At 40.1% G+C, this 72089-nt stretch overlaps 3 protein-coding genes across 3 annotated transcripts; 1 reads left to right on the forward strand and 2 right to left on the reverse strand.

The window, feature by feature from the left end:
- Positions 1-342: 342 nt before the first annotated feature.
- tmigd1 (transmembrane and immunoglobulin domain containing 1) lies at positions 343-10878 on the reverse strand. Its single transcript, XM_073478867.1, has 6 exons — positions 10741-10878; positions 5638-5722; positions 4785-5075; positions 2534-2821; positions 2274-2377; positions 343-2194 (listed from the first exon to the last, which is right to left on the reverse strand). The coding sequence occupies exons 2-6, from the start codon at positions 5699-5701 to the stop codon at positions 2171-2173; spliced, it is 771 nt and encodes a 256-aa protein (XP_073334968.1). The 5' UTR covers positions 5702-5722; positions 10741-10878; the 3' UTR covers positions 343-2170.
- Positions 10879-11904: 1026 nt separating this feature from the next.
- On the forward strand, positions 11905-25160 carry slc47a1 (solute carrier family 47 member 1). Its single transcript, XM_073480078.1, has 17 exons — positions 11905-12147; positions 12488-12589; positions 14739-14807; positions 14897-15045; positions 16014-16056; positions 16328-16372; positions 17778-17875; positions 18476-18573; positions 18676-18789; positions 19192-19259; positions 19799-19907; positions 20067-20142; positions 20226-20295; positions 20597-20729; positions 23141-23235; positions 23627-23731; positions 23869-25160. The coding sequence occupies exons 1-17, from the start codon at positions 11935-11937 to the stop codon at positions 24241-24243; spliced, it is 1962 nt and encodes a 653-aa protein (XP_073336179.1). The 5' UTR covers positions 11905-11934; the 3' UTR covers positions 24244-25160.
- Positions 25161-28129: 2969 nt separating this feature from the next.
- Positions 28130-35184, reverse strand: LOC141007295 (multidrug and toxin extrusion protein 1-like). The gene is made up of 17 exons (XM_073479641.1): positions 35138-35184; positions 34799-34985; positions 33224-33325; positions 33039-33107; positions 32762-32910; positions 32576-32618; positions 32401-32445; positions 32124-32221; positions 31874-31971; positions 31054-31235; positions 30813-30921; positions 30522-30597; positions 29996-30065; positions 29768-29900; positions 29580-29674; positions 29316-29379; positions 28130-28359 (listed from the first exon to the last, which is right to left on the reverse strand). The coding sequence occupies exons 1-17, from the start codon at positions 35182-35184 to the stop codon at positions 28130-28132; spliced, it is 1797 nt and encodes a 598-aa protein (XP_073335742.1).
- Positions 35185-72089: the final 36905 nt, after the last annotated feature.

Here is a 72089-nt window from a genome sequence, read left to right on the forward strand (position 1 = left end):
ATAGGGGGGGATCAAATCTGCCATTTGTCTTCTATTGTCTGAATGTAGACTAGGACAACATTTTTGCATATAATGTGCTCAGTTGAAATCCTAACTTAGATGCAAACCAGAGCTTTTGTGCAACGTTCACATTCTCAGTTTTGCTTGTAAGTTGCACACATTATACTTTGAAGTTGAGAGAAGTTCTATGGCTTTTCAGCACGCTTACTCTTGATACTGACCTCTGAAAATTTCCAAAAAGAGAGCAATCAGACCTTACATTAATATATTTACTGACCTAAAGGCCCAAATGTCACAGAAAGGGACCAAAAAAGTACATTCTCCACAAAAGCCTTCACTGAATAAGCTTAGCTTCATACTGTTTATTTGACACCAGCTCAGCAATGATCTCACATTCTTGTCAAACGTGCTGCCATCCTCATTTGGTATTGCACTGTTTTATGTGATCCTGTTAAGTGCTTTTTATTGGCAAGAACATAGAGATTTAAACCATGAACCTCAGGACATTGTGGCCCTTTTGTCTCATTAAGGGTAAATGTATAACATGATTTTAACAAGCCTTGATTGCATTGTTGAGTCAGGAGTTAAAGTTCAGGGCCAGTGTGGAAAATAGAGAACAGAACAAGGTGGTCAGGAAACAAAGGCACGTTTATGCAAAGATATTCACAAAAGGGAGTGGAGTGTTACACTGAGGTGCGTCACAGTGTGAAACAGTAACAAGTTTTAGGATGATTTCAAGGTCATATTTCGAAATTCACAGAACCTCGTGCCATATTCTACAGCAGTGGGATCAATGCTACATTTGCTTAGATTTTAAAGGACATTCTGGGAAATGTGACAATTCTTTCCTTATTGCCAAGAGTCAGCTGAGAAGACTCTCACGTCTGTACAGTAAATATGAAGGGAACAGCTAGCCTGGCTCTGCCACAAGATAACAAATCTACTACCTAGCCAGCCCCTTTAAAGCTCACTAACTGACATGCTATCTTGTTAATTAAATCTGTACAAAACCAACACTCTGTAGTTTTAAGGGTAAGCTAGCTGTTTTGCTTTAATTCCAGTCTTTGTGCTAAGCTAAGCTCACCACATGCAGTTTGTGAAATAGTGACGAAATGTAATCTATAGCAGTGTTTCTCAAACTTTTTACATCCTGTACCACCTCAATATATATAAGGCTATCCAAGTACCACCATTATGACCAACCTTAAAATACAAGAGCGTAAGCCTAGACTTCTCTATTCAGCTTACTATCTTGGTTGTTGTTAGCTGCTAATGTTAGCAGGTGCTGTGGATGCTTCGATGACGCTGCTTACATAGCCACCAGCACTTGTGCTCGGTTCTCTATCGTCAATTTCGGTTTCAACAGGTCCGCTTGAAATATTTTCCTTCTGCCTCCTCCCATTTGGAGTTTTGGAACCTTTCATTTTACCTCCACTGACTATCTTTCCATCACAGTTTGAATATGTGATGTGACTGAACGTGACACCATAGCAGGCTGAATCAAAAAATTTTACAGGAAAGACTAAACTTACTGTAAATCAGAGTAGTATTTTAATTCAAACTTCTGCAATATTTTGATGTTTTTAATCAAACTTCTTTGATTTGCGGGATTCTTCTGTGCTCACGTACCACCAGTGGTACACATACCACAGTTTGAGAATATTGGATCTGTAGGATTAGTGTTCATGGGCGCGATTTGTCCTTTGTCCTATTACAGCAGAGTTTTAAAATGGAAAATTCATGTCCATGTTCACAAATCCTTAAGATTTTGTTTTATCAGTATTTCAGGACTACATTTTTAGGAACACATAACCGAAATGACGATCTTTCCCTAACCTTAAACAAAGTACTTTTGTTGCTTAAACATAACCACAGACTGGATGTAAACCCTGAATTCTGGTGTCCTGGACATTGTACACCACCATCCACCCTGACCACCTCCCTGAGACTCCAGCGTGGTTCATAAATATGTTTCATTTTGTCAAAGGAACGTAGCACAGACCTGAGAGATAGTCCTATATTTTGTGACAACTTAAAACTCTTGTTTCCCAAAATGTCAAACCATTAAAAAATGATGTCAAATATGATAAAATTAAAAACTAGACTATGTTAATGGGTAATGGCAGTCTTCTGCACATACAACACAGTGGTGATGTCTTCGTGGCTTCTCTCATTTGGTTATTTTTTTGCAGCACTGTAAAAAGAGGAAAAAGGCATTAGAAGGTTTGGATTGTAGTGTGTCAGGGTCAGTCTTGTGTTGTTTTGTGTGTTACCTTTGCAATCATCTTCCAACGTGAAGCAAAGGCAAGAATGATAGTAAGGCACACCACCACCAGCCCTGCTATCATGGGCATCAGTGGGAACTTCATGGTCTTTTCTACAGACGTGGAGAAAGAAGATGATCAAACCTCTTTTTCTTCCTTCAAATCACTGATTGATTCATCATGTATGGATTAAGCAATAGCATTAAAATGTCAAATAAGAAGATTCAACACACTGATGTGGCTTCAGAAGACTGATTGTGTGAACTGACCTGTTAGTGTGACAGAGAAGGTCTTGGTGTGTTGTCCGTATTTGTTAGAGTAGGCTGAACACTCATATGTGCCTTCATGCAGGCTTTTCTCCACCTTGTTGGCCATTATCTGGATTTTAAAGCCATCATTGGTCACCGTAAAGCCTCCTGCTGCTAGGTCTATTTCATCCCCATTTAATGTCCAAGACGTGTTTGTGACTGGTGGATTGGCCTCGACATCACACTGCAGGAGCAGGTCTGACTCTTCTTCTACTGTAACCTCCTCGGACCCACTGATCTGTGGGGGGTCTGAAGGGGAACATCACAGAGGACATATTAAAGCTTGGGTTGGTATTATATGTTACTCTGCCCAGATAGCACACATACGTCTGGCAGATGTTGGCCCAATGAATAGAAGTTGCGTTGGCAAGTTTGCAGTTTGCTGATTGGGAAGACATTGGCAAGATGTCTACATTTGGTGGACGTCTTACCAATTAGGAAACGCTCCACATACTTCATCTTGCCAATGTAATGTAAATGTCTACAAGATGTATGTGTGCTAATGGGGTAGAAGCAATCAGAAAATCAAAAGCTCCGACAAATAAAAGAAGAAAATCTAGTAACTGTTGCTGTTTCTTGCAAAGATATTAACAAAAGGGAGGGGAGTGTTGCGTTGAGGTCCATCACTTTCAGTATTTATATATATTTATGTATATATTAGTCTTAAAAGCTAAGAGAGTGTGTTCAACGTAGGGAACTAGCTGCTAATACATCTTCCTGCTAGCCAGCGTGAGCTACAGAGGGAACACGGCAGACATTTCTCTGTGTAGCACTATGCTATACTTGTGATCACTTGGTTTGGTTTTGTGCCCCAGTTTAAAACACACAGTAATGATGTTGATTAAGCTTCTCAGTCATCCAGTCATCCAACCATCATGCTATATCGTAGGCAACTTTCAGTTTCTTGAAGACGTGTCACCTCTCATCCAAGAGGCTTCTTCAGTTCTAACTAACTGGAGGGGAGTTGCAGGCATTTAAACTCTGTGTGGGAGTGTCCTTACAGAAACTCACGAGGATCTTCAATAAACCTTTTCACCGGTTCACTTCAAACCTACCAACACGCTGAGGCAGAAACTTGTCCATCCTAAGGTTAAAACACCCAGGCATAAGCAGAGTAATGTAATTTATGCTGTTCAATTCAGCCAGGACTGCACAGGTTTGTTGTCAAACTGGAACAATCGTCTTTGAGCAGAGGAGGTGGCCTATGACATTACTTATCACCCACCTACAATGCTGTACTGAGTTCCCTCCCCAGACAGCTTAACAAGCATTCACACCTGGGCTCACCTAGCCTTAACAACCCACATGAAGGCCGGTTGGGTCAACGACCCACAAGTGGCTCTAAAGACTCTGAAACTCAGAGCTCACACGTGTCCTTAACGACTCTGTAAGGTCACATCACCACAGAGTTTAAAAGCCTGCAACTCCCCTCCAGTTAGTTAGAACGGAAGAAGCCTCTTGGATGAGAGGTGAAACGTCTTCAAGACACTGAAACATGTCCAGTCGCCTATGATACAGCACTTAGAACACAGTAATGATCTACCTCACATCCTGGTTGTTTACTGTTATTTTTAATCCATCGACAAGGATAAACGATCACTAGTAAGACCAGAATGCCTGTAGCATAACACATAGCAGCTTCTCCTTTTGGCAAACTGATGGGAGGTTGGTAAAAGTTCACAACAAATATTATACCCATTATACACCAGCATGTTGTTACCGTTACGTTAGCATTTGGCTCAAAGAACTGCCGCAGAGAAACATAGCCTCAGAATGCTGCTAGAGTAGCTTTAGACTCTTCTTGTCCTTTTTTCTTTTTCAACGGCAGCTGTTAATTAGACATACTACAAGGGATTTTTAATTGGCTGTGAAACAGTCTTAATTAAATAGACCTACTGATCCCTCTGGTTCTGACTTTTCCCCAGGTTGTGTAAATCATAAAATGAAAACTATTTTTTATGGCAGAGGGCTGAGGTTTAATTGAGGAGTCTCACAGTCTGAAGAGAGAAGCTGCCCTCTAGTCTGGTGGTATGGTATGTCACTAAAACAAAGTTTACCGTGTTTCACCATTGTCATCCCACAGGGGCCACCAGAATTAACAAAAAAATGGAAGTTGCGGCTGTGCTAACATCAACATGCTAACATGCTAATTGAAATCTTGACCTCACGGTGGCACTAGAATTATTCTGATATTTGTTTTGAAGGGACTCACATGTGACATTCAGGATGATTGAGGCACTAACTGTGGCGTTTTTGCTCAGGTGGCAGGTGAAATTGGCACCATTGTCGGCATAGAGGACGGGCGTAACACACACGCTGCTGCGACCCTCTTTATTTCCTTCCTTCAGACCGACAAGAGCACCATTCCTCAGCCAGACCAGCTCTTCATCGGTCTGAGGCTCACGGCTGCTGTCAGGCTGACAAACCAGAGACACAACCTTCTCCAGCTCTGTCTGTATAACACCATCGCTGTTGAATCCTGGAGTAGAGTGGATCTGAACACCTAAGAAAAGAAAAGGGGAAAGAAGTTGAAACTTTAAGGGATGCCTGCAACTGCGGTGGTGAGAAAAATTAAAAAAGAAGTAAGCCAGTTAAAGAGGTCATATTATGCTACATTTCAGGTTCATACTTTTATTTGGGGTCCTAGTAGAATAGATTTACATACTTTAATTTTCAAAAAACACATTATTGTTCTCATATGGTGCATTGTTGCAGCATCCCTTTAACACTGTGTCTTGAATGCTCCGTTTTAGCTACAGCTACAGCTGGTAACCATGGCTGCAGTAAAGCTGTATATATTTTATAATATATATATAAATATAAATATTTATATAATGCCTGTTACACAGTGATGCACATAAGTTATGGAAGTAAAGGCTCGACTCCAAACCAGGCTTTTAAGGCAGTGCAGGAGCAGTGTTTTCTGTGGGAGAGAGTAGCTCCCTTTGGCATGGACTTTGGGCTTTTTCACTTTGCAGACTTTTTACATGCACAAAAATGCTTCATAACACAATAAAGGAAAGGCAATAATGTGACCTCTCTAAATTCTTGGTGGGTGTGCTTACCTAATGCCTGGGTTGCACAGAACAGGAGCAAATAGAGGAGGGGAAGTCCGAACATCAACTTCATTTTACTCTTCCTTGGATAAACCTGAAGGTAGGGAAAGATCATTGGAAAGAGCGTTCGTACAAAGTTTGAAATCTAAATTAATCAAAACTTCAGCACTTTTCAACAGAGAGCAAAAGATGAAATAAGCATAATTATACATGTACTGAAATATAATGTAATTATTACAACACATTTCAATATATGGAAGAAGTCAACATATATTTGACAATACATTGGCATTTAGCTTGAAGAGTATATTATATATAATAGAATGAACATACATTTTTATAATACATTGGTAATATATACTGGTACTGTATGTTTAGAAGTCTATTTTTTTAAATCTATTTTTGCATAGGTAGATTACCAGACAATATATATTTTATTCAATATATGAAAAATGACAATAATTGGTATATTGTTCTATAAATAGTGAATATTCTAAACGATATGCTCAGTAATTGCAAGTACTTCCTTAAATATAGATTTAAATACATATGAAGATGACACTAATCTCAAACATAAGCCTGTGTCAACGCTTCATATCAGTGTAAAATGTAATTACATGGTGATAATATTGACATAACGCTAATTGACACAAATAATGAAACAAAACTTGAATCTACATTTGGAGAAAACACTGGCCTGTTATTTCCGTTGCATAAGGGTGAAGCTGTACTAGCAGAGGTGTTGCAGTGACAGTGACAGATAATTGTTTGCATGATCTAAATCCCATTTATATGCATTTTCTCTATGGCCCTCTGTTTCCTTTCTTGATGCTGTTTATGTATTATGTAAAGCTTTTTGAATTGCCTCGTTGTTGAAAAGGTGCAATACAAATAAACTGGCCTTATCTAATACTCTCAGTTGTTTTCCTCAATCGTGAGAAGCTACCAATCATCTCTGACGCAAACACATTAATCATTTTTTGTTTTTACCCTTTGTATAAACTTGCAACTTCCTTATACTCTTTCAGTTGATTGACATTTCTTTGTGAGCCAAACCTTTCTCCTTCAGGCCTTAAACAATTAAATTGTTCAACAGGTTTAGAGGTCAAAGACACAAACTATAACAGGCTGCCTTTCCTCTGCTGTATGAAGAATAACCACAAGTCAAATCACAATACATGAGGTAACAAAATGATTGCATCATCTCAAATTTTGTGCACGACTGATCAAGATGATAATCGATTGTTTTTAAGCATCGGTTTCGGATGAAAATGCTGTGTGCATGATTTTTATAATCATATGTCAGTTGCCATTTAAGAATATCTGGAATATTATAATAGAAGAAAATGTCAGTGTTTGCATAAGTTTCCTCTTTGTATTCTGCCGTTAAGGCACAAGGTGTTTTGGACCTTTACAAAAATCTGGTCTCTAACCTCAATATTGTGTCCAAGAAAGAAATGTGGGGACAGTCTGTACTTTCTGGCACTTATTACTTGAAGTTAATCTTACACTGCAGTACCATTGTTACCAACCAATATCCACTGAAAAAACGATACCTATGAAATACACTAAAATGTATTTTATCAAATATATTATAGCTCATACAGCTGTGTACTCCTGAGATGACTAAGAGGTACTTACCTGACAATGATAATTTCTTTGTATTCCTTCTTTATGAGATGTTCCCAGTGTGAAAATGAGAGCGTGGACTGTTCAGACCTGAACAGCACACTTTTATAATCCCCTCACAGTTTCTAAATCAGTTTCTCATCATTGCCTGTTCCTGTCAACACCCTTTCAGTCATGCCACCTGTTTTTTTTCTCTCCTTTTTATTGGTGCGTACTTGAAATGTGCAATCACAAGGAAACTTTTTATTGGCTGTAGTCATCACAATGGTACTAAAACGTGTTGGGCGTGGATGCAGGGATTAAAATACACATTTTATAGGTTTCCTTTTAATGTTTAAAGGTTTTTGAAGCCCGATGACGATGCAATTTGCTATATTTTTGACAATAAAGGCCTATATATATGTTGATGAAGCAAGCAGTTAATCTTAAAACTGACAAAATGTAAATGTAAATTTTTGTAAAAACCTTAATTTAATCTATTTTTTTGATAAGATTAAACTGGACAATTCACATGATCTATATTTCATGATGTCCTGCTGTGAGAAGAGAACGTGTTCAAACTATTTTGATGTTCCTGAATAAAAAGACAGGAATGTGGGGAAATAGTTTCTGGGATTGTTTCCTTGTGCACTCTCTCACCCTTTCTTCCTGTTAATGTCAGATGATTGACAGTAAGCAGAGACCAATGTAATGTGTGTATTCATATAAAAACAAGTAATAAACCGCATCTTTATCAATACTGATAACAAAGCTGCCAAATACACAGTGTTGTCACATACGAGTGAGCCCTCTGACATGTCCATGTGTCCTTGAGGTTCTCCTCAAAATGCTTCTATATCATGCTTTTTTACACTTCTACTATTTATCTATAGTTCCGTAGCATATAAGGTTGTTACAGAAAGATTAGTTTACAAGGTATAATAGATTATAAGAGATTGAACTACCCGACAACACATAAAGTTGTTGAAAATAGCTTATAGAAGATTATGACGCTGTTCTGCCCAACAAAGCCAACTTTGTATACACAAAAAATTGAGTTCTGACAAAAATCTGACTTTTTAATCCGTTTTACCAAAAATATCAAATCATCATGCCACTGAAATGCTCAACTGTTTTGAAAAAGATCACAAAATGAAATATAACCCAACTACACTCTTTTGGCCACTGGGGAGCAGCAGAAACAAGTTGGCGATCATCACCTCTCAAGTTGATGTTACTGAACTGAACAAACAGGTGCTTATTTACAAATCCTGCAGTAGCGGTGCAACATTATCATTCATTCCCTCATCTGGTGAATGTAATCACAATATTCTCTCTGTTTTATTGTTTTTCAGTCTCCCCTCAGTCCTAATGGAAATATCAGCAGATCAAGAAATGGCTGATATTTTGACTCTCTTGATGTAGTGGCATGTGTTGATTCTCAGTGGTATGTCACTGGTGGTTTTGACATATGACTGACAGATATCACCTCTCACCAGCATATACAGGTTTGTTTTAACAAATGCCACTGTTTATCATAATATGCTGATGCTGTGTGTGATGCTGTGCCCTTTTATAAAACAGAGGGCAGTACCTAAATGTCTTTTATTTCAAGTTTGTGACAGTTCAATTAAGGTTTTACAACTGATCTGCTGTGTGGTTTAGCGAACAGCCTTCAAACTTTAAAGTGAAAAATCATTTCCCAGTTGTTGGCGCCACTGTTGCAAAGACATTGTTCGCAACATGGCAACCACTAGCAGCCAGGCTACTGTCCAAAGGGAAAAAACAACTTAATTATCCCAAAGTGACCAAGAAACCCTGACGATCTTTGTGGCAGACGAGCTTCATTTGTGCTGTAATTCGTCCTACCGTCCTTCATTTTTGCATGAAAAATCGAGGTAGCTTAATCATGTTGATGGTACAGAGTCTTGTAATAGGGTGAATGGTGTCTCTGTCTCAGCCACTCTGCCCCCTCTCACTTGTTTCTGCACCATGTAACTTCAGTGAGAGGGTAGGATCATGGCACAAAATGCCAATTTCTAGATAATGTTGTTTTAAATAAAGGTTTTGGTGTGGTGTGGGTGATCATCCAGTCAGATGATGATACTGTTATAGCAGCAGGAGATGTGTAATGCAGTTTTAAAAAAACCAAAGGTGGTTTAAAAAGTAAGCTGGCAGAGTGAAGTAGATAGATGTAGAGGGGGGGCACATGCTCTTCAGGAAGTGGACACATATGTGTGTGTGTGTGTGTGTGTGTGTGTGTGTGTGTGTGTGTGTGTGTGTGTGTGTGTGTGTCACCCACTAGAGAGAGGCATTGACCAACTGAAAGAGGTTTCTTCATGCTGCAAGTAGTTAATGAGGCTGAAACATTATGACAGTAAACCGTATTACAATGACGATTAGAGTTATTTGTTATCTGCTGTGTGTTGTTTGTGCACTTTTAACAGTTTCATCTCATTTTCATTTCTTAAGTTTTACGTTATTCCAAAAATGTTGCTGGCAAAAAACCAACTGGGCTTTGTTCACAACACGTGAACATGTTGTGCTAAAACACTGATAACAAGTGCACTCGCAAACTGCCACCTAAATGTATGAACATTACAATAAAGATAAGATTGATCACTTTATCATTATTGCTCTCACTACTTTTATATTATTGATTCCCCTCTGCTCTCTCTCAGCTGAGTGCACATTTTGAACTTCTGTATCTGCTGTAGAAAGTGCCAGTTGTATTCGACATGCCTCCCTCAAACTTCCAACTTCTTTATATATTTGCAGTTGATAAAGTGAATTTAAATGCATCAGAAGTTTTGGACTTTTTTTACAATCAGTACATAAAATCCTGTCTATGGCAGTGTCTTATACCTGCTCTTTAAAAAACATCCTTACGTGTGCGGTCAGACCAAAGATCGAAGGTTAGCAGCAATTGCAACATGAGCAGCTGTGGGAAAATTGGCTCTTCGTGTGATGTTGCACAATTGACTAACAAGTAACCTACTATAGACTCCTGAAACACTGACTTAAAGTAAATCAATCACATGCAAATTTCCTTCTAACTCTAATTAAGTTCAATTCAAAACTAAAAATATAATGAAAGTTTTTCTATCATCTTGAGTCAATGTGTATAAATTCAATAACTAGATGTGTGATTTATTACAGGAGTCAGAATAACCAGTATGAAATGTATTACTTTGATGTATAACGTTTGAATAATAAACGCTTGAAAAACACATTGTTTAATGTAGAATTTCCCCTTAATATGATATGTAATAACTGAACAATCACACAGAAGTTTATTAAGATCTGCATTAATTTAATTCAGACTAATCCAATTTATTTACTAACACTGACTCAGCATGATAGAAAAACTTTGCATCAAATGTGACCCTTTACATTAAACTTATGTAATAGAATTAGATGGAAAATGTACTTCATTAAAATACTTAAATGAACATTTCACCCAAATTGATTTGAAAAGCTATTTATACCCTTGGCAATCCTTACCTCATCTTGGGATCTCGGGGCTTCCAGAGATGTGGATTACACTTGTACGTTCCTTTTTTTCTTTTTTCCCCCCAGTTATCTTTTACATTTAAAAACAAGTCCCCATCTATGTCAGGTGTTTAGGAGGGTGCTGCAATGCTGTTTTGCTGTGAAGCTCCAGAAATGTTTGTATGTATGAAACTTCACCTGACTTATCATCGACATGAGGGCGAGTAGATAATGATTGAATTTTCATTTTTGGCTTAACTGTCCCTTTAACACCTGTGCTCGTGACCTCTTTTTTTGGTAAAATTTAAGATCTGTTTACAGACTTTGCCACAGAAGTTCCCTGATAGTAAATTCGGCCATACTGTTAATACAAATTATATTAACTGTATGTGCAGATCCTGCAACTCTTTTCTGAGAAGTTAAAGATAAATATCATTGATTTAATCAATAGAGTGGCTCAGTCACAGTTATTCATTAACATTTAAGCTGAAGATACCTGTAGTTGCTGGTGAATAAATGTTTAAGTTGCAAAACTCCTTCGGGGAAAACTTGATGAGTGTGCTCGTGTGACTATGTTTGTTTATGTGACAAGTACATGAGGAGGGGGAGACACGGGGGGATAAAGTCAGTGGTCGAAGTGCACTCAGAGGCAGATAAGATCAGTGTAACACATACAAACACAAACAGCATGGCTGCCCTGTAAGTAATTAATCAAAGCCTGCAGAGTTTATGCCATCAGAGCTCTTTGTTTGCACCGTGCAAACAGGCATTCCTCATCAGATTACTACTGAGCCCCGTAAGACCACTCATACACACTCACACACCAAAATATGTTAATGAAACATGTCCACAAAGCACTCACTCACTGTATACAGCGCAAATACTCAGACTCACTATATTTCCTCCTTTATCAGCCCTGCTTTGACAGTGTATCCATGAATAAACTCTTTTTTTTCCATTTCCACCCCCTCTGTTTTTTCTTCCTCTCTCCTTTACTCACTCCCTCACCTCCTGCCTCCTCTGGACCATATTATTTAATCAATAACTTTGAAGAAGTGCATGTGCTGTATTCCTGAACTCAGACTGCCCCTCTTACCCTTGCTCTCTCTTCCCCTCCCTCCCTCCCTCCCTCCCTCCCTCCCTCCCCCCTTGTCCCTTGGCTTTTCTCCCCTCTCTTGCCCCTCTGTCTTCTTGTTCTGTGTTTGAATGGAGAAGCTGGGTTCCCCGGAACCTGCACACCCTTCACCGGGTGCAGGGCCCGTTGCTGAGGAGTCTGTTGCCAAGACAGCAGGGGTTGAGGGAGACGAGGCAGTGACGGCTGTCAGCTCCAAACTGTTTCGGTGTGCGTGCGTTAGACGTTGGATACCACTGGTCTACAGAGAGGAACTCTACCAAGTCTTACGGCTCTCGGGCCCATTGGTGAGTAGGGGAAAGTTGAAGTGTTGGTGGGAGGGTGTTGGTATGTGCCACATTCATTTGATTAGTGTATTCCTTTAATCTAGAATGTGCACTGTAATAGAGTAAAATCCGTTACCAGTTCTGAATAACATACAGCACGCAAAAGGTGAAATAAAGCAGTGATAATAGTGTAAGTGCAAACCTGTCTGTGCTTGGTGATTTCATGACACCGCTTTTAAACTTGAAACTACTTTGCCGACCACAGATAAGCTGCTGAACACATGTTTGGAGCAATATGCATCAGTTTGACCTGATCAATGATGAGCTGAAATGAGTCAAATCTTTCTGTGTGTCTCTGCAGCTGCTGTCTCGGATTCTGAACTTTCTCCTGCCTTTTGTAATCACCATATTCTGTGGTCACATTGGAAATGCAGAGCTGGCTGGATACGCTCTCGCCTCAGCGGTACTATATCTATTTCTTTGGTGACTGACTTGATTTTACCTGCTGCCACGAAAGGAAAACTGCAACCATAACTCTTTCTACTTACTCAGCTACTTCTGCTGCAGCTGCTCAGTGTTTGTTCGTGTGTGTGTTTTTTGTTACGATGGTGGTTCACTTAACGCATTAGTATCTGTATCATACAGTGCAGGTCTTCAGAGTTTGGTAAGTGATTTGGTCCTGATGCTCATTTTGTGCACCTTTAAAAAGACACTTAGCAATACTCTGATTTTATATGTCAGAAGGGTGAAAGAAAAGGAAAGACATGCACCTCAGCACCTGCCATGTCACATGGGGTACAGACATGGAAAACAGCGAAAATGGTACAGCTATTGTGCAACTGCACAAACAGAAGGAATGTAGACAGAAGTCTGAACAGACTCAGGAACACCAAAGAGAGGTGAAGCAATGTGAAATGATTCTTCCTCAGAGGCAATCTAAGATTAACACTCATAGCTGAATGAATGAAACATGTCATAGAATTTAAATATTTTTTACAAACCCAGAATGACCAAGCAAACAGAGACATATGTCAGTTTAAAGGGTAGGGGTTTGATACTGAAGCTGTGTCATTGTTGAGCCCATGGAGGTTGCTTTTTCAAACTTTTCCTCCCAGTATCAAACCTCGACAACAGCTGGTTTACTTGGTCAGCCAGCAGTCGTGAGGAGGTGGTATCACATCACATCAAAGCATGCCCCATACCAAATCCTCAGCTAACTTGTTAGCAAATAGTTGCTGACTTACACATCCTGTAAGATGAGTGATTACATTTGCAAGACTGTAGACCAGCAACAGAAACATGTAGAGCAAAAAGACAAAAAAATAAAAAAGTAACTAAATTGTAGTTACGTATGATTGATGCACACAGACAGCATCAGCCCAAGTTTGGTCGGCCAACTTGGACACAAATATATGTCCCTCTTTGGTTTGCTAAATGTTGGAAGCCTTTTCACACTAATTTACATTGGCTGTTTGCCATTTGGGGCTGGACAAATAGCATAAAGTTGACTCGTTAGAGAATAGTGTGTTGGGAGTGGCTCCCCACAGTTCACATGGGGGAATCATCAGAAAGCTTGGCACTGAACCATACAGACCTAGAAACCAAAGCAATGAACACTGACCCATCAAGTGACCTGAAATTGGCTGAAATTTGCAATGAGCTGCAGACTGCAGTGTTGATTCTCAGTGTGATCGGGTGTATTGACCCTTTCAAATCACAGGGAAACATTTCTTTCATTGTTAATATCAAGAACTTAGCAGAGCTTTACTGTAAGCTTCTGGCGACATGGGTCTGGAGACATCCAGCAAATTAAACCTGATTAAAAGACAGAGCAGCAAACAAAGTACGAGGTCAGGGTGTGTTTGTGTCGTACATTCTCTACTGAAACAGTTGTCTTTAAAAGGAAAGACACTACAGGTCAATATGGCAGGAAAATGACTACATCTAGACAATTAGATTTTGTATTGCAAGTTTGTTTGAGATGTCATGTTTAAACATGCAAATGAGACAAATTAAATACACAATAATTTCCATTCATTTCCATAACAGAAACCTGAAATAAGCGTCCAAATTTGTCTGAAAGAAGACATGTTCTGGAAGCAAAATAGTCCAAAATCTCAAAATTAATTACAGATTGTAATTTGTGTCAATTGCACAAGTTAGGTCAGATTTTTCTGACTTCCTCCCACCAGAGTACTGAGCAGTAATTCTTCCAATAACCTACTTTGCTTGACACACAGCAGGAGTCCCTCTGCTCCATAAGGACTACCTATTGCTCAGACATGAGCTTTTTCACCCCGTGCTGCACCTGGCCTCCAGTGTTGATACATGTGACCACACAGTGTCTGCTGCACTGCTTTTCTTGGAATCAGTTTCGTCCTTATATACCGAACAGTTTCCATGAACTATAGAACCACATACACATTCGTTGCTGAAACATCTGAGGTGTAGGAGCGACATGTTCTTGGGTTGGTCTCTGTGAGGACAGCTGGGTGTCAATGGATCACATACATGTACTCAGAGTTATGGACAATAAAGTAGAAGACATCTGAACAGTAAAATTTCATAATGAAAGTCTAACTTCAAGGGTTTTTTGTGTGTTTGATTCTCAGACCATTAACGTGAGCACAACTGCAACAGGCTATGGCCTTACCATGGCTTGTGACACACTCATTTCTCAGGTGAGTCAACCACATTATCTGTGCCTTTTAATTACTGGGTGTTATACTGGAAGTAGTAACCAGATTCAGTCCTCATTTTTATTTTGCAGACATATGGCAGTAAGAACATGAAACGAGTGGGAGTAATTCTCCAGAGGGGCTCATTGATCCTGCTGCTGTTTTGTCTGCCCTGTTGGGCTCTCCTCATCAACTCTTACAACTTACTTCTCCTCCTGCAACAAGAGCATGAGGTGGCGAGGTAAATTGACTGATGACTACCTTACATACTGTGTACAGTCAGTGTGTGTGTGCTCTGTTGTAGGCAAACTGTTATCAGGTTGTTTAACCTACCTACATTTTTATCTTTAATGTCATGGTCCTTATCAGCAGTATTACTGACATCTATATTATCCATGTGTGGTATCATTCTAGGTCAGTGTCTGTATCATTTAAGGCACACAAGTCATTGTGCTTACATTCATCTTTTCTATGTGCATTTATGTATGTTTCTGTATGAACCTAAAAAATATGCAGTTTCCTGACACCTATACATACAGTATGTTATGTAAAGATTATGTATGCAACTTTAACTTTGACAAGTCAATGGCTAGAATTTAGATTTAAAACATTTGAAAAATTAACTAACATTATCAACAGAGTGTGAAGTAACAACAGTGTTGACATTGTGTCAAAGATGTCTGTGTACTGTGTTGCAGAGATGTCTACTGAAGTTAGCATGCTAACCAGCTAGCCCTGTCCGCTCCTGTCTTGAAATATCACTTTGTACTAGCAGGAGGTGATAGTCCGATAGCTGCCGTAGTTTCAGTTGGCAGATACATTCCAGTTTTTAATGTAATAAATGAACAAAATAAACTCACAAAATGTTAAGAAATGAAGTACCCTGCCCTTTACGCCATGGTGACTACCCCTGTGATCCGAGGTTTGGGTCAAGACAAACTCTAGGGCTCCACGGCTCACTGAACCATGAGCTAATCCGCTAACGGTAGCCGGTTCCTCTAGTGATATGCTGCCCTCCATGTTTTTGGATAATTTTTTAATGTTTTTTAAAGTTTTTTTTAATATTCAACAAATTATACCTTTTAATATGAACAGGCACAGTTTCGATATTGCACACTTGAAGAAAGAGGGGCCTATCTGAGGTGAAAGTGAATTATTGTCTGTGTTTGCCCTACTAAATTGATATCACTCTGTTTGCCTCCCCTTCAGAATTGCCCACCTCTACATGATGGTGTTTCTACCTGCTGTTCCTGTAAGTGCACTGAACCGAAACACTCCCCAGAGTCAGAAAAGATATGGTGTGGTCTCCCAAGGGACAAAATGTTTACTGCTTAATTCCATGCATGTTGAATTATGCAATATTCTGCACATAGTCGAGTTACAGAATCAGCACATTAGGACATACTGTAGGTTCTGTATTAAAGATTAAGGAATGCAAAACAAGTTTAGGTGCCTCAGAAAGCAAAGCAACAAGATTTTGAGTTTTGGAATTGAAAAATCCACTTTTCTTCTCCTTGCTACAGGCCATGTTCCTGCACCAGCTGCAAGTTGCCTACCTCCAAAACCAAGTGAGTCTATAACAGGGGAACAGGTGCACTGCACTGAACCCCTGCCACAATAAATGGACTGCAATTTTCCCAAAGCAAATTCAGGAAATGGTGACACTCCAGTGGTTAACCCCCCCCAGAAAGAATGACTTCACATCTTGATCATATTCATGAATTGAATTTGCATCAGAGATGGTGTCACACTAAACCGTGAGAGCAGTTCTGTCCAACATGAATCTGGAAAAACGCCCCTGTAAACTGTTTGTATAAGGGCAGGAACTATAAAAAAAATGCATAAAGTATCTGTCCTTCACCATCTATCACAGACTAACTTCAACCAATCAGATCAACAGTAGGAGAGTGCATCCATCAGTGGAGCCTGATGTTATATCAAACTCTTACCAAAACCAATCAAGACAAGAGCAAAAACATGTTTTCCAACAAGAAAAGCTTTCAGGGCTGTTTGCTCTTCTTTAAATTAAATGCAGCACCCGTCCCATGTAGCTATATGGTTAAGTAATTAGTTAGGGGGGTCGTAGTACTATGGGTGGGGCCCTGGGTACTTTTATTTAGGGCTGACCATGCTAACCTGTGTAACAAGAGAGAAACTACTTGCTTTATTTATTAATTTTTAATTAAATGACAGTGCTTCCACTTAGCAGGAAAAAGTATGAATTACTGGTTTTAACTTAATATTCCCTTTTAACCCAAAACACAACTTAGTGCCATGTAAATATCTTAATGAAATGCAAATATGACACAAAGACAGTACTTTAAATTCAAATGTCGAATTAAGTTATATATAAAAAATATTTAAACACAACAAAAAAACTGTCAATTTTCACCAATAGGTACCAGGTACTCAGATTTGAGTTGTGACCTTGTTCTCAAATGATCAAATCTCATGTGCGCATTCACAGTTCTCATCTGATATTAAGCACAAACATGAGTACACATCTGTTGTTTTAAGTGAAATGTCTCCAAAACTATTGGCTGACATGAAATGTAGTTCAAACATTTATTTTCCCCCTCAGGATGTGGTGACCATTTAACTTTTCCTGTGGTAACATTTTAATTTGTCCAAAACTTTGGTTAACATTCCTTTTAGCCTTGGCTGTCCTTTGTGTTTCACCCTAATGCTAGTACACTAAACTAAAATGGTGAAAATGTTAAACATTATAGCTGCTTAACATTCACATGTTACACTTTAGCATGCTGACATTAGCATTTAGCTTAAAGCATTGTTATGCACAAGTACAGCCTCATCAAGCTGCTAGCATGGCTGTAGCCTCTCGGTCTTGATACCACTGGAGTGCTGTCTTTTTCCTAAATTTGGTTTGTCTGTCTAGAACCTGTATGAAAAATATTAATGACGTTTGACCATTAACTTTGCTAATTGTTGATTTCATGTGTTTTTGTCTGTCAGGGGATCATTCTTCCTCAGATGTACACAGCAGCAGCAGCGAACATTTTTAACTTAGCGGCAAACTACATCTTGATCTTCATCCTCGATTTGGGTGTTGTGTAAGTGTGTCATGCTGCTCCTCCTATCATTTCAATCTATGACGGACTAAAATATACTAGTTGACCCAGTATTTAAAGCAAAGAAACTCTCTTATCGCTCTCTTAATTACTTCAATGTTTTTCCACATAGGAGAGGGCTGCGGGTTGATTCATAGCCAGGGGTTTGAAAAGAAAAGGACAGGAGGTCAGAAACTTATTATGCATTTTTAATCCAAGAAGAACAACATGTTTTTTTGTTTGATTAGAGTCTGCAGTACGCTGATATTTATTGTTCTTGTACTTTATTTAGAGATGGAGGCAGTGTAGGGCAGAAAAAGAAGAGAGAGGTCCAGCTGGACAAACATTTGATTCAACAGACAGACGAGTAGACCAGTAAGGTCTCTGCGGTCGGGTCAGGTCTGTCCCTCTCCTCCCATATCAAGCATGGACTCCTGCTTGCTCCTCATTCTTAGACCCTTAGACATCAAGTGTACTCAAACCAATGTCTTGATACTGACCTCCTTTTGACTACAGAGATGAAGGGATAGAGTCCCAGTCAATGTAGACCGCCACTAGGCATCCCTCTAATATAAAAACATGTTCCTTCATGTGTGTTCGCAGTGGTTCAGCAGTCGCTAACAGCCTTTCTCAGATCTCCATCTGCCTGCTGTTGTACGGCTACATCAGATGGAGGAAGCTCCATCAGCGGACATGGGGAGGTGAGTTACATACATAAATAAATTAAATGGACAATTCAGTGTTCATGAAAACTGTCACCCTCTAAAGGCTGTATTGAATATAACCCTAACCTAACTCTGCAGGCTGGTCCATTGAATGTCTGCAGGAGTGGGACTCCTTTATGAAGCTGGCTGTTCCCAGTCTTTTTATGGTCTGCTTTGAGTGGTGGATCTGGGAGTTTGGAGGTTTCCTCGCTGGTGAGTGTTATTTGTCGCACGCTTGGTGTTTAGAGATATATTCAATTGACAATTGACATATAACACATACATATTTAGACACAAAAAGGTGTTTCCTTTTTAACCGAAATGTAAATGACTGCCCACCACCATCCACCTTTATTTAACACAGTTCTGGTCTTGGATATGGACACTAAGTGACAGCAGTATGTGGTTAATTGAAAAATTAAGAGGATAATCTATAAGTACCATGTGTGTGCCAAGTAACAAATCTGGCCTAAATTGGATATTTCTCCTCTCTCACACATTTGACATCTCAGATTAATACAAAGAGCTTGTTGAGAGATTGTTGAAGCTGATGACTCTTTGAGCCATGGTTAAAAAGTCTTTGTACATGTCTGAATCTGACCTTTGTCGTATCAGGTGTACTTGGCGAGGTGGATCTTGCTGCTCAGCATGTGTTGGTGGAAGTAGGAACCATAACATACATGGTACGGATCATCTCGTGTTCACTTGAATATTAATAGAAATATTGTTGTTTAACAATAATTAATCTTATTGGAAATTCACTTATTAACTTGAGATGAGAAGATTGATACCATCCTCTTCTCTGTATGTTGAATACAGACCTAGATCCAGGGGACGATTAGCTTAGCTAGAGAAACTCTGCACTCAAGGAGTGGACGCGGATGGATAAAGGGTTAGGGTTAGGGTTACACCTCCCCCTAAAATCACAAATTGATGCCTCTAGATTTCTCTTTGTGTATAGTGTGTGTAGGTTTAACAAGTTAGATAACTAATTAGTGAACATTAGAGGTGCTGGTGGGTTAACTTTTCAACTTTGTAGAGACCCAGGCTAGCTGTTTCCCCTTGCTTCCATTCTTTAAGCTAAGCTAAGCTAACTGCCTCCTGGCTCCAGGCTGTATTTCACAAAAGCCATGACATTGATCTTATCATCAAACTCTCAGAAAGAAAGCTAAAAGGTATTCCAAATTATTTAAGTCAGCTGTGTAATATGAGGTCCTTGCAGCTCCCTCTAGGTATCCATGCAGCTACCTGTGTGCGTGTTGGGAATGCCCTGGGGGCCGGAAACACAAACAGTGCCAAAGTCACTTGCAAAGTGGCCCTGGTTCTAACAGGTACTGTATGAACACACATACTTGAAAACACAAAAATGCATCATTAATATCATCTGAATCGAAACTGGACACTACTGATGAAGGTCTAATTATTGTATTGATCATGCATTGCAATACAACTTGGCACGTTTTACTCCTTGCGTAATGTCTTTGTTATAGGAGCGCTTGGTGTGGTACAGGCTATTGCCATCGCTGGCTACAAGTCCAACATTGGCTACTTATTTACCTCCGATGAGTGAGTTTCAGACCAGCAAACATTCATTCCTCTACCAGGTATAGGCAGCTCTGTTACTGATGATATGTTTCTCCTGTCTGCAGAAAAATTGTGGAGATTGTCTCAAAGAACCTCACAGTCCACGCGTTTCTACAATTCTTTGACGCAATTGTGGTAGGTTAATACAGAACTTTTGTTTATAGTACACAGAGTTGCTTACTTATATTTTTTTTTTGGCCTTTTATGGCTTTATTGATAGAACAGCTCAAGACAGACAGGAAACAGGATGAGAGAGAGAGGGGGGGTGACATGCAGCAAAGAGCCCCAGGCCGGGACTCGAACCCAGGGCTGCTGCAGCGAGGACAGGGCCTCTGTACATGGGACGCCTGCTCTACCAACTGAGCTAAACAGCGCCCCTGCTTACTTATATTTAATTAATATATTTTTCTTTCTTTCAATCTGTGTGTGTTTTCAGTGTGTCTGCTCAGGGGTACTTATAGGAGCTGGGATGCAGAAAATCGCTGCGGTGTCCAACTTGGTGTCTTACTACGGCATCGCTTTGCCAGTGGGAATAGCTCTGATGTTTTTTGCCAACCTCAGAATACTAGGTAATGCTTTCATGTGTTCTGCAGACAAGCATTAAGGTAGCCTGTTATCCCTGTGATCTCACACCTTCCTTTTTAGGATTGGGATCCCAGTTTTAGGTCTGAAAATGTTCACAACCCCAGCTATCGGAAATAGATAAATTTCTTTTTCTATTTGACACTTGAAAAATGTTTACATCACCAATGTGTGTACAATAGTGCTCACTTGTCTCATCATGCTTTAATAGATTGCTGTGGTGCACATCACGCTACAACCTAAAGTCAAGTGGTGTTGTCAAGATCGTGAATCTCATCAGTGACGTCTATGATTTCATGAAAAACAACAGCACTAGATCCAGCTCAGAGAAGAAATACAGAGTTCACATAAAAACTGAATAGGTCAACCACCCAGTAAAAGTTTATCTAACTTGCTAACCTGCCTAGTGGGATGACAAGGCATTGTTAAGCTACACTTTAACCAGGGTCGCCCTAAGACTAGCTTCTGTATACAGGTTAACACACAGATAAACGGAAAGAAAATACAACTAGAGGACCACTTTATTGTTTTAAAACGAAATGCTAAAATACCAAAGCATGCAATCAGATTTAAAATGGCAATACTGGGATCCTAAAATACCATTTTGGTTTTGAGCTGCAAGAAAGTAAAAAAATGAATCGTACACAACCACTAAAAAAAAGATACGACTGTCAAAGGGCTATAGCCTTCTATCCAATTCTCTTTCACCACTATTTAAACTTAAATTATGCACACAAATGCACACACAGTCACTGCAAACAAACTCTCCTAACTTATCTGCATGCAAGTGTACGGCAAAACAGATGGCCAGCACCCCCAGCAGTACAGCCACTGTATCAACACTAAATGAGAAAGTGCAGAGACAGCATTAAAACAATTTCAAAGGATCTATAGGGGCACAGTAGGTCAGTCTCAATCATAAATATTTCTTGTATGCTCTATTTGCAATGACTAGCACCTCTGAACTGTGCCAGCAGGAGTCAGAAATGAGGTAGTGTGTCTCTATTTAAATCCAGGTTCATTAATTGAACCCACAAACCCACTGCTGCACCAGACAGTCCTTAATTTCCTTCCCTGCAGCCTACCATTTACCCCTTGCCAGAGTGGATCTTTGCTGTCCAGTCCAAGTGTGCATGCTGTGATAAATGCACACACAAACACACACACACATGCACACACACGCGCGCTCGCACACACACACACACATCAAAAATCTGACCTTATGGGGTGCGTATGTTCCTGCTTGTATCTATACTTCCTTCGGTGACCCATGAAGAACTTAAGAAACCTTATTATGCAGCTGTTTGGAAAAAAGTTTAACCTGACTGTTCTTAAACAGTGTACCCGAAAGTCATAAGATATCGTTTTAAAATGTTTCTTTAGTAAAAATGAAAGTCACCCATACAAATAGTACTTGAGTAAAAGTCTTAAATGAATCCGATACTAACTGTACTTAAGTGTAAAAAATACAAGTAAAAGTAAATTAAACATTTATTTAAATGTTTGTTTATAATGAGGACTAGGGGACGACTCATTTTCAGCCTGGCCGATTTTTAGATCCGATATTCAGCATTTTTCTGTTTATTGGCATGTTTATTTTTTTCTTTTTATCTGATTGCTGATTAACTAAAGTAATGTAATTAGAAATGTGCCACCTTGGCTCTGATGCAGCCGGTAATCTGCAAAGTAACTAGTCACTAAAGGTATCAAATAGATGTAGTGGAGTATAAAGTAGCAGAAAATGGAAATACTCAAGTAGTGTACAAGTACCTCAAATTGGTACATTGTACTTGGTTACATTCGAGTACTATTCTTACATGTTCAGTGGGTGGGATTTAGTAGCACCTAGTGGTGAAGTAAAAAAAAAGGGAAATGTTATTATTATTGCATTTCTTCCCCTAATTATCCCTAAATCCTACACACTGGAACTCTGAATTGTATTTCATCAATTCACTTTCGAATCGTTGTTGTTGAATTAAGGATTTCCAAAGTAGCTCAGAGTGTAATAATACAGTAAAATAAGGTTGTGAAATATCTCAACAACTAGGATGGACTGCCTTAAAATATGACAGACATACATTGATATTCCCCTCAGGATGAATTGTAACGTTTCATCTCGCACCATCATCATGGCAAAATTGTCTTTTGGCTAATGACCAAATAACCAGAAAAACTAATGGCATAAATTGATATAGTGACCATGGTGAACACAAGCATGTTATCACTGCCAATGTGAGCACGTTAGCATGCTGACTTTAGCATTTAGCTGTGCATGTAGGTGCAAGCATCACCTTTTTGCCAAACATATTAAGTATATAAAGTTATTAACTTGTATGTATGACGTGAATACACAGTAGATATTTCCTTAATGCGTTTATATTTGTGTCTCTCTTGTTAGGCCTGTGGCTGGGGCTCTCCATTTGTATTGCCATTCAGGCGGGTTTCTTCCTGGTTCTAATCTTCAAACTCAATTGGAAGAAAGTCACACTTAAGGTAGGATGATCTTAATGTACTTTAAACCATTACAAACCAAACCTTTCCAAAAAGCATCGAGGGCAGGAATGTAAAGGGCGGTGAGCAAATGAAACATACTATCAGGAATTTTGTTTTTGTTTGAGTTTCATTAGGGGGCAAACTCATTAAGACATTTTGGCATTCCTGCAGCATTTTCCTCACACAAATTGAATATTGGCAGCATTTAAATTTTGTTTTGCTTCAATTTTTCAGCAAAAGTCATATCAATCAAAAATCTCTTTTTATTTTGTCATGTTTCTGTCATTTTTCTTAAAAAAAAACTAAAAATGCATTATTTTTTAAAGAATAATGGAGGTTGGGGTTATATATTTGTTTTTGGATTGTGAACCTCACTCTAATGCGTTTTTAGGCTCAACTGCGAGCTGGAAAGAAAGTGATGCTGATACCAAAGCGTCCTGCGAGCACAGTACTGACTGAAGCGATGGTGTCTGACTCCTCTGACTGCCCTAATACAGTAAGTGCATATACTATATGTAAACAGTGTGTGGTGTGTAGTAGAGCAGGCTGTCCTCACTTTTTTGATTGTGTTAGTTTTATCTATACCTGGGTTACTCGCATAATGATTAACAGCAGCATCTTTGCACCCTGAAGGCCCAGCTGGACAGTGAAGAAGAATCTAAAGCAGCCGGCTACAGTCCAGTCCACACCCAGGATCAGGAGCTGAAAGCAGCCCACGAGGCTGAGGGCAACGACACAAATGCAGGCGGGACTGAGGGGGATGCTGAAAAGAGCAAAAATACTTCAAACACCAAACCTCAAGCGCCGCTTTCTGTCACTCACCTCATCTTGCGTCGAGGACTCACCTTCGTTGTCACAGTTCTAATTTTGGTTGTAGGTATGGCTCTCCATTTTGCGTTTCCTGTGCCGGCACACACAGCTGAGAGCAGAGCCAACTTCACCCAGAACTGGTCTAATGACTCCACTCTTACACCACTGGTTCCTCTGAACCTGACCACCAACCTCTGAGCTATCGCTGACCTCTAAATGTAGACATCTAGTGGCTGAACACACTTCTCACAAACTGACAATTTAGATCTCCTCTTTAGACAGGAAAGTGTCGCATTACTGTCTTTTAATAGTCCACTCATAGACTTGGGATGTCACTTTGTAAAGCTACAGAGAAAAATACGTCTCAGTGCTGCACTGCTGAGCAAATCCACAGAAAGCTGGGAATGACATCAAACGAGACTGGCAGGATGAACAAAGGTCTTGTTCCAAAGATCGTGTTTTAACCTGCTCAGCCTGAGATGCTCAACTGGGACTGCAAGATGCATCATAAAACCCTCACTATGAGACCACGTGAGCATCAAGGAACAAATGTTTTTCCACAGATAGCTTTTGATTTTTGCACCTATTATTGTCTTGATTTCCATTTTTCCCTGTGACATATATTTTCTTTCTTACTGACTTTAAATGATTTTTTCTCGTGTTTTAACTTTAAGATTGTCTGTAAATATCTGATGTAAAATTTACAAGCATGCATGTAAATATGTAATACACAGTATAGCTGTATGAGAAGGCTATTACTGCATCGTCTTCCCGTATCATTGTGACTCTGCTCTGGTTTTCTTCAGGACGGAGGTGATTCATTAATAATAAGCTACTTATTTTCTTACTGCATATTTATGGCCAATATGTTAATGTAGTGCCATATGATAGCACTGTAATCAATAAAAACAACTGTACAAACAGTATAGAAAATGCCACTCTCTAACATGTAGGCTAGACTTATTTAACCAGACTTTCACTTTATCAGACACACGTTGGTAATGAAACTGAATAAACAGAAGAAACACCAAACCCAGATATATATTTCATCATATCTCATCATGACTGTCACCAAGATTTACAGATATCAGTAAATAAAAGCACTATTGTGAGGAGACTGTAGCAACGGCTGTTCTATTAAAAGCTGGAGCCCAAAGATTTGTTACAATGAGTCAGTGGAGGCAAAGGTTGCTCATGATGTTACTGTTGTTGCTTTACTCTTTAAATGAACTCAAAAGACTCGGGTAAGTTGTTATTAAAGGCTATTTGGTGAGTCATGATAAAACAATGGTTTAGCCGCTGCTTTTTAAGGACATAAAAGGCTTCTACCCTTCAGAAAAAAAAAGTCACTGCCAGACCTCAATGAATGATGTCATAACTCTGTACTTAAGTGATTGGTCAAAGACAATCAGTGCTAAGACAGCAATCGACTGACGATTACAGATTTTGTCATCCAGGAAAGGAAGCAATCATAGATTTCTGTCACATAACATACTAAGAGTAGTAATAGGTAGAACTGCACAATTTACACAAAGTCGCCACAATAAGTGGATGATGAATTCAGGTAAATGTCGCACAGGCTTCAATATGCTGATAATTTCTGCACTGATGAGAGCAACCCCATGCCAAAGATCAACACTGTTGCTCAACATTAATACCTTGCAGGCCGCAAAGCCCGTGCATATTAGTTTTGGACCTTTTTTTCACTGAAATAGTATGTGACATCATCTTAATTTCATTGAATTCCAGTTCGTTATTGTACCGCATGGTGACACAGCCAAGAAGTTAATATGAGATTCCTTAAGCTACTGTATCACACAAGTTCTAGTCTAACGATAGTGACAGCAAATCTTTACACAGTCACTTGTTAATGAGGCCACAGCATGTTACTGATTGCAGTCTCTGGAGGTGAGCGGGCCAAGATTACAGTCTCTGTGAGGAGCCTGTGGCAATGTCTCTGTTGATGAGCTGCACTGAAGCTCAGACGACGGTGTCACCAAGTATGAATCAAGCCTGATTTACATGTTGAATAACGATAAATTAATATGCAAGTTTTTTTTACGTGACTGTTGCAAACATCAATCTGTTTTGAGCCAGTGCCGATGTCAGTCTGGAGAGTGCAGTGGCTTGTGGGTGCACTGGCCTGAGTGGAGATTTTAACAGACACCTCTAGGGTGAAAGCTCTTTTCAAGTTACCACATAGTGAAATGAATCTGTTTAGTTTATACCTGACAAGAGAACAATCTCTTCAGGAAAGCCTGACTGTGGCCTGAAAGCAAATGTGACTGAACCGAATAATAATTCTTTCATCTGATGAAGACTTCTGTGGGTAAGAACTGGAAATAATAGAATATGTTAATTTACTGTGAGTGTTTAATGAAACAATTTGTAAGACACAGCCAAATTTTAGTGGAAAACATTCATACAATGAACATTATCAACAGGGTGAAGAAGCAACAGTGTTGATAATATGTCAAAGACGTCTTTTGTGTTGTAAAGTTAGCATGCTAACCAGCTAGCCTCAGGCAGTCCAGTAGCCCCTGTAGTTTCAGCTGGAAGCAGTGAGTTTGCCACAATAAACTAACAAAATTCCAAGAAAGGAAATATTTTTACTCCTATTATCCTTAATAAACAGAGAACACAGCTGTACTGAACTCAACCTTCCATCTTTTACCAAGCTAAGATGAACTTAAACGCCTCATTAACTCATGGTTACTCCATACAAACTCAACATAATCTAAATACAACTCACCAACACAGTCTTGGTCTACCTCTAGACTTTCCAGATGTTATTGGACCGAACGGCTCAAATTACGATGGTGAAATGAGTCATTTCACGGGGGTTGTGACGCTTCTTTCACAATGTAAGCTTATGGGACAAAGTGTTTTTGGGATTACACAGTTTGGCCACTGCATAAATTGGCTTCAAAGCCTGGCGTTCATCCTGAGGGCTTGGCTTCGGGCTGTAGCCATATATTTCCTAGACAAACATAAGTGGTATCAATCTTCTCATCTTACTCTATGGGAAAAAGGGAAAAAGCATCATATCAGCCAAAATGTGTAGCCATTGCCTTAACGGATCAGTAGAGAAACAACACACAAACAAAAGTATTTCAGAGAATCAAACGTGGTTGACTGTTTGCCGTTAACCAGGGCGAGTTCTTTATTTATGAGCAGGCTATAACTGTGAAGCCTGAGCTTGCTAGTTATCTGCTGCTGCACAGTGTGAACAGGTGGCTGATTTGCTCAGTTTGACATGTCTTCATCCAGCCAGCATGTTGCAGCGTGAGCGTACAGACCTTTCATTATCATCAAATTTGGCAACACAGATCAAAGGGCGGAAAAATAAACCACAGAAAAAGAGCATCCTCTCTGTCTTTGATGATGAAAGCACACGTCCACAGATGTGCTGTAGCCTAAATATAGGTTTTAATCACGGTATTTCTAATTGTGGCATCCATTCAGAATACGTTTTGTAATGAGAACATATATTTCATCAGTGTCTTGATTGGAGCTCATCTTACACAGCATGTTTTATATAAAGGAGACACGTCTATACAGTATTTTTTCAGCGATGCTTTTCATTGGCTGCCTCATTTACGTCATATTTCCTCTTAGACTTTCCAAAACGTGACTAAAGTAACAACATCAAAAGTGCCTGTGACAGATGAAAGCAACAAAGAGCTTAAAAAGTGACATGTAATATAAGTTGTATTCAAAACTGCAAAAATTCCACTTAGTATGAAAATGTCCCCTAATTGCATTCACTCATTAATTAACAGTCATTCTCATGCAGATATTTTCCCATCATCAGTGCCTGAAACTGTAAATCTTGGAGTACGGAATAGAATTTACATTACAAATTGCTTCAGATGGGCCACTATTGTAAAATGGAGGCTGCTACTTCTCTGTAATATTAGTGACTCAAACTTGTCACGCCCAAAATTGTGGCAGCAGACAGAACTTTGAGCACATCTTGGGGCTAATAAATGCTTTACTGGTAGACACTTTGATGCATCTGTACCCTCGATCTCACAGAGCTTTGTTTCGTGCTGCACATGTGATCTAATAATGATCACTCGTCTTAATCGAGCAGTCTGGTGAGCAGCTCACTGATGAAGACTCCAGCAGCGAGGATGACGAACATGAGCAGCACAGCGAGGCCTCTTCGAAACACCAGCTGCCTGACTGACAGAGCCATGTCATCTGAGGTCTGTTGACCCGCGCTGAGCTCTTCCAGCTTCCCCTCCACTGGACTCAATGAACTGGAGCGGTTGGTCTGTTTGTGGGCAGGTTTCTCATCCAAGTCAAGGGCTGTGAGTGAGAGTTTTAATCCATGCATAATGTTAGTTGTGTAAAAGCACAGCCTGGTCCCACCAAATAGCATATGAATAACACGAGAAAAAAATGTCAGGTGACATTGAACAGGGATTCCCGAAGTAGGCCGTGGACCGGTAAAGGGTCTTGGGTCATTCAGCACTGGTCTGCGAAAAACCCAATAGGATGTAAGGGGGCTGTAATTGCTATATATGTAGGCTTCTGCATTGTGTTGTTATTTTCTAGGAAACGCCAATGTTTTCTTCCATTTCTTTCCATTTACCATTAAAATGTTCAAGAAACTGAATTTACTTACAGTACGTAAAAGTTTAGATATGACAATAAAAACCCTTGTTGAAACGCCTGTTGAATAAAGGCCCACAGACAGTGAGGATGATGGAGACATTGAGTAGAAAAAAACTAAATTCAACCAAAAATATGACAACAGCTACATTAAATTCGGTCATATGGATGCGATGCTAATGCTCCAAATACCTTGTGTGTGGTGTGCGGGGAAAAGCTAGAAGGAGGACGGAGGGAGGAGGGGAGATGGATCAAACACAAGAGGAGACAGTTGTTTTTATACTGTGTGAAACCAAAAGTCAATGCTGAGCGATCTAAACTTTGCGTTCACAAGTGATCTGTATTTAACTTACGTCAAGTAGTTGTTTTCGACACAAATCATGAACTTCTCATACACCCAATTAGTTTTGGTGTTTAAAGAAAATCAAATTGTGACCTTTTCACGCTTAACCACGTCAAAAAGGTTACCATGCGCTTCTGCACGGTAAAAAGTAAAATGCGGACGGTATTAAATGACACGTGAGGAGCTTAAAATGCAATGTCCTTATAAGTGGTGTGCTATTTATATGTCATCCCATGAGACCTTGTTGAATAGTTCCTAGGAGGAATATATCAGTATATAGCAGGATGTAAAATAATAACCCTTTTACCCTTGTTTTCTATCCCAAAGATCTTGTTCCTCTCCAGGATGTTGACTCCTGCTCTTACCAGCGCCTATTCAGAGATATTTAAGACAGTAACAACATCATGTTTTAGAAACAAAGGCCACAATATTCACATGCTGCCCACATTGTCGAATTTGCACACACGTAAGTTCATTATAGTTTTATCCAAGATAGCAATGGCACTGTAATCATTGAATTAGTTACATTCCTCATGTAACACTCGTGAATGTCTTCAGTAGAGTTACTCACCTCTTCAGTGGCTTTCTTCCAGTTTAGTTTCCACAGGAAAAGTGCAAAGACTATGCACTGTGTCAAAACGGAAATTAAAAGCCCTGTCCACAGCCCTGCAACAGAGATGGAAAAAGGACAGTTTATTCATTTGACTGGAAATATGATTAAATTGTCACTAACCGTAAAAATATTTAATCTGTTCTCACCTACAATGCCCATTTTAACAGGGAACATCAAAGAAACTCCAATTGGCAACCCAATGAAGTAGAAACCCACCAAGTTAACCACAGCACCAACCGCTGGCTTCCCTGCCCCCCTGACAATACCTCCCGTCACACCCTGTGGAGGTAAAACCAAGGGAAATCTAAAATATGCAGCAACGAGTCAGGTTTATTTTGCTAGACACGACTGACTATCACGAAAAAAGTTCTCACCGCGAAGGCATCAGCAATATGGATGAAACCGTACATCTTCATGACAACGGCCACCCTTTGAATAATGTCTCTAAAAGCAAATGCAAAAACAAAGACAGGTGAGCGCAAAACTGATCGGAATATATTTTTGATGTCCGGTCATCCCAAACGATAGAAAGCATATATGGGACGAAAAGAGATCTTTCCTTGAACGTCTTTGTACGTATGCTACGAATGCTACTACTTGTAACTAACTACTACAGATGATCATAACCAAGTAAAGAAACAAGAACTAAATCCTGTGATGGTTCCGGTTGTAGGCCTGGGTGAGAAAGTTAATCTGAAGTCCTGTTTGCTAACATTAAGTAACTAAATTAACCATGTAGTGACAGTGCAAAAATCCAAACTCACATTGCTGTCAAGGATAGGTGTCGATTAACACATGACACATTAGACTTTGTGCAAAGGTCTCTCTGTTAGCTATTATTCATGAGGTGTAAGTCAACACAAACCACTGAATGTTGAGTTAGGTGCCATCTGTACTCACTTCTCTGTGGTGAAAATGTAACCAATGACATCCTTAGAAACACCGAGACAAGCTCCGACGAAACACGAGACAGTAACTGTGCGTAAGAAACACAGAACGTTATTAGATAATAGTGGTAAATATAAGTGCATAATGTGAATTAGCAAGTGGAAGAGACTCGGGAGAACAGATTATTTAAATGGGTAAAACATGGCACTTTGAAAAAGGCTCTCCTCTGTAACACAATTCGACACAGCAGCCGTTGCCTCCACTGTGGTGGACATTTCTCCAGGCCACATATCTTTTTCATACATGCACAGATGAGGGAGACCTTGCTGGACAGCTTGGCTTGATCTGTGTTCCCAGCACCGAGAGCATTTCCAACCCGCACGCTGGCAGCGACAGAGAAACCCATTGGATACTGTAGAACAGGAAGAGGTGAATAATACAAACCATTCAGGTATCCACACAAATATTACACTCACATACATTGTGTTCTGTGACTTCATCAGTCCAACCTAACTACAAGAAAAAAACAATGTGAGGGAGTTACCATGTATGCCATCGCAGCCAGCTGATAAACTACAGATTGAGCCCCCAACTCAACCTCACTGATGACGCCTGCCAGGAACGCTGCGATCTCGTACAGCCACCACTCCAGACAATGCATCAGCATGCTGGGGATGGCCAGTTTGAGGAAAGGACCCCACTCCTGCAGGCAGTCTCTTGACCAACCTGCAGCAGAAGATAAAAGGAGGAACGATGGATTCAGGGTATTTATAGCCTATACCACAACACGCAAACATGTAATGCTGCCATTTCACTGAAGAACTGTGAGACTGTGGTCGTTAGCTTCTGTAAGCGGACTCCATCTCTAGACTAACGTTAGCCACTGTTGCTCTCTGTTCGCGAAAAGAGGTTGTTCTTAGGCTAGGTGCTTTTGAGCTAAATGCTAACAACAGTATGCTAACACACTCACAAATGCAATTTGTGCATGCTAATGTGTAGCAGGTTTATTTAACATGTTTCTTATCTTAGTTTAGCATGTTAGCATGGTAGCATTTGCTAGTTAGCATTAGTACAGCTGATAGCAGTGTCATTAGTTTTCACTAATAGAAAGACACATACTGATATCACGTCATTAGGACAGAAGATGTTTCAACATTTTAACACTTTATTTTACAGGTCTGCAATTCTTAATCAATTGTAAATTTATGTTTAAATGGAGTAATTCCTCTAACTAAGTTCACGAAAATAGCTTTTTCTATTTTCCTGATAATTAGCACCAAATCACAAAGTTTTTCCAGAAACCTTCAAGAATTCATTTGGAAGTAATGGTCAAATTAAACATTATGTTTACCGCGGGAACTTACCGTCCCATGTAGCTTTGTGCAGTCCCCTGGACCAGATGTACATAAACAAGAAAGCGGCCAAGATATACTGTGAGATAGAATTGGCAGCTGCAGATCCACTTTATTAGAAACGTAGAAAAACAAAGCATACACTCATTGCCACTGATACAAATGAGTCGTCAGATAAATACTTCAGTTGACTATTGATACTGTGATTAGTTTAAAGATTATGACTTACAGAGTACACTATTACAGGTATAGTAGTACTCACGCGACCCCCAGATCGAGAACACTGATGAAGATGTAGTTGATAATTACATTTAAGACATTCCCCACGGCTCCTGATATCACCTGAGGCCACATGATGCCCTGTGAGCCAAAGCAAGCTGTTAAAAAAAAAAGACTCGCCATTTCAACGCATCAGTGCTCCTGCTGTTTGTTACTATCTCGCTATATGTGCTTTTTTCCTCATGCACAAAATGATCTCATTACAAATTTAGTCACTATTTTGTGTCACACCAGTGGTCTTGCATGGATTGAAAATGCACCTGATTCTGAAGATACCTCCCCTGCAGCTGGTACATGAAGGCAGCCTGCAGAATCCAACATGAGGTGATGAATGGGGTTAATTAGATCAATAATGCAACACAACAAGCACTCAATACAGATACAAATGGAGATACAAATGACATTTTATAAAATTGTGGAGAAGGCTGAACTCACAGGCAGAGCCGGCATAAAGATCTTCACATACAGCTGGGAGAGTCTTAATGACAGACAGAAAAAAGGGAAAATTGAAAAGTGCAAAAAAAAAAAAAAATCACACTGAATAACTTGATTCATGAGTTATGAGTGGAAATGTAGCATTTGATGTGATACAATGGCATGCCTGAAGCGAATATGACTCACCTGGCGACCTCTGGGCTCTGCCTGACAGCCAGCAGAATGGGCTGAGTGTTAATGAGGACGGCCCAGCAGGGGAAACAGGCTAAGAGCAGAATTAAAACTCCCCTTTGGAGTATCACTCCTACACGCTTTAGGTTACCACCCCCGTAAGTCTGCAAGAAAGGGGTCAGAAAAAGGGGGAAATAACACTGAGACAGGAAATCAAATCTAAAAGAGCATACTGTGAACACGGCAGTAATATAAATATTAATGTATAGTGTAAATAAAATGAATTGAATACCTGAGATATGACTGTATCACATGCTGATGCCAAACCACAGCCAATGGAAATGCCTGTGACATTTATCACCTGTATTGAAATGAAATATTATTAGTCCAGAAAGAACACAAATGTCTCAATGATGTAACGTTATAAAACGTTATCCTTAAGAGTGGAACGTCCATCAAATCAGGAACGAAACTCACCGCTATTGCTAACGCCACCCCCGCCAGCTCTGTCTTCCCCAGGTGACCGCAGAACACCATGCTGACGAAGCCGATTAGGTAGCTCATCAACTGTGAAATAAACTGATAAACAAAGTTTTCTTGACTATAAAAACATAACTTAACTTCTCCAAACATGAATGAAATATTTAACTACACATGCAACACATACAGTAACTGATTGATTCATTATTCCTGCAAAAAAAAAATAAAAAAATCATTGTTTCAAAAAGCTCTGAGGCAAGAAAAAGGTTTTATTTGCTCTGGCAGCTGACATGTGTTATGCTTTGGTTTTGCTGCAGCTCCTTTGTATTTCTAAACGTCTTTACTACCTTTTCTTCTTGAGAAAATAGTTCCCGTGATTGCTCGTGTAGGTTCTTGACAGCCTTTGGCATCAAAAGGTTTGCACAAAAGGAAACTAAATGTCCTCGTCTATCAACTTCTGGGTTTGTGAGCTGAATGGGAGTCAGTGGATACGTGTTGGGTTCTCTGAATTGCTGAATGATTTTTCTCCTCACAAAGTCTTTCTGTTAAGGAGCCACTTGCAACTGTACCTAATTTTTATGGTAAATTGAAAATATTGCTATATGATCTCACTTCTCTTCTTGCACAGTGTAGTATGACATTTCACAAACTGCACTAAACTTACTGTTACCTTCCTGTTAACTCTATTCTGAGGTGACCTTTGCCCCCAACCTTAATGATTACAGTGCTTTTTCATCCTAAAGTTAGTTACTACGCTTTTCACAATCATTAGGATGAAAAAGCACCGTAGGGTGATAACTATAGTTGGAGGAAAAGGAAGCGGTACTGTAGAGTTCCTCCAGTGCTTTGGAGGTCTGGCTTTGTGAGACTACTGTACAGCCAAATCTAAAAAGTAGTAAGTTAAGTTAGTTACTTCACTGCTCACACACTGATTTCAGAGATTAGCTAATGTTTTGGTCCTTTGGCTGTTTTTTTTACTCTCGGTGCCTGGAAGAGCTGACAAAAATTAATTTGACTGACACTGTCTTGTGTCAAACATTAAAGCTTGGCTAGACTAGCAGACTGGCTAACCACGCTAGTGAAGTGATTATCAAAATGATCAAAAATGCTAAAAACACTATATACACAAATGAATGGTAAGTAATGTTAACACTACATACAAAGCTTATGAGTTATAGTTTAGATTCATGTCTATAACTTAGAAGTTATCCCAGAACAACTTCAAGTGTTAGTTGAGTACAACCATAGTTCAATCTGTTTTAGTTTTTAAATTGCTTCTCTAATTTGTTCCAATTGTTTGAAGATATTAACCTGTTATAGCAGGAGGCGAGTTGAAAATAATCACTGGTAAAGCACAATCCTTATGTTACAAAGTAAAGTAGCAATTAAGGCATTTTGTATTCAAATAAACGTATATTCATTTTTATCAGGGTAAGAAGTGACCTTCACTGCCAACTACTAAATAATAGCTGGTCTCAATTCCAACAGCCGCAGAAAAATACACTGAATAATGTTTTTTTTTAATGTAGCTCAGTACCATTAGACCCTTATCACATCGAAACACAGTCTTACCACGGGTCCTGCCAGTTTCAAAAACTGAACTGTTTCATTCTTGTAGGCCGCTGGTACCCAGAGCTTGATGTTTTTCAGCCAGGATCCGCAGCATGAGTCAACACTGTGAGCAGCAGGAGGTGATTCGTCTGTTTTGGCCTGTCCATTTACTCCTCTACAGGCTTTATTTGTAGCTAAATCTTCCATACTGAAATGAGGTTTGGCAGAAAGCAGAACTCAATCCCAAACTGAATGATGTTCGTACAGTACAATACCCTTCGGACACAGACAAGAAGGCTGGGAGTAATCAATAACCAATTACCTGGGTAATAATCAATAACGAAGGCAGTGTCTACCCACCTTGCTCTCTGTCCGTGAGAGTGGGCATGTACATTATGCTGGGGCATTGCTACAAGTCACATCTCTCCACCCCCGACCCAACACGCTGTGCACTCCTCCAGGAACGCTGCCAAAACGAAGCTGGTTGTTTTCCTTTGAGCTGCTGTGGAGCGTCACAGATCTTCACCGTTTCAGCACAGTTCACAGGAATTAAACGCTTTTGGTCAACGTGTGAATGCAAATGCACATAATCAAACACGTTAAATGAGTAACAGGGCTTTCATCCTGTTTAACCCTGCCACTAGCGGGGCATTGATAGTTATGACAATTTGACTGTAGAGAATAAAGTAGAAAAACTTTGTCTTATGAAAGTCCATCTTGTAAGAGTCTCCTACGACTGTAATTAGGGGTTTAAATTATATTTTGCTCCTTTTTTCTGCATATTGGGCATATTTGGCCCATGAAGCCATTTTACTTTAGTCATAACTACAAACAAATGTTCGCAATTAGCAATTCTGCAAAACCACTGATGCATGATTTACTGTCACAGTGTTGCCAGGGTGCGCAGTTTCCCTCCAATTGGGATGGTTTTGGGATGCATTGTGCTAAATTGGGGTTAAAATGGGGCTTGGGCAGGTGGACAGGATTTGGGCTGGTTTAGAAATACATAAATTACTTTAAGTTGGCATACGGTCAAGGCTTGTTGCAGTTTATCAGGTTAGATAAAACCTATTGTTGTTGTAATTTGAGCTGCCCCTTTATTTTGAAAGCAGAGGGCAGAAATGGAAATTAGTTTTCTAGTTGCATTGTACAATGTTGCCTTCTATCTGCGTCCTGCACACCTGAGTTGTTGTTTTATTATTCATATTGACAAAAATTGTGATGAATCACAATTTACTGTTGCTATTGTTAATGAATCATTTGAGTTCTTTACTACTGGAAATATTTGGACATTTTTGTTTATTAATTTGGGCAGATTTGGAGCAATTATTGGGCTGGATAACATCAAACCAATCTGGCAACGCTTTTCACAAAGGGCATTCTGTTGCACAAAAGAGACTTCCAGGTGTGCATAAGTTAATAACATTTTCTTCGCTCCTTTATGCCGATCCACCTGATGCCGTTAACATCCTTTACTGACAGTGGAATGGGTAGCATTATCAGTGGGCTGAAATAAACAGACATGACAACGAAAGACACAAAACACAGGGTTTAAGAAACAAAGTAATCTACACAGGGATAATATCAAATTAAACATGCTTATGGTTTGAACATTATAAGCCCAAAGTCACTCTATTCTATCCAACCACAGCTGCCCGAGACTTAATGTGTGATTTCCAGAATCTCAGATTATTAATACTCATTTACTGATTACAATTGAAAGAAAATATGAAATAAATAGATTTATAACTGATTCACCCACCGTAGACATTTAGCATGGCAACACATTGTTGATCATCCACCAAAGAAAAAAACGTACACGTGCCACCAAACTCCTTCTAGGGGTTTCCAAGTCTGATCTGCAACCGCTGTGTCTCAACAGTGGCAGCCTCATTTTCATCCACGAGACAACGACTCTCAAAACACACTCACACTGGAAAGATTCTGCACAAGCACACACGTTGTATCCTGGTTTCATTTAACTTACGAAACTCTGATATAAATCTCATATTTGCATTATGAAGAGACTGTCACTCTTACGTACTCATTGTTCATCTGTGTTGCTACTATTATTATTATTATCTTTTCATCTCTTTTGCTCACCTGGAAATACAGATGCACAAGAATATCAGTGTCCATTAATATACAATCATTCATTGTGAATTATATTATAAGCATAGTACATGCACAATAAGTTAAGAAATGTCTAAAGATAAACCTTTACAAGAAGACCATGGAGTGTGTCTGTTGATCTCAACCTTCACCAAAAATAAGTCATAAGTCGGAGGATGGTAAGTATGTGAACGACCATTATCCTTAAATTAACTTTATTTAAAACAGTTTTTCTAATAAAAACGTATTAACTCCATGATAAATGTCAATGTCAGTTAACATATTTATCAACCCTACACCAGTAACCTTAACTAACCCTTACTGAATGTTAACAATATCCATTTTTTAAGAATTTTGATGATGACAACAAACAAATTGACTTCCGTAGATGCCTGCCTTTATATAAACATGAAATAACATAATCAGGCTCATGTAATTGAGTTAAAACAATGAGTTAAGCACATTATTGCTATTGTGAATACATGACTTAAAGCAACACTAGGTAGTTTTTCGACCTTAAAATAATGTTTCTAAACTCTGTTAAGTCGTAGAAAAACGGTTAATAGGATGAATGGTGACGTCTCTGCAGCCTGAGGGGTGTCGCGCCGGCAGAAACCGCACTGTGTAACTTCTCAGAGCGGGTAGGAACCTATCCACTTTTTCATGTAGTGACTGTAAACGATGACTAACTTACTAAAACACTATGAACGTCTTGTCTTGTAAAGTTGCAGATTCCTTAGTTCATGCAGATAATCAACGTAATTGTTGAACAGTGTGGTCGGGAGGTAACGTTTGGCTATTGTTGTTATCGGTAACGTTAGCATGCTACTTACTGTTGTCGTACCGAGTTGGTTGTAGTTATTACACCAAACAACGTCAACTTGCGATTGTATTTAGTAACTCCCGAAAACATCGTTACTAAACACATTCACTCCCAAGCGTCGTGTTTTGGAAGTAACTTAGTCGGTGCAATCACTATAACCAACTCGGTATGAGAATAATTCTAGCATGCTAATGTGCTGTGCAGCCTATATGCTAACAAACTACCAACTGCTATCTCTGAATCTAGCTTGTTGTTGGCACTCGACTGAGGTTTTTTCAGACGATTGTGACCCACTGCCAGTCGAAGTTTTCCCCTCATGTTGTACAATGTAGGTTCTGCATTGCGGCAGGTTACTACAAACACTCCGATTTATTTATTTTTTTAGTTATCAAAAACCTTGTCGGTGGACATGTTTCCAAACGAGGCTTCGTGATTCGCCGGCTCCGTCAACAAATTCACGTGTATTCATTTTCCCCAGGGATGCTCAAACAGTGACAGTATTTACGACACTGGTAACAGATAACTGTGCTTCTCAACCAGCTGGGGGTAGTAATGAGTCCAAACTACCTAGTGTTGCTTTAAAAGAAATAGCTTTGATTTTGGTATTTCATTCTGTACAGTTATAGGCCCGACATTATAATGTGAAACAGTTGTTTCAGCATGTTCATTTAGAAAAAAAAAAAGACTTCTGGTGAAAACTAACAAACTAACTTTTGCTGTTGGCTGTCAAACTATTTCATGACGGCAGCGATACAGAAAGATCTGACGTGTTTCTCACTCAGACACTTTATTTCCCCTCAGTGAGGTGAATCACTGAGTCCGTCACTGTAAAGCAACACGCATGCTTGTATCCTGTCACCTCTTCATGCAGTGTGCAATATTCTTCCTCCCATAGTAACACCTCTCAGTGAGGCGCTCCACTCTCTGGTTGTGGCTATGAGAACCTCCCATTAGGTGGTGCTGTTTTGCTCCTGTTTGAATTCAAACGCTCCAAATTTCTGGCACATCAGGCTGCTTCACTGAACTTTGAATGGATTTCTAATCATTTAATCAAATGATACGAACATTCGTTTCTCCTTCAGCTGGTTCAAGTCATTAAACACAGTCAAGCAACCCTGCAACATACCGTCAAACATACTGTCAAACACTCAGTTAATTTCTGCAATTTCAACTGTTTTCTGTGCCTCTGGGGCCAGCAGCAGAAAAGATGATCAGAAAAGAGAAAGGGAAATTAGCGGAGGCCAACGGGGGAGGAAGGGGGTGACACCTAGCGTAGGCTCTCATTCATTTTCCTGGTTCAGTGATGCAGCAAGGCCCACCGGGTCCACCCACCCACCAAATTGTATTCCTCCGGCTCCCCCATCCCAACCACACGCTCACTGAATCACACACACTCACACACACACGTAAATATGTTCCACCAACCAGCGGGGCCGGCGTCCGCCGTGACGTCACACTGCAGTTCTTCTCGGGCTCCACTGGATGACAGTGGCAAGTCACCGCTTACACATGATGAGCCGTCATTCTTTAATGGCGACCGGTCAGAGTGTGTGTACGTGAGTGCATTTGTATACGTGTTTGTGTTTGTGTGCATGTGCGTTTGGGTGGGGTTTGCGCCTGATGGGTAGCGCTAGGGTATTGAGGAGGAGGAGAGGGTTTATTGGAGGGGGTAGGTGGGTTGATGGAGGTGTAGGAGGCGGGGGCGGGCAGTAAAATCGCAAATGAGAGGAAATTGTTTTGAGTCACAGCAGATTTGGTGGAGTGAGATAAGGGCTGATGACGGTGGTGGTGGTGTGATTAGGATTAGGGTGGAGGGGGGGTTGGAGAGAGTAGAAGGTGGTGGTGGTTGGGGGGGGGGCGTGGGGGACTGTGTGCATTAAAGGAAGTTTTGGGAGGGGTGGGAGTATTTGCACGCACAGTGTCACTGTGTGTGTGCATTTATCTATGTGTGTGTAGGTTGTGGATTTTTTTTCCTGCTATAAAAGAGGGGAATTGAGGGAAAGATGAGGAGATAGGTGGTTTAGATAATGGCGGCCAAAGAGAGCGGATGAGGGCAGAGCGTGTCACGCAGAAAGATAGAGTGCGATGGAACAAGAAAGAGTGGACGAGACAAAAGAAGTGAACATTTGATAGAGAGACAAAAAAAGGGGAGACAGAGTGCAGAGGGTATACAGAAAGACGGGAGGAAGGGGGGTGCAGGCCGTGGATGAGAGGATGGATGAGGGGAGGAACGTTGAAAGAGTGCCAGAGTGATTTTCAACGTGTTCTCTTCCCTTCTTTGTTGGTTATGTTTGGCGGTGAGAGCTTTAGGGGTTTTTGGGAAGGGAACAATGACGCAGAGGGACCCGTCGCGTCTGCTCCAGCTGATAATGACGATGCCTAAAGACGATAACAATAATAAGTATCTTCTAGTGGAACCCTAAAACCGCTGGCACGTGAACACATACGTCACATATTATCACTCATGACACACTGCACTGGACACACAGACGTGGCTATCTCACGTTGGCAGTGTGTGTGAGGGTGGTCAGAGAGGGAGCGAGCGAGCGAGTGAGCGAGACACAAAGAGAAGAAGGGGAGTGGGGAGGAAAAACGGATTATGCTCCGAGTCTGTCACCTGCATACACTTGACATTCGCATACGGGACAAACGTGGGAGACGCGTGCTGAAAGTCAAAAAACAGAATGAACACATTGTATGTGAGCAATCTTGTGTAATTTTTGCTTTAATCAGTGCAGACTGTGAAAAAAAATCAAAGGCAGCCACTCAGAGGAAGCTGAACCCACACTGAGAAGCATTATTTTTGAAATGTGGTAAAAACCTGAATGAGACGTTGGGAGGGGTGGGGTGGTGGATGGTGGCGTGGGTGGAGGGGTTTGTCTCGCGTATTTTTGACCACATTTTCCGTTTAAATCTACACAATGTCAGGCGCTTCATTTGAATTTTTTAGACTTTGTCAAAGGGACAAATAATTGAAGCGTGGACTCATCTCGACGGAAAAAATGACGATACAGATGAAAAGTAATTCAGCCGTGACTAAAGCAGATGAAAATTTGCTGTCTGCTCTTTTGATGATGTTTGAACTTTTGAATTTCTTTGGTGACTCATATAGAAATTACTTGAAATAGTCATAGCGATGCTGCACTCACATTGTGTACGAGGTGCTATAAATATGTTTCGATGTTTCCAGAATTTTAACAGTTTCATGAGGAGGGTTGACAGCAGATGAAAGCTATGCTTCTTCCTCGGAGACAAATTACAATCACAACATGTAACTGTTGAGTCTCTCAGGTAATTAGCTTACATTCTGCCTTAATGAACTCCTTGTCTCATCTGCTAAAACATGCATCATGGGAACACTTTGCAATTGCACTGCTGATTTAACATTGCTGTCCTAATGCAATGGACTAGCCTTCCCAAATGCCACCAACCCTGATTTGTCTTCCATGACTCATCCAGCCTCTAAAACAATGCGGCACCGTGCTGCTCGGTCCCTCATGACACACTGTCCTTTCCATAGCACCCTTGATGAAGCTGCTGGTCTGTCCGCAGGGGTAAACACAAACAGACAGAGCGAAAGGGTGTCTTTGAGCTTGAGCAAAGACGAGAACAGTAATAAAAAAAATAAAAAAAACCTGGAAGAAGTCAGAAGTAAACAAGTTTTTGAGGACATCTTGGATGACTCAGTCGAGAGCCTCCCATTACGCTGACTGGGTTATTACGTACGACTGTGTGTTTTAGTGGTGCGCATGATGGGGTTGGAGGGCTACATTATATATGACATATTCATGATTGGAAATGATTCTGTGCTTTGTTGACTCATAGACTGAAGAGGCTCATTGACTGTGGCAGCTGGTTGACCTTGGAGAGAAGGCAACCTGTTTCTCTCAGTCTCATTTTCACCCTCGGGAGCTTTTTTCCCCCTCGCGTCTGAGCAAGTGAAGCGGGAGATGTATGATCTGACATGAGAGTCATGGGAGGAGAGCGGCACCTGGACTCACCTACAGCACAAACATACCAGCAGCTTGTGAGGCTCTGAGAGTCCCTCAGCGCTTTAAAACAACCCTTACATGCTATGACAAGCGGCTTAAAACAGCTAAGTGTTGTCTTGTTTTGGAGTTATCGCATCTGTTCGGTCTGTATGATCCCTGATTCAGCCGAGTGGCCTTCATCAGAGCATACGGACCACCTTTTACCTTTTGAAATCTTGTACGCTTACAACTTACACGTGCAAAAACACTAAAAAAGTTGAGAGGGCATATCCATATCTGAAGGAAAGAATGTTCTGAGCTGGGATAATGAATGGTTAGCTCCGTTCCAGCTACCTCACAATGCTGCACTGTTTCATTTCCCGATTTGACTGTTTTCACATTAGGTACGATTGTTTCGTTTCGTTGTTTCCGAACTGGACTTTGTTGTCAAGTGTACTTGGATCTGGGCCCAGGTCCCTGATGTGAAAGCACCCTCAAGCCCCAGAACTTCTATGAAACATTGTCCAAAAATGATCTGACTGAGCACTAAGAATATGTTTTGTAAGATGCGAGAGTGATTTGGCTGCGACACCTCATCAGTCATTATCGTTTATCTGGTAGATCTGGCTGTTTGGATGGGAATGCAGGAGTGTTTTCTATATGTTTTTCTACAAGGCATTTCTTAAGAGTCGCTCTCTGAGGTTACAGTACTCCAGTCCAGAGTCCAGACCTCTTCTTGTTTCCATTTCTTTAGACAATGACTCCTCTGAGATGCAGGGTGCAGTGCAATTCATTCATTCAAGAGGATAGACAGGATTTCTTGCTTTGTTTGGACGTATGTCGACCACTTTCTTCATTCTCTGTGACTTGATCGAACACCAACAGCCGTTTCTGAAAACTATTTTGTTTTAAAGCTCTGATTGATGTTTTAGTGTGTCTCCTTCAGACACCACTGATTTGGTTTCGGGTCAAATGCGAGAGAGAGTGTTGAGTCTTTTTTAGCGTTTACAAAATTATGCTTGGGCCAGGGCAGGATTTGGTCCGGTCCGGATGTTTGTCCATGCGTTAAACATTGTGTTTGAACAGAGTTTGGATAAATATGTGGTCAGACTCTACAGTTAAAGGTCACAACCACAGAGGAAAGAAAAGGTTTTGACCGGGTCCTATCGTGACGCGGACAGAGACCGCTTCCACTCGTCTCTCATCAGTGTAAAGTTTCCAACTCGGTAAGTGGTACCGAAATATTAATGATCAATATGTCTCTCATTGACAGTGTTGCCATGGCAATGCCGTGAAAAAGCTAATAGCTGCTCTGTGGTCTTTCACACCTGAATGTTTCCAGTCTCCTGAAAGTTGCATAAACCACTTAACTAAAATGAACAGATACAAAATGAGATGCTTGAAAAGATGCACGTGTCCATGAATAAGAGAGTGCCTTGGAATAATTTGTTCAAACGTGTGCACGGGCGTGCAGCTGCGTAGGTACTGGCACACAGGGGGACACTAAAGGCACGAGAGGAAGAACACACCAGTGAGGTGGCACAGAGTGAGGCGATGGCGACGAGGAGCAGGCAGAGACTTTAGGTTTTTACTGCTGTTAGGTCACCTAAAGCAGCACAGCCAGCTACTACTAACACAAATGGACTGAATTAATCTCATTCTTGTTCAGGGACATGAAAGTGGATGGAGGAAATTGGGGAGGGGGTGAGGTGGTGGTGGTGGTGGTGGTGGGGCGGAGTGCTGTGTGTTGGTGATGAGGCTTGAAAAAAGATGAAGCTGGCTGGGGGGACGGGCTGGAGAGTGAGTTAAACGCACAGAGAATTAGAATGAATGATGACAAAATCCGCTCCTTATTTCTCATCTTTTTTTATCATCACTGTGGGATTCAGGCAGACAGAAAGAGACTAGGGTTTGTCTCCACATGACCCACGCAGCCATCACATACTCTTTGCCGTAGATATCAACAGTCAGAAATTTAGAATTCGAGTAAAAACATAATGTTCCCACCCAGCGACAGACTGACAGTTTGGAAATTAACTAATGTTGCTGTTGAAAGCTCACCTGAGTTTCTGTCAGGCTGCAGTATAAATGCTTTGTTTTTGTTTTACAGTACCCTTGTGCTATCTGACAGCCAGTGAATAATGAGTCAGTTTAACATACAGCTTTGCTAGAAGGTCCTTTGCCACAGGAGGAAAGAAATGTCAGAGGCTGAAGGAGATATTTGTGATTAAGAAATCAACATTCAGTGTTAAGTTTGTGAGCTAGAAACAATTAAAGCACAAAAGCGAGGTTTGTTTTTCCTCTCCTGTTTCTCTCCGGCACAAGACACTGTGTTTCAAAACTGAGGCTTGGATAAAAACAATAGGTATTTTGTTTTTCCAAATTCTTATTAGTTTAGGGTTATAATGTATATTTAATGGTACAGTGAATGATACATATTTTCATAGCAATTAACTACCATTTTTCATCTTACTTTCATGAAACTCACTCACGCTATCCTGGCCAAACGAATTCAAGATAACGATATTAGTGCGATATCTACGGAAATTTGAAACAAAAATGCCAGCAATCAAATCAGTCTTCAACTTTGTTAAGTGTGCGTTTTGTCTCTTTTTTTGGCAAATAAATACCCTCAAAATACGAGTGTGGGGAGGTGGCGAGGGAGTCTATAACCATAACTGTAAAAAAAAAGTGGACAAAAAGAACAATTGCGCTCAATTACTTGTGAAAAAGGCAACGAAATGAAGAGACGCACAAGGCCGAACATCTTTGCTGGATTACTGAGACGCTATTATCATATGTGTATTAACACAATATCATTGTTTCATTTTTTAATATCGTGGTTATCTTAAATATTGCGACACCCCCAATGGGAATTCGATTTATTTTGTCTTTATTTACTATATTCAAAAGGCAGTTTTACTGGTTTATGTCATTCTCACAGCGAAGCCAATGAAATTTACATTAAATGTGATTTTCCTTTCTATTGTGACTCTTTCCCTCCGTGAAATGTAGCTTTTTTTTCTGTCTTCCATCATATCTCCATTTGTTTTAGTTTTTATGCATTTTATTTGTTTGTTTTTTTGTGTTTAATAAAAGTAATAAAGCTGAGCTTGTAGGTATGTAGTGATATAAGGTGGCCCTGTTGACTGTATTAAAGTGCAATGATTAGTTGATTAACCCATTAGTAGATTGATAGAAAATTTGCCCATTTGCTTTTAGTGGTCTTACATAATAGTAAAATGAATATTTTGTGGTTTGGGTAAATTGGTCGAGCAAAACAAAACATCTGATGTTGTTGTGGTGGACAATTTTTTCTGTTTTGTGATGTTTTATGGCCCAAACAATCAATTGAGAAAATAATCAGTTTCAATAATTTTCTCTCGTTTATATCTGATGTGTCTGTATAATGTTTGTTAATGTGTGAATCACAGCCCATTTGACGCAGCCTTTTCCAGCCCGACCTAACGGAAGGCAGAGCAGAAGGGTAGCAACAGAAGGAAATATGTATACACGATACAGATGGCAGATTTTATCCACAGATTTTATTTGAACTAATTACAACATCACGCCGGCAGTAAATCGTTGAAAGAGCAATTTCTGTCTTTCATTAACATTTTGTTCGACAGTTTACGTTAATCGCCGGGCTGATGTCTCAAATTCCCGCTTTGAAAGGTCGAATCATTTTGTAGTTTTCTGTTGATTTTCAAATTCCATCATGTTTCTTTTTTTTTATTTTCACTCACACACATTCAGCAGAAGATTGTGTTTCAGATGTGACAATGCGACACATTTGGTGAATGCAGTTTATGAGACAATATGGCATTGTAACTACACAGCTGTGGGCTGTGATTGCAAAGCCTGTCTCTTTTGGGTTTGTGCGTATGTGTGTGTGTGTGTGTGTGTGTGTGTGTGTGTGTGTGCGTGTGTGTGTGTTGCCTACAGGTGACTCATCGCACTGCAGATGACCACAATGTTTTTCTGCTGCTGGAGCGTTCATGGCTCTCTTTCTACCTTTCCCTCTGCTATGATTGTCATTCGCTCACTCCCTTTCTATGCTTCTATTTTTCTCTTGCTATCGCTTCCCATCAGTGCTTCCTTTAGGCGTTGCAAGCTTGTATCCCCGAATTACATAATGCCCCGTCTCGTACCATTCTGCCAGGACGCCACGGAAATGAGATGCAACAAATGAGGAGACAAAGAAACAGAACATTTACATTTTGAGAACGTTTCATACACGTCTTTCTGTTTTGTGTGCTACATTGTACCTGCGAGGGCTGGCCACCAGCAGCAGAGCGTTCATCCAGCCCAGGTATAATGAGCCATAATGTCATGTTACGATCTGATTGGCATGGCGAGCGTCACTGAGAGGGGCGGGGAGAGGGGCTGGTGACAGAGCGAGAAAGAAAGAGAGAGGGAGAGAGGGGGGGTAATAATGATGATGATGATGATGATGATGAGGGTGATGATGAGGGGCCATGAGCCGAAACAAAGGCAGAATGACACACACACACACACACACACACACACACACACACACACACACACACACACACACACACACACACACACACAAAGGTGAGGATCAATTTGTGCCTGCCACCTCATTTTCTGCCTCCCTTCTCTCCCAGCGTCAAACTCACATCAATCATACATCCATTTACCCCATCCCTCTCTCCCTCTCAATTAGTCTCCCCTCCATTTCTTGTCTACTGCTCTCCTGTCATCTGCATCCAGCGTCACAGGCAGTGTTTTTAATGTTTGAGATCATTTCAAAATGTGTGTTCTCTCAGAGAAGGGGCTTCATTTTGGAGAAATCTTTCAGGAACAGGAAACATACACGCACAAGCTGCCATGTTGGTGAGCTTTGCAAGATTTTACTGGGAACTTCAGTTTAGCTAAAATAAACACCCTTTGCTGTCCAGAAGAATGGGATTTAAAGGTGCACTATGTAGTTTTGGGGAAGACATTTTAATCAGAAGAGAAAGATCTTCATTGACTGATTTTTTTGTTTTTTTTTTATACCTAAAACAAACTAAATAAATAAACTCTCTTTGTTTTCATGACTGAATAAACAAACTGACCTTAAAGTACAACGCAATTTCAAACTGTTTTACTTTGTTTATATGTGGCGGACCCTGCCACCTTTCTAGCTTCAAACAGTGTTCTGGGGACCTTATTTTCTTTTGAGAACAGCTTGTTTAGTTATGGAAAAAAAAAAAAAATCTCTGAGTTTGTATTTTTACCTCATTAATATTAAAAATTAGATAAATATTAAAATTCTGAGTTTGAATTTCTTCTCCAAAACTACACAGTGCTCCTTTAAAGAAACCTTTATGCCAGAAAAACATTGATAAAGTGATGCTGTCTAAACTCAGGTGCACATGCAACCGTATTCCACGTGACTACAAACATCATGTGTTTTATTTTTCTGTATAAAAAGCTGCTGATTAGATTTTCAGTTTTTTTTAACATCCTTCATAATCAGCTTGCTTGATTGTAGATTAACCTAATCTCGGACATGCACATGCAGGCAGACACACACACACACACACACACACACACACACTCAGTATTTACATTGTAATTACCCCTGAGCCTCTCTTCAGGTCCCTGTGGGGCCTCAGGCTGAAGACGAGCTCAGAAGAGTCCCAGTTGTCCCATTGAGGAGATCATTAGCCTGGTTAGAGTAATCCACAACAATCTGTGTGTGTGTGTGTGTGTGGCCGGTTGTGTGCGCGTGGGTGTGTGTGTCACTTGTGTGTTCAAGCGTTAAGCAGCTGTTAAATGGACTCCACGGCCTTTAGTGTCCGTGGACATTAGCTTTATTGGTGTGATCTGAAAAGTTATTTAGTGACAGCTGGGATTTCCCTCCCCAGGGAGGGAGCCGCTGACGACTCATGATAGCAGACATGAATGAGAGGGGAAATAGGCGTTAAATTGAAAGACCTGGAAAACTGCCGGAAAAACACACCCCTGAATTGATTAAAAAAGAAGAAATCACACGTAAGAAAATGTAATATTATTGATGTTATAAACTCTTAATGCTTCTTTATTTAATATATCTACAAAATCATGGATGTCTTGTTTTATTTACCTTTAATGAAGAATTAGTTTCCTTTATTTTGAAGGTTAATGAAATGACACTGTGATAAACAAATCATTTAAACATCTTGTTTCATTTACAACAAAAACAGCCAAATTTAAGTCTTTATGAACAAACTAAACCACCATCAGTTCAGACATGGGGACATTTTTTATTGTGTATGAATGGAATATCTTCTTTTCCTCAGTCTTTGTCCACAGATATACACCTGCACGTTTAATTGTTTCTTCATCTGTAATTTTAATGTGTTCTGTTATGAATTTTCAAAAGCTGTGATCTCAATCTGTTTTTTAGTGTATTTCAGGGTTTAGAGTATCTGTGTCAAGGGTTATCGAGCAGCTGTGCATTTGCCTGTCTCGGCTCAAGACAGCAAACATCTGCATGCACTGTTGTGCTGTCAGATGTGCCTCTAGACTCTTTGAACCAACATGACCCAGCCAATCAGCAGCCCCCCTGTCTCCTTCTTTATCGCTTTCTGCCTCTCCTTTCTCCTCCCCTCTGCCATTTTTCTCCCAACACTGTTTGGAAAAATTATCCTCCCTTTGCACTCTCTGCTGGAAAAGAGAGTGGAGTAAAGGGGCACACAGAGGGGGAGAGAGGGCAACTGATTGCTCCTATTGTTTAAGAATGAGGCTTGCAGCCTCTTAAGGGATAATTGGCACACAAGGAGGGTAATGCGTTTGGACGGGAGAGGAAAGTCAAAGGAAGAGAAATTGAAAGAAAAGGTGGTGAAAGGGCTCATGGAGAGGATGCTGGGAATCACTTTAATGTAAACATTTGAGATTTAAATGTGAACGAGTGAAACCAACAACCAACCGATATTCTGAAATAGAGTATTAATTTTATTTGATACAAACAGCGGGATTTAAGTACATCATGTGTAACAAAACTCTTTTATTTTTTTATTTCATGTTATTTTTTATGTCAGCTCAAAGGTGAAGGAGGCCCTCCCTGCAGTTTCCTATAGAATAAAATAAAACACAATATAGAACGGTGTTTTTTTCCCTTTGAAACACATGATTACACACAAATAAGACTGTACTGCTAGGTAAAGACAAACCTGTAGATAACAGCTGGATTCTGAAAAACCAACAAACAAAAAAATTGTGTATTATTGCATCTTGAGCTCTGTGTAGATTTAAATAATCTTGGTATTCATGTGTTGGGGGATATTTGTTATTGAGTTAGTGGGGAAAAGGTACAGAATAACCCTTTAAAAATGGTTATCAGCAGATCTAATAATGGAAGAAAATGTTCATTATAAGCTAAACTGGATGTTTGTGGATATTGTTGTCACATTCAATCAAATATAAATTGTATATGTATCACATTTTCAGGCATTTTATTATTTAACGTGACTGTTTTTAAATATTCTAAATACGTATTGTATTTGAAGCTTATCTAGTCGGCTTTAGGATAAAAATCAAAAACAGTCCATTGTATTGGATGCTCGTAAAGCTAATATGTTAGGGTCATAAAAGAAAAAAAAACAATACTTACATACTCTTCACAGGAAATGAACACTGCCAAAAATACACGAAGCCAACATCATATAATACAGCCGCCGCACTTTCTTTTGTGCCCGTTTCCGAGAGCGGGCTCAGCCACCTGGTGTTCATGATGTTCTTAGATTATTTCTTACTCTCATTTCTGTCTGCATGCGTCCTTTGTTTCCTGTCGAGCACTTTGAGAAAGTGCAGGTGTTAAAAGTGCTTTTTGAAATAAACCTGACTTGCCTGGGAGCGGAGTCATTTTTAAAGCGGCAGAAAAAAAACAACAAGTTTGAATCACTCAGATAAAAATCACAAGGCTTCGTCTTCTTATTCAAAACCACACAACCGTAAATAATCAACAAAATACATGACAGGCGAAGCAGAAATCCCGCTCTTACAAGTATGACCTTTAACCAGCAGGATGACTCGCGCCACGCAGTGCAGATTGTATTGTGACAACTATGGAGCGTGCAGCATTATCTGAGGGAAGAGTTTGCTTTACTGCGTCATCAAAGCGAGCCCTGCACGTCCCTCTGTATGTCTGTGTCTATTTCATATTCCAGTCACAAGCCATATGGTGCAACTGCTCAAAGGGTACGATTTGGTATTTTGGATTTTTTTGGGGGGGGGTGGGGTCTTGATAAGTTTCGTGCCTCAAGGTCTGTCTGAGATGGGATGGCTGCACATGGAGAACGTGCGAGCTCTACACGCTCGTGACCACAATCGTTTTAGCTTTCATACCCGTGATGATGAAGAAAAAAGAAAAAAAAAACAAGGAATATGGGAAAAAAAAGGAAAGAAACATTTACATTCAGTTTGCAACTACGCCGAAGACGCTGCGAACATCTTTGAGTGCTCACAGCGTGCGCCTACCTCCGTGTGTGTCTTCATACTTGTGTGCGTTACAAATTAGTGTACTTGTAAGACTATTATTTGTGATATTATTTTGTGCGAGTGTGTGTGTAGGTGCGTGTGTGTACAGTGTGTCTAAATTGGAAGGCTGTAATTAAATGCGTAGACCTCTCCACTATCTCCTCCTCCAGCCAGCGCCAGTGACGCACAAACCGCAGCACAGCCATGAGTCATCAGGCCCCCAGGATCACCACCCCTCCTTCTATCTCTCTATCCCTGCCTCCATCCACCTCTACACAGCTCTCTATAACCCTCTCTGCCTCTCACTACACATTCCTATGTCCCACTCTTTCTAAATTACCCACCATCACGCGCACGATGCGAGCAGCCGCTTTTTCCCTATACACTCCTTGAGATTCGTGCTCAATTTCCACCTCAATCCGACACGCTCCCGCTTATCTCTCCACATCTGGCCATCGCTCTCTCTGCTACACCCCCCGCCACCTTCCCTCTTCACTCGATCTGTCTTTACCCTCTTTATCTCCCCTGTTAACCTCTCCACGCCCACCCGTGAACCGGTGGGTTATTAAGTTTGCCACAGTTGCGGGCAGCGGGGGGAACAGAAGGCGACACTACGAGGATGAAAGAGAAAGAGGGAGTTATGGGGAGACATGAGAGGAGAAGGGGCTCAAATTGTGAGGAGTGGGAGAAGACGACGGGCGACAGAGCAGCAGTGACAGTGTGAGCAGCAGAGAAGGCTGTGAAACAAGAGAGGGAGAGAGCGCATGATTTGAGGCATTTGCCACCTGGCGTCCTGAATCATTATCTGACTCATGCTAATCTCTTATCTTCTCAGCCAAACGCGCACAAGCATACACACTGCGCACACACACTGCGCACACACGACTACCAATTTTTAAAAACCAGCGCAACTGGAATCAAAGCAGCTTTTCTGAGTGTCAGACCGGGTAAGAGACGAGGAGTCAGGGGGGCACCGGAGAGTAAGGATGAGAAACACTCAAAGGACAGAGAGGAGAGGATCTCTCTCCACTGTCTGACGAAGTCTCCGACGTGTTTAAAGAGGGAAAAGGGGATGTTTCATTTCCATCTCTCTGAGTGTTTATGATATGAGTAGGAAGGGAGAGCATATTAAATGTATGACTCATAAATGTGTGTGCCTCTGTGCCCCACCAACGCCCTGCAGAGAGGGTTGCATCCACTGCTGCAGGAGGGATAAAAAAAAAAAAAAGAGGCAATTTCGTGCTTTACTTGGTGTGGTTATCCAATTAGTTACACAAAACATGTGGCTAAGCGGATGTATGCCAATATGCCTCTGTTCCTGATAGATGTTTTATCCCCGGGAGAGCCTTCACGAATATGTAGCAAAGCTGTCTGATGAAATATTACATTTTGAGTGCAATAGTTTTTGTATGCGGCATTAGTTGTTTCAGGTTGACAGAGGGGATCATGCACTATTATCCTCTGAGCTGACATCGATAATTCAAGGTATTCTGCTCACAGATGCCGTAAGCTTGTGTGCTCATTGTAAAGCCACGCGGCTCGATTGTGGCAGGGTCTCCCAAAGTGCAAGTATTATTTATTATCTTTAGCCGACATGTGCGCGTTAATCATGTTTACATCCTGGACGTTCCTGATAAAGCTACCTTCCCTTTTCAACCTGCTAGTGAATCCAAAATTTAAACGTGTAAATCTTTATTTAGAATAGGCTCTAACTGTTCAAAATAATACACAAACACCCCCTCACTGCAGATCTAATACAGAATAATGTATGAATGTGGCTCTGGAGCAGTTTTCTTCCAGCAGCTCTGCTCAGAAGAATATTTGTGCCACTACTTCAACTCTGCAGCTATCAAACCGACTGGGAACTTTTCCCTGTTGATTTCCAAGTGTGTTATTAACAAGAGGGACACCGGTTGCATTCGTATACAGGGAACACAACACAACTCTCACTTCAGCACTGATAAATTCAAAACCCAAGCTTTGCAGTGGGCGAATAGTGACTCAACGTTGTGGTACTAGATTCTACTCCACTGGAGTACCCCACATTTATTTCAAACATTTGAAATATTTATGGCTTGAATTTGGACGTTGCCTGAAGCAGACTTTGAAGAATACAGACTTTTAATAGCCCACGAGAGTGGAGCTCGCAAAAAAAAGAAGGAAAAAGAAAATTATGCCGAGCAAACACTATCAGTTTGTGATAATATCTGTACGTGTGGGATTTAAATGCTTGCCTCTAGCGTACATAGCCTAATTTCTGAATATATCTCTCCCTGTCTAAGCTTAGTCATAGTAGCTACACAAACAAAGTGATATACTTCGAAGATGAGTCCAGAAAGAAACTATTTATAATTGCACATATGAAATGTCTCATGAGTAAATTCAAATTCCATAATGAAGACAATCTGAGAAATTTAGCCTTTCAGTCCTTGTGTTAAGGATTTAGCTTCTTCTGAGGCTTTGTTAAAGGTCCCTGCAGATCTGAGTCATTTCAGCTTTAATCTCTCCTCCTTGATATAGCAGTTTGTCTTTATTTGAAATGCTCTGTCTTTAGCTTCAAGTGTTAGATAAACTCCTGGTTTAGGTGCACTTTGTAGTTTTGGGGAAGAAACTTGAATCAGAAGAGAAAAATCTTCATTGATTGATTTTTTTATGCCTAAACAAACTAAATGAACACACTTTCTTTGTTTTCAAAACTGAAAAAACAAACTGACCTTAAAGGACAACACAGTTTCATAGTGTTATACTTTGTTTATATGTGGCGGACCCTGCCACCTTTCTAGGTTCAAACAGAGTTCTGGGGACCTCATTTCCAGTGAGAACAGCTTGTTTATTAAGTTATAGAAAAAATGGATATTTCTGAGTTTGTATTATATAATCAATATTGTAAATATTAAAATTCTGAGTTTGAATATCTTCCCCAAACTACACAGTGCCCCTTTAACTAAGTAAAAAACTGAAGAACTAAACTTTCATACATCCCTCTGCTGTATGTTATTGGATTACGTGGACACAGGTATTGGCTGAAAGGCCAGGCATTGTTGTCTTTGTGTCATGTTTAAGTGGAACTACAGGGGAGTGCTTGAAACTCGGTGGATTAAGACACGTCTGTAGTTTGAATCCAGCTGCGAATCTATGATGTTGTCCCCATCCCACCTCCTTATGTTTCCTGTCTGTCTCCACTTAGTAAAAGCTAAAATGCCCCAAAATTAGCATAAAACCCATCAAACTTCCATTCTTCATTTTCACAATATTACTAAAATCCATCCTATATTCACAACAGGAGATGTGGAAACCAAGAAACCATATGATTACTGCAGCAATATGGTTTCCCAAGCAAGAAATCCTAAACAAAACAATAAAATTGGGCCACATAAGAGCCATTCAGTCCATCCTGTCCTCCCACTGGCTCCCAGTTCATGCCAGATATGATGGTATATTACATGGGCTTGCACCATGCTATTTAGCAGATGTCATTGCACTCCACATGATGGCAGCTACTTATGAACCGCCAGTCAATATGGATACTGCAGCCTGCACAATCAGTTCTTCATGTGTTTGTGCCTGATATTTTTGAAGTACTCGTCATGTTTGTGGATTATTGAAGTTCAGATTCTCGCTGATGGAAATTTAGCCTGTTTAACCCAGTCGGAGTGTACATGTCCTTCTCATGTGAGCATGCTTGTGTGTGTATGTGTGTATGTGTGTGTGTGTCCACTGTAATAATACTTCGCTTACCTCCTTTCATTTCAGATCATGGCTGCAGCTGGGCTGATGTGTGATCTGTGCCCTTTGCGGTCCTTGACTCTTCCTGCCTCCTCGCCTCTGGTGGTAGCCGTTGTTCATGGTGACTGCTGATGCTCCTACGGCCTATACAATCCTCTGCTGACCTTCATGACAACACACGAAAATGTGGAGTATGTCATGCCTGTTTGCTGGTGCCGGATCCGTATATTAGTGGAACCAACCTTCTAACTGTGTACGTTGTTACTTTTTTGCCATCTCAAATATCATTTCTTGCCTGTCTGAAGCCAGGTTTTTATCCAATTTACCGAAAATCTATGAAGGAAAAGGCAACTTTATGTGCATTCCCGTCCACTATCACGCAAATATTAGAAGTAGGGATGTTAATGATCGCTGTTAAGAATTTAACCGATTAAAAATGTATCAGTCGACAATAAGAGATGGGCACGGATACATCAAAAAGTATCTTACAATAACAGATTACAGATATTTGCTTTTCAAATATGTCCAAATAGAAGATAAAATACTGGTATGAGAAAATGTATTTATGTAATTTACATAATTTGTAATTTAAAAAATACAAAAAGACATCTTACACAAACTGATATTGAATGCATTTTAACCATTTAGTTGCTTTAGTATTTGGATTTTTATGCTAGTTGTTGAACAGTGACAGACAGAAGCTCCATAATTAAAATGAAGTCATTATTTTATGTTATTTGGTATTTTATGTTATTTGGTTCATCACTCAAATAACTATTTTATACTTTAAAGTGTTTACTTTATCTGTTTTTTTAACCCCTTATGTAGCCGACTCTGATTTTACGTCAAACATAGATCATGTCAGTGGTTAAAACAGTTTTCTAACATTCTATTTTCTAATGTTCAACGTATTTCATATATCATTAATGATGAATCAATAATCGATTGTAGCTGACTATTGATTGCAAAAATTACTTAAAATTTGCATCCCTAATTAGAAGTTAAGCACATTGAGATAATTCTCCAGTCAGGTGCCATAGAACCACTGCAGATGAAGGTAGTGTGATTAAAAAGCGTGCCAGTCAAACCTCCATTTTGGAAAAATGTGAGAAACGAGACAGAAACATAGCATCAATGTTTGTTTGAGTCTCCTCACCGCTTTCCATACATACGCTTGTTGTGAGGAGGTGACCTAAAGTCAACAGCTAGGCAGTTCAGTCACATTATGTAACTGTGGGTACTGCGAGCGTACTTCATAATGAAGGTCTGGTCCGCCTGCCGCTGAAATGCTGCAACGGTCATGTTATTTTGAGTGTCTGGCAATCTATTGACCTATTTAGTTGTTATGGTGAAAACCCACCTTGAGACAGCGTTTGTTACCATCTGTGAGGCTCAACAAAAAAGTTTTTGCCTTTATGAGACTTTTTTCATTTTTTACTCATGGTCTGAGCTTGGTGGTGTTTCCATGGATCTGGCCTCTTCAGTAAAGGAAACACACGTACGCTGGACCTTTTCTAAATGGTTAAATCTTACTGATTGCGGTTTCTACAACAAAAAGACAAATTACTGCCATTTTTTTGCAATGTTTCATTTAATTTCGGTCCATGCTAGGAATGTTTCCATTTTTATGATTACAAGACAAAATCGATCGGTAAATCAGTGTGGGCTAGCAGTCATTAAAAACCTAGCTGAAATCCAAACGAAGAGTTTCCTGAGACAAACAATGAGCCTTGTCGTGTATAGATTCTTTTTTAATATCTTCTTCTATTACTTGTTAAAACTCAATAACAGAAAAGTAAGATAATTAACCCTACATAAGCTTAAGAAAATGTGCCCAGATCAAAGAAGGCATTTTGGCACGATACAGTAGGACAAGCGCTTGTGTAAGTAATAGCTGCCTCAGTTTCAGGGCCCTGCATGCTGGCGTTGCTTATGGGGGCACTTGAAAATGACAGAGCCATCGTTAATGTTATTAATAACACCTATTAGTCAAAATGTCTGCTGTGAAAAAGGCCTATAGAATTTTTCCACACGTGAAAATCCGCAATTGGGATTGTAGAGCTGTTTTTCTACATTCAATGCTGTATCGCTAACAAAATGTGGTTTGCATGAGTGCTACTTTTAAGTCCCACTTTTAACCGTGTCTTTGTGAAAAACATCTGCTAAATCACCACAAGCACCTTATAATACTAATACATGAACTTATAATTGCACTTACCATCATAATACCAATCAAACACAAGACAAGACAGCACGGTGACAATTTCAGATTAAGTCAATCCATAATGACTACATCACACAGACATCTTGAAGGACAAACAACCTATCAAACAACCAGCACTAATTAAAGCAATCCAGTCAGTATGACTGTAAAAAAAACTACTCCCCAATTACCACTTACTGAAGCTGTATAAATTGCACAGAAGCAGATAAAAAATAAGCTTACCAGTGTTGACATAAGTGGTTTTTGATGTCTCCAAAAAAATCCCCCAAAGAGCTCCCCCGCATTTCAGTTTTCGTTCTCCAAACGAGTAAACAGAAACTTGCTCCTTGACTGTAATGTTTGCCGTTTCATCCATACAACAGAAAAAGACATCCATAATCTTTTTGAAAAGCATCTGCACGTCATAGGCAAAAGCTTCAATTAACATTTAGTAATTCTGGGTTTGTTTTCAGTATGCAGTACAATACGAGATAAATTGGAGTCATCATTCGTGTCTTTGACATGTAAGGCAGCGGACAATAAAGCTAAAAGAGCGGTTCAGGCACTTGTTTGATCTGAAAGCGATCATTACAAAGTTACCACCGGCACTCCGAGCACTTAATGCGCTGACTGAGGGACTGATTCAATATTTTGTTATGGCAGATTTCTCCTAGTGCCTCCCTCCAGCTAGAAAATCCATCTTTCATAAGTGCTTTACAAGAGTTTTGATCGTGGCAGGTAGCAGACGCAAATGGATGCCCAAGATGGTATCAACAATGTACCAATGTAACCAGCTGCTTTTGATATCCAAAGTCTTTTACAATCCAAAAATCTCCATTTAAGTCTCACCACCCAATATATCTTCAACTGAGAAGTTGATTAGCACCCGTCACCTGCAGCACGACAGATCAGCGCTGTGCGTTTCACTATTCAACTGTTAGCGAACTTCTCCCAGGGTGAAAGACAATAGACTATGCAAATGCAAAAACGAGACCGGGAAATTAAGTGACTAAAACAGGCAGCACCCTTTAAAAAAAATGAACACGTAATATAGCATACAGTAGAGTTAGCTATTATAAGAGTTTGGATTATTGCCGAAAAAAACCTGTGGCAAACACAAGCTCATGACACTTACATGTTTTGTTTAGCAAGATAATCTTCACAGATGAACTCTACTTTGAGGATTTGTGAAGCATAAATAAAATCACCAGAAGTAAAAAACAACTATACTGTGGTCGCATATCTTCATCGTCACCAACACTAAGCATCTAAATACGCTATAGTCCACATACTTAACAATAAATTGATCAGTATATAGATTGTAGAGTTAGAATCGTTTGCAATTAATTCCTCCTAAAAAGACGGACTAGTGAGTAGATGATTCTCCGTGTTCAGCGTGATGATGTTTAATGTCCCCGACAACTTCCGTAGTCTCATTTAGCCACTTGTTAGCAACCCCTGTTTTTGAGACACGTAAACACTATACCAGGAAACTGTGGCCAGGTATAAACTTGACAAAAGTCTTGACATTTGGACACAGGAGTGGACAGAAGTGGACAGAATTGTTTTTTTCCTCCAATGAGGGAGACTGGTTTGGTCCATCACGGTCAATACAAAAAAGCGTACAAGTTTATCAGCAAGACTTCTGTCCAGATCAGGACAGGCACAAGATAAAATGTTTCAATTACAGCACCATCCTATCCCCTTTCTGTGTGCACAGAGCACTAAATATATCACTGAGGTGCTTGAACGCATCGAGTCTGTGACCAAGACAGCTGACCAAAGGCAGTCCCAAAGAAATTTACCGACCGTAACACTCATCAACCTTTCACACCAAGTCCAGCATGTTTTTTTCTTCTAAAAAAAGGAGGCAGAAAAAAAGTGAAACTTCTGTGCATCATCTTCATCTTCATCATGTGCAATATTTCCTGTGCTTTGTGAATGTGGCCAGGAATCCCACACTAGTCATGTATTTCATTTCTTTTGTCTTTTCTGTCTGCCCAATTTTAGTATTATGTAACTCTATTTCTCCACAGTCTATTAGAAAAACAAAGGTTGGGAAATCTATGTGTACACAATGCCCACATACAATTTGGGAACAATGGTTTTGTTCATAATTATAACAATGGAGCCTTCCTATTATGCTAGGTTTTGGCCAGTTTCCTTTGCATAGTAACAAGTGATGAGGCTCTTTGGTTTATTTATAGCTGATGGAGATTCATTCAAGTTTCTGTGTCGAGGCTTCAATTAAAAGTAAACTTCCAAATGTGAATAAACAGTGTGAGAAAATGGAGGATATTGTCTTCATTCTGCAATAAAAAAAAAATGACATAAATATAAAAATATGAATAAAGGATGGAAATCCTCCAAAATATTCATGCTTAAGCTGTCCTCCTTTTCTTATTTGCATTTTCCATGAATGCCGTCTCTTGTTCTTTCTCAAGCACACCGGCAGACACCCGGAGATAAGCATGCTCACGCCTGGAAATAGAACATATAGAGCAGAGATAGAGCAAAAAGGGGAAACAGAAATTATAAAGAATGCATGCAGCCATAATAGAAGAGGTGATGAGTTGAAATGATAGAGGAGACAAGAGCTGTGTTTATGACATTCAGTTACATATAGAAAGCACAGCTTTGTTTCAGGGAGATCACTGTCTGGATTAGCAGAAGTGACAGATAAAGAAATGGGGAATTTCATTGTACGCCGCTATCTGGGAAATGGATTTTGTGAATACTGAGCTGGCTGGATATAAGCTTTTATTCAGTCTTTTACTGCCTGAATCCTTTTACATTTACAAGCTCAGGTTTTACCCACTGGCTACACTGAGGACTTTTTTCCCTCTCTGAGAAAAAAAAAAAAAAAAATACTGGCTCCACAGGTTACGTACGGAATTGGACACATTCACAAACTTCACCTGGAAATGAAACACACACTCAGGATGTACTCAAATGGTAATGTTAGCTAGGCAGTTGTTGAATGCTTAAAATCAGCTAACGAGTTATCAGATATGTTGTTTTACCTTGAAATATGGACGAATGTTCCTCCAAATTCTCATTATCCATCATATTTTTAGTTGCTGATCAATCGGGAAGCTGTAAAATTAAAATATCTTGTTATGTTACCTATGTTTGTACGACTTGCAGCCTGGAACACGGCAGCGTCACATTATCCCAGCATTCAAGTTTCCCACCCTGAGCGTGATGTTGGAGAAAAATGGCCGCCGTGTGAATAAGGTCTACAAAGCAAAAAGATATATTTCCCAAAATGTCTAAGTATTCATTAAATAGCATGGGTTTTTCTTTCTGACCATAATTCTTGTAGTGTAATATGTACCAACCAAAAAAATATTCTTTGTTCTGTTTCCCTGTGAGACTGTTGCCGTTATAAGGCTGTGCAATTAAATTTAACTTAACAAAATTAAGAGACTGAACAAGATCCTCTTCCTCTTTCTTCTTCTTCTTCAGCTATAAAACCCTGGCACAGCGTTTGAAGGTATCCAACTCTGTGTAATTCATTGATTGCTGCCTAATTCTGTGACTTAAAAACAAACAGAAGTGTGGGAGGTGAGGATTAGACTACATAAACATGTCAATGTGATTAACAGTGTCAGGAAAGACATCAAATGAAAACATATATATATGCAATTTACACTCACTCATTCGTTGGCTTTTCATGCCAAATTTGGGATGCCATGAACTTGTTATTATTATACCCTATCTGATTTTTTAAAACTATTTAAACTCCCACATATTCAAGAACTGTGGCACATTTTTAACAGTTTTACAGATGACATGCAAATGTTTGAAAACTGCACTCTTCCACATAATATAATTTAATACAAACTCATGACATGTAAATGACAAAAGTGCTTGTGAGACTGTTTAATTTTATTTTAAAATGTATTATCCATCACATACCTCTCGAAAGCAGCTCAAATTTTCTCAGAGTCATGAATGATGATGTTGATTGCCTAATTGGCAGCTTGTACCTATCCGTTGTTGTCAGGCTGGAGGTGGGATGAGGCAAAAAGCCTCCATAAAAAGAGTCCTTACTGCTTTCAGGCAAGAATAAAAAAAATTTATTTGTATGTGTAGCTAGCTTGAATTGAAGGGTGTGTGAACCCTGCAGCTTTGGGTTAGGGTGCTATAGCATTCTCCTAAAAACTGAAGTAGATGGGGACTTGTTTTAAAATGTAAAAAAAACAACCAAAAAGAGACATAAAATGGATAAATAAAGCTTGTCTGGCATAATCGAAGTTTTAAAAACAATAAGCTTGTGCACCCACTCGAGACGGGGTGCATGCTAACACTTTTAGCTTAGCAGCTACAGCAAAGAATTCAGTTTTCAGTAAAAAAGGGTGTAAATAATGTTTTTAAGTTGGGATCTTGGGGCTTCTGGGGACTTGGATATGCTGGACGAGCTGCATGTAACCATTTAATGTTTTTTTTTTTTTTTTTACATTTTGAAACAAGTCCCCATCTACTTATATTATTTGGGAGAATGCTGCAACTCTGTTTTGCTGTGAAGCTCCAGAAATGTTTTGTGGACTGCAAAAAATCATCCGACTTTCCACTTACATGGAGGTAAGTAGATAAAGAATCATTTTTAATTTTTGGGTGAACTTCTCCTTTAAGTGATTATCACCATAGTCTTTTTTTAATCAACTTTATTGGAATTGACAATGGACATGAGGGGTTCCGTGTTTTGCATGTTCACTGAAAGGACCCATGTCATAACCAATCAGTTGATCCATGCAACATGAACCTATACTGAAAATGTTAGACAGTATAAGTTAACGTAGGGTACAAGATTGATAAGAGCAATTACTTATATTATAAATATGCAGTTTACGTTGTTAATTCCAGTGCTTCATCTCTCTGCCTCGTAGAGTTACAGCTCATCATTAATTAGATGGATTGTTTTTAAAACAGATCCATGATGGAGAGTCTTGTTTGAGGTCTTTGCCCAACACAATAAAGCTTGATATCTTATTTTAAATCTTGAGCCAAAATTAATCAGGGGGAGATAATGATTAACAAGTGAGAGACTGATTACGTTGATGCAGAGTTGTAACCCTGCATTAATCATGATAATTTCCCTTACCCTGACACCTTCAAGTGAGCGTGCCCTATTTTGCTGTGATACCATCATCAAGATTGTACTGACTGGACTCCGGCTTCCTGCCTGATATCATCGAAATAGTCTGTTTGTTTTGTATCTCAGCTGTAGGTCGTTTTAAACCCCGTTTCCTCCTCTGAGGAAAGAGGGGGGTTCTATCAATAGAAACATCTGTTGACTGGCTGTTCCACGTGTGTGTAATCAGTAAAAAAAAACAAAAAAAAAACTCAGGTCAAAATGTTTTAATTCTACTCATTAACACTTCTGCAATGAAGCAGAAGATATTTAAACATATGATCCATAATTATATGATTGAAGCCACATATCCTCCTATAGCTTTCTATCTATAAACCTCAAACACCAGCTTGTTGGTGTATTACACACACACACACACACACACACACACACACAGAGAGAGAGAGAGAGAGTTGTGCTATCCTATTCTTCCTTTGGAGGATCAGAGGTTTTGTCGCTGTAGGTGTTGGCGATGAGTCACACCGGCAAATTACCGCGTTTCAAACGGCTTTCAAATTACTTCCCTTCCAGTCGGGTGGTGCGCTGATAACCGATAACAGTTTTCATTTCAACAAGGAGTTTTGGAGGACTCATCTTTCCTTCTGTTTGTCTGCCTCAAGGTATACAGCCCATGTGTGGCCTGTGCCTGTATGCACGAGGCCTACAGTGCAGCGCATGCCACGAGGAGGCCAGCGGCAGATACAGAAGCTTAGCGATAGAGAGATCGTCAAAAGCTCAGCCAGTCACTGCTCAAGTTTCTGCCGACCTGTTAGAAATTCGACCAGAACAGTCTTCTTCATTTTACAGTCTCAAACCTGTTGACCCCAGATGATATCCATGAATCCTAAAGAGATAAGTGGGAAAATATTACAGGGGAAGCCTATTAAATCTTGACAACAGATGATATTGAGGATAAAAACCTTCAAATGCAAATCCTCCATTGTTATTTACAGTAACTTACAGAGACCTTATCTCAGTGCACTGCACCTTAAGCTAACACAAGCAAATAAAAAAACACATGCACCAGTTTTTACAACTCGTACGTGGCTTAAAGAAATGAGCTGCATATAAATAAAACAAAACAAGTTAGTGGCTGTACTTGTGTTGAAGCTGTTTTCATCATTTGAAGAAGAATCTTTAAGAAGAAGAAGAAGAGCTGGATCTCTTTAAGGTGTAATTTGTAAAATATGGCCAGTATTCAAATGTAGCTCCAAAAACACAGAGGGCAGCATATCATCCTAGAAACTGACAACAGCTGCTCTTTGCTAGCTATCCTTGTCCAGACACTTAACTGGGACTGAACACCAAGACCGATGGAGGTCAGTTTGACAAGAGGGGATACAGTAAGGAGGTGATTTACAGCGAAAGAATTATCTGCCAGCTGAAACAACGGGTGCCATTGGACTATCATGCTGGTACAATGTGGTATTAGGAGACAGGACAGGCCAGGGCTAGCTGGTTAGCGTGCTAACTTCAGTAGACATCTCTGGAACACAATACATAGATGTCTTTGACATAACATTGACACAAGCTAAAATTCTGTCCGTATCGTACAGATTACTCCTTTAAGGCTTCCTCTCATGAGTGCAGGTAACTTTTTATATCAACGCGCACTGTAAACTTTATTACAACCATAGCTTACATATGAATTACATTTATCTTGTCTTTTCCATACATGTAGTCAGGACAATGCGTTTTTGAGAAATTAAGAAAATTGAAGAAGATTAATGACAACTAAGAACACAAGAATACTTGTCCCGACCACATGTATGAAAAGGATTAGATAAATGTAATATGTATGTTGAATAACAGCATCAACTTTCAGAATAGTGAAGAATCATACCAATATTGCCTCTGGGTTAAATAACAATGTAAAGCTTGTAGAATTTGCATACATATAAAGAAAAACACTTTAACTCACCCACTCTGCACCCTCCAGATAAAAGACTTCTGTATAGCTGCTACACACAACCCAAAATAAAAGCCAGCATTATGTTAGTACAATCAAAGCAGTGTTTTTCATGAGATAATGGTCACATCAATGCAGAGGGATGCATGAAATTTGGCTCATGTTATAGTGAAGGTCTGCAAACGCGTGGTTTCCCTGCCACTACATCTTCAGGCTGTGACTCTGCCATCTGTGCTCGCTGGTGCAGTGATTACAAATGATGTGGATGCAAGCTATTACTCTAATAAAGTCTCATGCGAGGTTTTACTGTAGTACATTAGAGGCAGCTGGCTGCTGGCCGAGTGTCTTGTCATGAGGCCTTGAACGTGCAGCATCGCCTCTGAAACCGTGCGTATGTGTGTGTTTTTGTCAGGGTTGGGTTCAATTCACTTTCAATAGTGTGTTTGCTGATGCATGTGCCAGATGTCTACAGGGGAGAAAGGAAGAGATTGATGGTGAGCGCTGATGTCGCACGCTCTGATATGAGTCGCCTCATCAACCTCAAATTCATTGCCTGCTTCTGGCCTCCAACACCATCCGTCACTGACGCCACCAGTTTCTCAAAGGTTGCAATGCGCATTTTACAGCTAATATTCAAGGGGGTAAATAATTTCTGAGTAGCAGACAATGAGAGAGTGGGACAACAATCACCACAATGCGCACACATTACTCACACAGAATCCACTTCCCGCAGGGTCCATCTACTCCTACCATAACTCCTCTCATAGACCTAATTTATGCGACAGACGTTTGGCATTCAACGGCTCTTCGCAGCAAATTCTCTCACATCATCTATATTGGCTCATAGATTCAAATATTACTTTTAACACCATATTCATCAATGTGGAGGTGTTAACCCATCGAGGATCACTTATAAAGGGATGGTGTTCATTCACTACGCTGTGCAATGTGAACAGAAAGACATTATTCTTTGCTCAGAGCTGAGAGGATGGAGGCAGCACAGAAATTGGGAATATTTGAATGTCATTAGAGAATTTTCCTGTGAGTCACACACAACATTTATTCATTTTATTGATTTATTGAGTTTTCTGTTCTGGAAGTATCACAGTGTGATTTTGTATCAGAGTGTTTGTGCAACTTCCTGAAACTATTCTATGTTCTGTTCACATTTCATCCAAACTGTCTCTTTTCCAGCATGCATTAGCATATTACATTACATCAAAGGAAAAGATCACCCAAAATTCAAAACTCAGTCATTATCTTTTCACCATGCTGGTGGAATATCAGGTGAAGTTTCATGGTCCACAAAACATTTCTGGAGCTTTACATCAAAACAGCGTTCCTGCATTCTCCTAAACAACTGATTTGTTTTAGAACGTGAAAAAACCCCACAAGATTTTTACTGGAGCTGTTGAGCTAAAAGCGTTAGCACACAACCTGAACACAGAAGTTGCTGCACAAGCCCGCCTGCACGTCAAGGGCTGCATGTTTTGCTGTGAAGCACCAAAAATGTTTAGCGGACGACAAAACTTTACCTAAATTTCCCTCGGTATGGAGGTGAGTAGATAATGACTAAATTCAGGTGAACCAAATAAAATAAGAAAAAGAAGACAATATTTTTTACCTTCGGTGCACAGTCGAGCTTGTGCACCCACTTCAGGCGGGGTACACGGCACGCTAACACTTTTAGCTTAGCAGCTACGGCGAAGATTTCAACACAAAAAATGGTGTAAATAACATCTTTCCAAATCAATTTGGGATCTCCAGGCTTCTGGAGATGAGCCATTTTATGTGTTGTGTCTTTTGTCTTTACATTTTAAAACAAGTCCCCATCTACTTCAGTTGTTTAGGAGAATGCTACAGCACTGTTTTGCTGTGAAGCTCCAGAAACGTTTCGTGGTCTACCAAACTCCACCCAGCTTTCCATTAGCACGAGGGGAGGAGATAATGACAGAATTTTCATTTTTGGTTGAATTTTTCCTTTAACACTTTATAGGCAGCGCTTTACAGAGAGACCCGACATTTCTACAGTGTCATATCGGCTGTTTGTCCTCCTTGGAAAGATAAAGTAAAAAGTAATACTGCATGATCAAAACATACAGTACATAACAGACACTGACATATTACTGGTGTCAAAGCTCCATGTAGCTGTTAGAGTCATATATTCTGTTTTCCCACTCAAATAATTTGGTATGTTTCTTGATGAATTACCGTATCAAGGACGAGCGTTTCAATAATATTGTTATTAATGGCAAAACACTTAAATAAATATTGCATCATTCATTTTCATGTGGTGATATTACATCTGTAATATGTCAGTGAACATATAGACCAGACATAGGTGTGAATTAATGTCCATTTTGCACCTCAATGAGAGAGAAATCTGAAGGCTACTAATGAGATGTTAATTCACAAAAATCTCTCTGCTGACACCACAACCCTCTCCAGATGTAAACACAGCTGCGTCACTATAAAAACACATGACGCGAGCAGAATAAGCGCGACTTAACAGTGGCAAACAAGCCTCACCATGTAGAGCAGATGTCGTCGTGTAACATCGTGTTGCACCTTCTGACGCTGACGTTTGACTCACTATGAGCAACCTGAGAGGGAGACAGAGTGCTAAAACTGTCCTCTTCTACAAAACTGGGCCAAACAAACTGACAACCTCTACTTCCTATTCCGACAAAGAGGCTGAATGTAAAAGATAAACATAATAATCTGTGCAGTCTTAAACATATTAAGCCAAGCTTTAATTTTTGCTCTGTGAAACTAATTTTCTCCTCTGATGCAAACACGTGACCGCGAAATGTGTGCAGGTTAGCGTATAGCTTGCAGCGAAATTTTAACTTCTGAAAAGCATGTCTGGAAAAAAAAAAAAAAAAGCTAGATGAAACTGTAGATTATAGTGTGGGCGCCAGGGTCCTGCACACATCATCAAGTCCCAGCTATGCATTGTGTTGTAGGAACCTTACGGTGCAATTACTTGTCCTTCCCTCCCCTGACAAAGTGGCGTGGGCGGAAAAGCTTCTGTTAATCATGAGCCCTATTTTATCACTTCCAGGTAGAGACCCTTTGCAGTGCGAGGGAGCTGCATTAGCACACTTGCCGAAAGATCCCCAGCCTGCATTACCATAATTGTGGCCAAAATGTCAGCAAAAACCAGGGAATTCATCGCTCCCTATCTCCCCCTTGTTTTAAGAGTGTCGATTTTCCAGCTCAGCCTGGCGACCCTGCAGCCCTCCTCGGTCCGTACCAACAGAGAAAAAGAGAAAGTTAATTTAATGGAAAAAAGGGCCATCCACATACAGTCGCAGCCCCTTGTCTTAGAAGTTTGTACAGGGAACCATCAGTGACAGCATGCCCCAACCTCCTCCAGAGGTTCATTTGTCTGTAATGTACATTACAGTAAGAGAGGGGACGTGTGTTTCTCTCTCTCTGTGTGTGTGTGTGTGTGTGTTTGTGAAAGAGAGACAGAATGGAGGGAGAAATGGAACTATTACTGTGAGGTGTGTGTATTCCATTAAATGCAAGCACGGTGTACCGGTGTTAATCTACGTGAGTGGCCAAGCAGGCGGCAGAGTGTGAGTCAGTGCGGGGGTGCGGACATGGAGCGAGGGTAAGGGGCCAACTAATGCTGAGTGGCAGTTGATAATGCCAGACCGTTATATCAGCATCTGCCCTCCGGCTCCATGCTTACCTCTCCGAGCCTGCTGCTGCCATCAAGCATTTCAACAAAGACACACACACACACACACACACACAATGACATGACTACCTTGCAAACACTCCACATTCTGCTACAAACAGTCCCTTGCACAAAATCTAATCAAACAGAGGTTATGTGGTGCCTCAAGCCATCCTAACAAATTACAACTTCATTTGATGTGTGCATATCTCCCTCTGCTAACACAAAACACATATTTGCTCACACACACCAAGTCCCTCAAAACAGAAACAAAGCTCCATTTTGGTTTCCAGGGAGAGAGCGAGCATGTTTTTTTTTTCTTTTTCTGTCATCGCATCACCGTGAGTTTTTGTACGTTTGCTTAAAACTCCAGCTAAAAATAGACATCAAAGGCTCCAGGTGATATTTCTGTCCGTCCTCACATTATATTTCTCCCTCATCTGATAAGAAGTATCATAAATCTAACATTCACATCAGTGGAGCGTGACATTTTGAATCAGGCCACACATAATCGCTTAATAAAGCTGGCCTCATGTGACTCTGACGTCTGCAGCTAATATCCAATTAACCTTAGAACATCACCGATAATATAGAATCCCTGTCTGCCGTTAGCTGAACGTACAGGACATGTTCCAGCACACACGCATGCAAAGAAAACACATCCTTTAACGTGCACACGCGGACACACACACACACCTGGAAGTAAAAGCCTTGATGCAGTGAGAAAGTAACCCGTATGAGGACTGACAGCTGAATTTAGTGGCACACAAGGCCAGAGGGGAGGCTTGGCACTGACAAATGAAGTGTATGGAAATGAGCTTGGCTTTAACATTGTGAATCAACTTGTTTCTACATTATCCAGCACATGAATGCCACTAATGTTCAGCACAACAAGGAAGCTCAATATCAGGCATAACTGTATATTTATGTGCCCTTGAACCAAAATGTACAAAATGCTCCATTACAGCAGACCTTGGGAGCGTCTGGCTGACAGTGGAAGTAAAAAGTTGTTTTTATTTTATAATAAATCGAGCAGAAAGGAAGGGGAAAAAAGAATAGGGGTGAATTCACATGAGTGGGTCATGGAATTAAAGCGTCCCTCTGCAATCCAGAGTTGTTTACTTCAGCAAGCCTTTGATTCTTATCCAGTGTCAGGCAGGACCAGTGAGGTCTAAAACCCTCAGGCAGACTTGTGTCGATTCTGCACCGCTAGTTTTCAGCAAAGCTGCTGATTTTCTACTCCTTAGTATTGATAATGATCGGAATTAGAGTCAGGGAGCATAAAACTAATCATTAAGACGAGCTGTTTTGCCAGCAGTGCAGTATAATGTATAGTATGTGTGCACATGAATTAATTTGTGGGCAACATTTTATGATAAGATCAATTACGTGCTGAAAGGATAAGTTCAGCCGAAAATGAAAATTCAGTCATCATGTACTTGCTAATTAAAAGTCGGATGAAGTTTCGTAGACCACAAAACATTTCTGGAGTTTCAACGCAAAACAGTGTTGCAGCATTCTCCTAAACAACTGAAGTAGATGGGGACTTGTTTAAAAACATAAAAAACAACCAAAAAAACATTAAAAGGGAAAAGATGTTATTTACACCTTGGGTGGGTCAAGCTAATACATTAACTTCTGACGGGTGACGCTTTTAGCTGAGCAGCAACAGGGAAGATTTCATCTTTAAAAATGGTGTAAATAACATCTTTTCAAATCAACTTGGGATCTTGGGGCTTCATGAGACCATTTTATGTTGTTTTTTGTGTGTGTTTTTAAACATTTTTAAAAGAAGTCCCCATCTACTTCAGTTGTTCAGGAGAATGCTGCAGTGCTGTTTTGCTGTGAAGCTCCAGAAATGTTTTGTGGAGCACGAAACTTCACCTGACTTTCCATCAGCATGAGAGTGAGTTGATGATGACTGAATTAAAATTTTTGGGTGAACGTATCCTTTAAGTCCTCTTTAACTGCTGCACAAGTCAAGATGGTTTAATGCATCCCAAATTCCTGTTGGTCACCTTTAAGAATGACAGATCCTCTATGAGTTCATGTGATTGAAAAATGCCTAATTTATTATAAATCAATGAATGTTAACGATATAATATGTAACATTTCTACATTGAAATGTCAAAAAATGATTGGACCTTTGTTGTACAGTGTGTTGATTTGTGTTCAGCTCCAGAGAAATCTGTAATTTTCCTCACGGTAACAGAGGGTTTCATTCATGTGGTTGTCCGTCGCTATAACTTCCAACAATGGAGACGATGATGCCCATGATCCATGATCCAGGGCTACTTATGTCTTTTGCTTTGTTTTGACTGAGAGACTCCTAGTGGCAAAAATTACATATGGTGCCTTTAACTCACAGTTACCTCATACTGTACATATGCCACCAAAATAGCTGGAACCCATTTACATAGAAAGAGGCACTTGCGTACCAATTCTCGTACAAAAATGAAGCCATTTAATGGAATTGATGACAGTGTAAACTGGTGACGTACAGTCGAACGTGTCTCTTTGTCCCCTGATTTGTCAACTGGCACTTGCTGGATGTTTTTAGTTTCAGTGAACTCCTTCACTCTGCTTCAGCAAGAAAAACAAAATGTCATCAAAAACACCACGTGTCACCCCCTACTGTAACCTGTAAAGTGACATAGACAAAGACTGTTGGATGTTTGGATCTGACTGCCATAAAACAGCCTTATATCTATATGAGAGCAGGTGTTGTTCTGCTTTAAGAGAGGCGAACGCCTTCCACTGTGCACATAACTGCACTCTAGCTAATAAACTCTGACTTAATATTCAGTGATTAATGATCCATTAACTAATCACAGACACTCGTAGTGACTTGATCAATTCTGAATGGAGAGCCAGAGGAATACATGACACATTCATTCATGCATTAAAATATCATTGTGTGTCACTTAAGGGTACATGTTCCCTTACTGTTAGGTGTTGCAGATTTGGTGCTTATTCACCGGTGTGATGTGAAAGAGAATGGTGGTGAGAGGCCATGTTAAGAGCACAATGTGCTGCTGACAGATGGAGAGCAGCCATAAATGATGCGAGACAACGGGTGGAAAATTGTGCAATCCCTGGAAATTGAGCAGCAAAGCACGGCTGCTCCCGTGGCCCGTGAGCCATGCAGCCACAGAGGATCAGGGCCACCGCAGACAAAAGCCTAACAACCAGGCTGCGAGAGAAAACGGCCCCTGGAGTGCACGCCACTTTTCTGTCTGAACGCTGCACATGCAAGTCATTGATTCTTCGGATCACGTCACTAAATGACCCTAATTGATAGCCTGTGAACGAGGTCACTCTATTTTTTTCCTCCCTCAGCTCCTGAATCTGAAACACACGCCGGGGCGGAGGAAGGAAGGAACAAGGGAGGAAGAAGCAACACACTAACCTTTAACATGTGAGAAGGAAAATGGCTGCGCACCAGCTCTATCTCTACAATTTTCTCTTTTCATTGAGGAAAAGTACTATTTCATTCATGCCATTTCCGTTCATTCATCAGCTGGGGCCAGCCTAGACTCACAGTGCCATCTCCACACCAACATTCTTATCAATGGAAGTGACGTCAGCACTGCCTGCAGCTGGGGGGTGGGTGTGGGGGGGGGGGATGAGCGTCACGTGGTTCAGCGAGGGTATATACAATAAAGTTGCGCTGACCGTGGGGCTGAAAACATTCACTCAAGTGTACATTAGCGCCAGTGCTGCTGCCATACAAACACACCACGCAACTCAATAAAGAAGCGCCAGTTTGATTGTTTTTTTTTTTCTTGATGTTGGTCAGAGGCTGAAGAGAAAGAGAGAGAGAGAGGGGGGAAACACTGACATTCTCTCAGGTGATCCTCTATTCATGAAATAATCTTGGCTTTACCCGCGTTGTGAGTGTCTCCACTTCCCCACCCCCCAGTGGGACCCCAGGTAAGTGGAACCAGATTTCATTCTGTATCAGAAATTAATTCAGATATCTATTTCATAACTGTAATTATGTGTTTTTTTAATACCACTGTGAGATTTTTTATTTGTAATTAAAAGCAAAGGAAAAAGCAGGAGTGAGACGTGTCCAGGAAGAATTTCTTTTAAAAATCGCAACTTTATCAGAAGAATTCATCTGCCCTGTCAACAGGGCTGCTGGCTGTCTGTAAACTGTAAAGTAGATGTGCACTGCGACTGTTTCTGAAGGAGCTTTTTTTTTTAAGTAAAACTGAACACATTTTCTAACTTTAGATTATCAAGAAATATTTTTTTACAACTATTTTACAGGTATTTTCACTTTAATATTTGATAAATGAACGCATTCATTGGCAAACCATGTTATTTTATAAATGCATTGATATTTATAATAGTAAGTGATAATTATCAGAGCAAAAAATACAACAATTTGTTATTCTGTATTAATTATTGCGGGGTGATAAAGACATTAAGCCACTACAATATGTAGACAGCCATGTCTAAGAAATATTACTGATGCTCAAGAGCTCCTGCAAAAAAAAAATTAAAAAAAATCCGTTGACATTTTTCAAATGTGAATGCAACAACAAAAAAATCGCGTCGATTTTTCAGGATTCAAAAAGCCACAGCCTGATTTCAACAGTCATTTTTCTTTTTTTATTAAATCCTAATTAAATTAGAGCCAGAATCAAATCGACTGCAGGCCAGTTACCTTATTCTAAAGTGGATTTCATCCGTTTTCCTCCTCGCGGATCCAGTTTATTAAAAAGAAATGGAAATAGTTCAGATTTTGGGCTGCACGCGATGCTCTGCTGCCCAAAATTTGTGCTTGTCTGCATTCCACCACTGAGGAGAAACATGCTCACATCACACAAGGACAAATCCGCGTTACTCGCCGACTGCTCGTCTTCTTCCTCGTGCAAAAAAAAAAAAAAAAAAAAAAAAAGGCTTTACCCCCCTAAAATATAACACCCAGCTAATTTACAATTTGGATGGCGCGTTCAGGGACCGGAGGGTTAAATAACTCAACCGTAGCCACCAGCTTTACGCATGACTTCCCCGCGCGTGCCGCCTTTGTACCAGTGTCCTGGTCACATCGCTTGACGCACGGAATACCAAAATCACAGCCAGCACAGACACAGCTCGGATCAATTCGTATGTCTGTGGGTTTTTTTTTTTAAGATATAGACGTTTTGCGCATAAAATGGCGAGTCCGTGCGTTCTGGTCGGGTTGGACTGGAGGAAGAGGTGAGACATTTTTTTTTTTAGTTGCAGAAATTCAGACGGAAATTTCATTTCGTTAACGTG

This window comes from Pagrus major, chromosome 13 (genome assembly GCF_040436345.1).
Source record: "Pagrus major chromosome 13, Pma_NU_1.0".
In the NCBI taxonomy this organism is placed as follows: Eukaryota; Metazoa; Chordata; class Actinopteri; order Spariformes; family Sparidae; genus Pagrus; species Pagrus major.

Coding starts and splice junctions, on each gene's coding strand:
- tmigd1 (XM_073478867.1), bottom strand. CDS start 5,701: ATGAAGTTGATGTTCGGACTTCCCCTCCTCTATTTGCTCCTGTTCTGT. Junction 2,822..4,784: donor AATCATCCTGAATGTCACAT/GTGAGTCCCTTC, acceptor GTTCCCCTTCAG/ACCCCCCACAGATCAGTGGG. Junction 2,195..2,273: donor GTTGGAAGATGATTGCAAAG/GTAACACACAAA, acceptor CTCTTTTTACAG/TGCTGCAAAAAAATAACCAA.
- LOC141007295 (XM_073479641.1), bottom strand. CDS start 35,184: ATGCCCCAGCATAATGTACATGCCCACTCTCACGGACAGAGAGCAAG. Junction 33,108..33,223: donor GGGTGGCGTTAGCAATAGCG/GTGAGTTTCGTT, acceptor ATTTCAATACAG/GTGATAAATGTCACAGGCAT. Junction 32,222..32,400: donor GGAGGTATCTTCAGAATCAG/GTGCATTTTCAA, acceptor TTTGGCTCACAG/GGCATCATGTGGCCTCAGGT.
- slc47a1 (XM_073480078.1), top strand. CDS start 11,935: ATGGAGAAGCTGGGTTCCCCGGAACCTGCACACCCTTCACCGGGTGCA. Junction 15,046..16,013: donor CAAGAGCATGAGGTGGCGAG/GTAAATTGACTG, acceptor CCTCCCCTTCAG/AATTGCCCACCTCTACATGA. Junction 20,296..20,596: donor AATTCTTTGACGCAATTGTG/GTAGGTTAATAC, acceptor GTGTGTTTTCAG/TGTGTCTGCTCAGGGGTACT.